Genomic DNA, 69,370 nt, shown 5'->3' on the forward strand with positions numbered 1-69,370 from the left:
GTCTGCAGATAGCTGGCAGGCAGAAGGTGCTAGCCTGGAAAGCTGTTGCTCAGCCTCATCTGTCCATGGCAGTGCTCGCACAGAGACACAGAGAATGGGTCTCCTTGCTTGTCTTGCCACCTCAAACTTCAAACGTAGCCTGGGAAAGATGGTGTACCTGCTAGGCTCCTTTCGCAGCCCTGCTCTTGAAGTGCGAAAGTCTGCATATAGGTGGCAGCCAGAAGTGGCTAGCCTGGAAAGCTGTTGCTCAGCCTCATCTGCCCATGGCACTGCTCGCACAGAGGCACAGAGAATGGGGCTGCTTGCTTATCTTGCCACTTGAAACTTCAAACGCATGCTGGGAATGGTGGTTTCCCTGCCAGGCTCCTATCGCAGCCCTGCTGCGAAAGTGCGAACGTCTGCAGATAGCTGGCAGGCAGAAGGGGCTAGCCTGGAAAGCTGTTGCTCAGCCTCATGTCCCCATGGCAGTGCTCGCACAGAGACACAGAGACTGGGGCTGCTTGCTTGTCTTGCCACTTGAAACTTCTAACGTAGCGTGTGAAAGTTGGTGTCCCAGCCAGGCTCCTTTCGCAGCCCTGCTCCGAAAGTGTGAACGTCTGCAGATAGCTGGCAGGCAGAAGGGGCTAGCCTGGAAAGCTGTTGCTCAGCCTCATGTCCCCATGGCACTGCTCGCACAGAGGCACAGAGAATGGGGCTCCTTGCTTGTCTTGCCACCTCAAACTTCAAACGTAGCCTGGGAAAGATGGTGTACCTGCTAGGCTCGTTTCGCAACCCTGCTCTTGAAATGCGACCGTCTGCAGATAGCTGGCAGGCAGAAGGAGCTATCCTGGAAAGCTGTTGCTCAGCCTCATCTGCCCATGGCAGTGCTCGCACAGAGGCACAGAGAATGGGGCTCCTTGCTTGTCTTGCCACTTGAAACTTAAAACGTAGCCTGGGAAAGTTTGTGTCGCAGCCAGGCTCCTGTCACAGCCCTGCTCCGAAAGTGCGAACGTCTGCAGATAGCTGGCAGGCAGAAGGGGCTAGCCTGGAAAGCTGTTGCTCAGCCTCATGTCCCCATGGCACTGCTCGCACAGAGGCACAGAGAATGGGGCTGCTAGCTTGTCTTGCCACTTGAAACTTCAAACGTAGCCTGGGAAAGATGGTGTACCTGCTAGGCTCCTTTCGCAGCCCTGCTCTTGAAATGCGACCGTCTGCAGATAGCTGGCATTCAGAAGGTGCTAGCCTGGAAAGCTGTTGCTCAGCCTCATCTGCCCATGGCACTGCTCGCACAGAGGCACAGAGAATGGGGCTGCTTGCTTGTCTTGCCACTTGAAACTTGAAACGCATGCTGGGAATGGTGGTGTCCCTGCCATGCTCCTATCGCAGCCCTGCTCCGAAAGTGCGAACTTCTGCAGATAGCTGGCAGCCAGAAGGGGCTAGCCTGGAAAGCTGTTGCTCAGCCTCATCTGCCCATGGCAGTGCTCGCACAGAGACACAGAGAATGGGGCTCCTTGCTTGTCTTGCCACTTGAAACTTCAAACGTAGCCTGGGAAAGATGGTGTACCTGCTAGTCTCCTTTCGCAGCCCTGCTCTTGAAGTGCGAAAGTCTGCAGATAGCTGGCAGCCAGAAGGGGCTAGCCTGGAAAGCTGTTGCTCAGCCTCATCTGCCCATGGCACTGCTCGCACAGAGGCACAGAGAATGGGGCTGCTTGCTTATCTTGCCACTTGAAACTTCAAACGCATGCTGGGAATGGTGGTGTCCCTGCCAGGCTCCTATCACAGCCCTGCTCTTCAAATGCGACCGTCGGCAGATAGCTGGCAGGCAGAAGGAGCTATCCTGGAAAGCTGTTGCTCAGCCTCATCTGCCCATGGCACTGCTCGCACAGAGGCACAGAGAATGGGGCTCCTTGCTTGTCTTGCCACTTCAAACTTCAAACGTAGCCTGGGAAAGTTTGTGTCCCAGCCAGGCTCCTTTCGCAGCCCTGCTCCGAAAGTGCGAACGTCTGCAGATAGCTGGCAGGCAGAAGGGGCTAGCCTGGAAAGCTGTTGCTCAGCCTCATCTGCCCATAGCACTGCTCGCACAGAGGCACAGAGAATGGGGCTCCTTGCTTGTCTTGCCACCTCAAACTTCAAACGTAGCCTGGGAAAGATGGTGTACCTGCTAGGCTCCTTTCGCAGCCCTGCTCTTGAAATGCGACCGTCTTCACATAGCTGGCATTCAGAAGGTGCTAGCCTGGAAAGCTGTTGCTCAGCCTCATCTGCCCATGGCACTGCTCGCACAGAGGCACAGAGAATGGGGCTGCTTGCTTGTCTTGCTACCTCAAACTTCAAACGTAGCCTGGGAAAGATGGTGTACCTGCTAGGCTCCTTTCGCAGCCCTGCTCCGAAAGTGCGAACGTCTGCAGATAGCTGGCAGGCAGAAGGGGCTAGCCTGGAAAGCTGTTGCTCAGCCTCATCTGCCCATGGCAGTGCTCGCACAGAGGCACAGAGAATGGGCCTGCTTGCTTGTCTTGCCACCTCAATCTTCAAACGTAGCCTGGGAAAGATGGTGTACCTGCTAGGCTCCTTTCGCAGCCCTGCTCTTGAAGTGCGAAAGTCTGCAGATAGCTGGCAGGCAGAAGGGGCTAGCCTGGAAAGCTGTTGCTCAGCCTCATCTGCCCATGGCACTGTTCGCATAGAGGCACAGAGAATGGGGCTGCTTGCTTATCTTGCCACTTGAAACTTCAAACGCATGCTGGGAATGGTGGTGTCCCAGCCAGGCTCATTTCACAGCCCTGCTCCTAAAGTGCGAACGTCGGCAGATAGCTGGCAGGCAGAAGGAGCTATCCTGGAAAGCTGTTGCTCAGCCTCATGTGCCCATGGCACTGCTCGCACAGAGGCACAGAGAATGGGGCTCCTTGCTTGTCTTGCCACTTGAAACTTCAAACGTAGCCTGGGAAAGTTGGTGTCCCAGCCAGGCTCCTGTCACAGCCCTGCTCCGAAAGTGCGAACGTCTGCAGATAGCTGGCAGCCAGAAGGGGCTAGCCTGGAAAGCTGTTGCTCAGCCTCATGTCCCCATGGCAGTGCTCGTACAGAGGCACAGAGAATGGGGCTGCTTGCTTGTCTTGCCACTTGAAACTTAAAACGTAGCCTGGGAAAGTTTGTGTCGCAGCCAGGCTCCTGTCACAGCCCTGCTCCGAAAGTGCGAACGTCTGCAGATAGCTGGCAGCCAGAAGGGGCTAGCCTGGAAAGCTGTTGCTCAGCCTCATGTCCCCATGGCAGTGCTCGTACAGAGGCACAGAGAATGGGGCTGCTTGCTTGTCTTGCCACTTGAAACTTCAAACGTAGCCTGTGAAAGTTGGTGTCCCAGCCAGGCTCCTTTCGCAGCCCTGCTCCGAAAGTGCGAACGTCTGCAGATAGCTGGCAGCCAGAAGGGGCTAGCCTGGAAAGCTGTTGCTCAGCCTCATCTGCCCATGGCACTGCTCGCACAGAGGCACAGAGAATGGGGCTCCTTGCTTGTCTTGCCACCTCAAACTTCAAACGTAGCCTGGGAAAGATGGTGTACCTGCTAGGCTCCTTTCGCAGCCCTGCTCTTGAAATGCGAACGTCTGCAGATAGCTGGCAGGCAGAAGGGGCTAGCCTGGAAAGCTGTTGCTCAGCCTCATCTGTCCATGGCAGTGCTCGCACAGAGACACACAGAATGGGGCTGCTTGCTTGTCTTGCCACCTCAAACTTCAAACGTAGCCTGGGAAAGATGGTGTACCTGCTAGGCTCCTTTCGCAGCCCTGCTCTTGAAGTGCGAAAGTCTGCAGATAGCTGGCAGGCAGAAGGAGCTATCCTGGAAAGCTGTTGCTCAGCCTCATCTGCCCATGGCAGTGCTCGCACAGAGGCACAGAGAATGGGGCTCCTTGCTTGTCTTGCCACTTGAAACTTAAAACGTAGCCTGGGAAAGTTTGTGTCGCAGCCAGGCTCCTGTCACAGCCCTGCTCCGAAAGTGCGAACGTCTGCAGATAGCTGGCAGCCAGAAGGGGCTAGCCTGGAAAGCTGTTGCTCAGCCTCATGTCCCCATGGCAGTGCTCGTACAGAGGCACAGAGAATGGGGCTGCTTGCTTGTCTTGCCACTTGAAACTTCAAACGTAGCCTGTGAAAGTTGGTGTCCCAGCCAGGCTCCTTTCGCAGCCCTGCTCCGAAAGTGCGAACGTCTGCAGATAGCTGGCAGGCAGAAGGGGCTAGCCTGGAAAGCTGTTGCTCAGCCTCATGTCCCCATGGCACTGCTCGCACAGAGGCACAGAGAATGGGGCTCCTTGCTTGTCTTGCCACCTCAAACTTCAAACGTAGCCTGGGAAAGATGGTGTACCTGCTAGGCTCCTTTCGCAACCCTGCTCTTGAAATGCGACCGTCTGCAGATAGCTGGCAGGCAGAAGGAGCTATCCTGGAAAGCTGTTGCTCAGCCTCATCTGCCCATGGCAGTGCTCGCACAGAGGCACAGAGAATGGGGCTCCTTGCTTGTCTTGCCACTTGAAACTTAAAACGTAGCCTGGGAAAGTTTGTGTCGCAGCCAGGCTCCTGTCACAGCCCTGCTCCGAAAGTGCGAACGTCTGCAGATAGCTGGCAGGCAGAAGGGGCTAGCCTGGAAAGCTGTTGCTCAGCCTCATGTCCCCATGGCACTGCTCGCACAGAGGCACAGAGAATGGGGCTGCTAGCTTGTCTTGCCACTTGAAACTTCAAACGTAGCCTGGGAAAGATGGTGTACCTGCTAGGCTCCTTTCGCAGCCCTGCTCTTGAAATGCGACCGTCTGCAGATAGCTGGCATTCAGAAGGTGCTAGCCTGGAAAGCTGTTGCTCAGCCTCATCTGCCCATGGCACTGCTCGCACAGAGGCACAGAGAATGGGGCTGCTTGCTTGTCTTGCTACCTCAAACTTCAAACGTAGCCTGGGAAAGATGGTGTACCTGCTAGGCTCCTTTCGCAGCCCTGCTCCGAAAGTGCGAACGTCTGCAGATAGCTGGCAGGCAAAAGGGGCTAGCCTGGAAAGCTGTTGCTCAGCCTCATCTGCCCATGGCACTGCTCGCACAGAGGCACAGAGAATGGCCCTGCTTGCTTGTCTTGCCACCTCAATCTTCAAACGTAGCCTGGGAAAGATGGTGTACCTGCTAGGCTCCTTTCGCAGCCCTGCTCTTGAAGTGAGAAAGTCTGCAGATAGCTGGCAGGCAGAAGGGGCTAGCCTGGAAAGTTGTTGCTCAGCCTCATCTGCCCATGGCACTGTTCGCATAGAGGCACAGAGAATGGGGCTGCTTGCTTATCTTGCCACTTGAAACTTCAAACGCATGCTGGGAATGGTGGTGTCCCTGCCAGGCTCATTTCACAGCCCTGCTCCTAAAGTGCGAACGTCTGCAGATAGCTGGCAGGCAGAAGGAGCTATCCTGGAAAGCTGTTGCTCAGTTTCATGTGCCCATGGCAGTGCTCGCACAGAGGCACAGAGAATGGGGCTCCTTGCTTGTCTTGCCACTTGAAACTTCAAACGTAGCCTGGGAAAGTTGGTGTCCCAGCCAGGCTCCTTTCGCAGCCCTGCTCCGAAAGTGCGAACGTCTGCAGATAGCTGGCAGGCAGAAGGGGCTAGCCTGGAAAGCTGTTGCTCAGCCTCATCTGCCCATGGCACTGCTCGCACAGAGGCACAGAGAATGGGGCTCCTTGCTTGTCTTGCCACCTCAAACTTCAAACGTAGCCTGGGAAAGATGGTGTACCTGCTAGGCTCCTTTCGCAGCCCTGCTCTTGAAATGCGACCGTCTGCAGATAGCTGGCAGGCAGAAGGTGCTAGCCTGGAAAGCTGTTGCTCAGCCTCATCTGTCCATGGCAGTGCTCGCACAGAGACACAGAGAATGGGTCTCCTTGCTTGTCTTGCCACCTCAAACTTCAAACGTAGCCTGGGAAAGATGGTGTACCTGCTAGGCTCCTTTCGCAGCCCTGCTCTTGAAGTGCGAAAGTCTGCATATAGGTGGCAGCCAGAAGTGGCTAGCCTGGAAAGCTGTTGCTCAGCCTCATCTGCCCATGGCACTGCTCGCACAGAGGCACAGAGAATGGGGCTGCTTGCTTATCTTGCCACTTGAAACTTCAAACGCATGCTGGGAATGGTGGTTTCCCTGCCAGGCTCCTATCGCAGCCCTGCTGCGAAAGTGCGAACGTCTGCAGATAGCTGGCAGGCAGAAGGGGCTAGCCTGGAAAGCTGTTGCTCAGCCTCATGTCCCCATGGCAGTGCTCGCACAGAGACACAGAGACTGGGGCTGCTTGCTTGTCTTGCCACTTGAAACTTCTAACGTAGCGTGTGAAAGTTGGTGTCCCAGCCAGGCTCCTTTCGCAGCCCTGCTCCGAAAGTGTGAACGTCTGCAGATAGCTGGCAGGCAGAAGGGGCTAGCCTGGAAAGCTGTTGCTCAGCCTCATGTCCCCATGGCACTGCTCGCACAGAGGCACAGAGAATGGGGCTCCTTGCTTGTCTTGCCACCTCAAACTTCAAACGTAGCCTGGGAAAGATGGTGTACCTGCTAGGCTCCTTTCGCAACCCTGCTCTTGAAATGCGACCGTCTGCAGATAGCTGGCAGGCAGAAGGAGCTATCCTGGAAAGCTGTTGCTCAGCCTCATCTGCCCATGGCAGTGCTCGCACAGAGGCACAGAGAATGGGGCTGCTTGCTTGTCTTGCCACCTCAAACTTCAAACGTAGCCTGGGAAAGATGGTGTACCTGCTAGGCTCCTTTCGCAGCCCTGCTCCGAAAGTGCGAACGTCTGCAGATAGCTGGCAGGCAGAAGGGGCTAGCCTGGAAAGCTGTTGCTCAGCCTCATCTGCCCATGGCACTGTTCGCATAGAGGCACAGAGAATGGGGCTGCTTGCTTATCTTGCCACTTGAAACTTCAAACGCATGCTGGGAATGGTGGTGTCCCTGCCAGGCTCATTTCACAGCCCTGCTCCTAAAGTGCGAACGTCTGCAGATAGCTGGCAGGCAGAAGGGGCTAGCCTGGAAAGCTGTTGCTCAGCCTCATCTGCCCATGGCACTGCTCGCACAGAGGCACAGAGAATGGGGCTGCTTGCTTGTCTTGCCACCTCAAACTTCAAACGTGGCCTGGGAAGGTTGGTGTCCCAGCCAGGCTGCTTTCGCAGACCTGCTCCGAAAGTGCGAAGATCTGCAGATAGCTGGCAGGCAGAAGGTGCTAGCCTGGAAAGCTGTTGCTCAGCCTCATCTGCCCATGGCACTGCTCGCACAGAGGCACAGAGAATGGGGCTCCTTGCTTGTCTTGCTACCTCAAACTTCAAACGCATGCTGGGAATGGTGGTGTCCCTGCCAGGCTCCTTTCGCAGCCCTGCTCCGAAAGTGCGAACGTCTGCAGATAGCTGGCAGCCAGAAGGGGCTAGCCTGGAAAGCTGTTGCTCAGCCTCATCTGCCCATGGCAGTGCTCGCACAGAGGCACAGAGAATGGGGCTCCTTGCTTGTCTTGCCACTTGAAACTTAAAACGTAGCCTGGGAAAGTTTGTGTCGCAGCCAGGCTCCTGTCACAGCCCTGCTCCGAAAGTGCGAACGTCTGCAGATAGCTGGCAGGCAGAAGGGGCTAGCCTGGAAAGCTGTTGCTCAGCCTCATGTCCCCATGGCACTGCTCGCACAGAGGCACAGAGAATGGGGCTGCTAGCTTGTCTTGCCACTTGAAACTTCAAACGTAGCCTGGGAAAGATGGTGTACCTGCTAGGCTCCTTTCGCAGCCCTGCTCTTGAAATGCGACCGTCTGCAGATAGCTGGCATTCAGAAGGTGCTAGCCTGGAAAGCTGTTGCTCAGCCTCATCTGCCCATGGCACTGCTCGCACAGAGGCACAGAGAATGGGGCTGCTTGCTTGTCTTGCCACTTGAAACTTGAAACGCATGCTGGGAATGGTGGTGTCCCTGCCATGCTCCTATCGCAGCCCTGCTCCGAAAGTGCGAACTTCTGCAGATAGCTGGCAGCCAGAAGGGGCTAGCCTGGAAAGCTGTTGCTCAGCCTCATCTGCCCATGGCAGTGCTCGCACAGAGACACAGAGAATGGGGCTCCTTGCTTGTCTTGCCACTTGAAACTTCAAACGTAGCCTGGGAAAGATGGTGTACCTGCTAGTCTCCTTTCGCAGCCCTGCTCTTGAAGTGCGAAAGTCTGCAGATAGCTGGCAGCCAGAAGGGGCTAGCCTGGAAAGCTGTTGCTCAGCCTCATCTGCCCATGGCACTGCTCGCACAGAGGCACAGAGAATGGGGCTGCTTGCTTATCTTGCCACTTGAAACTTCAAACGCATGCTGGGAATGGTGGTGTCCCTGCCAGGCTCCTATCACAGCCCTGCTCTTCAAATGCGACCGTCGGCAGATAGCTGGCAGGCAGAAGGAGCTATCCTGGAAAGCTGTTGCTCAGCCTCATCTGCCCATGGCACTGCTCGCACAGAGGCACAGAGAATGGGGCTCCTTGCTTGTCTTGCCACTTCAAACTTCAAACGTAGCCTGGGAAAGTTTGTGTCCCAGCCAGGCTCCTTTCGCAGCCCTGCTCCGAAAGTGCGAACGTCTGCAGATAGCTGGCAGGCAGAAGGGGCTAGCCTGGAAAGCTGTTGCTCAGCCTCATCTGCCCATAGCACTGCTCGCACAGAGGCACAGAGAATGGGGCTCCTTGCTTGTCTTGCCACCTCAAACTTCAAACGTAGCCTGGGAAAGATGGTGTACCTGCTAGGCTCCTTTCGCAGCCCTGCTCTTGAAATGCGACCGTCTTCACATAGCTGGCATTCAGAAGGTGCTAGCCTGGAAAGCTGTTGCTCAGCCTCATCTGCCCATGGCACTGCTCGCACAGAGGCACAGAGAATGGGGCTGCTTGCTTGTCTTGCTACCTCAAACTTCAAACGTAGCCTGGGAAAGATGGTGTACCTGCTAGGCTCCTTTCGCAGCCCTGCTCCGAAAGTGCGAACGTCTGCAGATAGCTGGCAGGCAGAAGGGGCTAGCCTGGAAAGCTGTTGCTCAGCCTCATCTGCCCATGGCAGTGCTCGCACAGAGGCACAGAGAATGGGCCTGCTTGCTTGTCTTGCCACCTCAATCTTCAAACGTAGCCTGGGAAAGATGGTGTACCTGCTAGGCTCCTTTCGCAGCCCTGCTCTTGAAGTGCGAAAGTCTGCAGATAGCTGGCAGGCAGAAGGGGCTAGCCTGGAAAGCTGTTGCTCAGCCTCATCTGCCCATGGCACTGTTCGCATAGAGGCACAGAGAATGGGGCTGCTTGCTTATCTTGCCACTTGAAACTTCAAACGCATGCTGGGAATGGTGGTGTCCCAGCCAGGCTCATTTCACAGCCCTGCTCCTAAAGTGCGAACGTCGGCAGATAGCTGGCAGGCAGAAGGAGCTATCCTGGAAAGCTGTTGCTCAGCCTCATGTGCCCATGGCACTGCTCGCACAGAGGCACAGAGAATGGGGCTCCTTGCTTGTCTTGCCACTTGAAACTTCAAACGTAGCCTGGGAAAGTTGGTGTCCCAGCCAGGCTCCTGTCACAGCCCTGCTCCGAAAGTGCGAACGTCTGCAGATAGCTGGCAGCCAGAAGGGGCTAGCCTGGAAAGCTGTTGCTCAGCCTCATGTCCCCATGGCAGTGCTCGTACAGAGGCACAGAGAATGGGGCTGCTTGCTTGTCTTGCCACTTGAAACTTAAAACGTAGCCTGGGAAAGTTTGTGTCGCAGCCAGGCTCCTGTCACAGCCCTGCTCCGAAAGTGCGAACGTCTGCAGATAGCTGGCAGCCAGAAGGGGCTAGCCTGGAAAGCTGTTGCTCAGCCTCATGTCCCCATGGCAGTGCTCGTACAGAGGCACAGAGAATGGGGCTGCTTGCTTGTCTTGCCACTTGAAACTTCAAACGTAGCCTGTGAAAGTTGGTGTCCCAGCCAGGCTCCTTTCGCAGCCCTGCTCCGAAAGTGCGAACGTCTGCAGATAGCTGGCAGCCAGAAGGGGCTAGCCTGGAAAGCTGTTGCTCAGCCTCATCTGCCCATGGCACTGCTCGCACAGAGGCACAGAGAATGGGGCTCCTTGCTTGTCTTGCCACCTCAAACTTCAAACGTAGCCTGGGAAAGATGGTGTACCTGCTAGGCTCCTTTCGCAGCCCTGCTCTTGAAATGCGAACGTCTGCAGATAGCTGGCAGGCAGAAGGGGCTAGCCTGGAAAGCTGTTGCTCAGCCTCATCTGTCCATGGCAGTGCTCGCACAGAGACACACAGAATGGGGCTGCTTGCTTGTCTTGCCACCTCAAACTTCAAACGTAGCCTGGGAAAGATGGTGTACCTGCTAGGCTCCTTTCGCAGCCCTGCTCTTGAAGTGCGAAAGTCTGCAGATAGCTGGCAGGCAGAAGGAGCTATCCTGGAAAGCTGTTGCTCAGCCTCATCTGCCCATGGCAGTGCTCGCACAGAGGCACAGAGAATGGGGCTCCTTGCTTGTCTTGCCACTTGAAACTTAAAACGTAGCCTGGGAAAGTTTGTGTCGCAGCCAGGCTCCTGTCACAGCCCTGCTCCGAAAGTGCGAACGTCTGCAGATAGCTGGCAGCCAGAAGGGGCTAGCCTGGAAAGCTGTTGCTCAGCCTCATGTCCCCATGGCAGTGCTCGTACAGAGGCACAGAGAATGGGGCTGCTTGCTTGTCTTGCCACTTGAAACTTCAAACGTAGCCTGTGAAAGTTGGTGTCCCAGCCAGGCTCCTTTCGCAGCCCTGCTCCGAAAGTGCGAACGTCTGCAGATAGCTGGCAGGCAGAAGGGGCTAGCCTGGAAAGCTGTTGCTCAGCCTCATGTCCCCATGGCACTGCTCGCACAGAGGCACAGAGAATGGGGCTCCTTGCTTGTCTTGCCACCTCAAACTTCAAACGTAGCCTGGGAAAGATGGTGTACCTGCTAGGCTCCTTTCGCAACCCTGCTCTTGAAATGCGACCGTCTGCAGATAGCTGGCAGGCAGAAGGAGCTATCCTGGAAAGCTGTTGCTCAGCCTCATCTGCCCATGGCAGTGCTCGCACAGAGGCACAGAGAATGGGGCTCCTTGCTTGTCTTGCCACTTGAAACTTAAAACGTAGCCTGGGAAAGTTTGTGTCGCAGCCAGGCTCCTGTCACAGCCCTGCTCCGAAAGTGCGAACGTCTGCAGATAGCTGGCAGGCAGAAGGGGCTAGCCTGGAAAGCTGTTGCTCAGCCTCATGTCCCCATGGCACTGCTCGCACAGAGGCACAGAGAATGGGGCTGCTAGCTTGTCTTGCCACTTGAAACTTCAAACGTAGCCTGGGAAAGATGGTGTACCTGCTAGGCTCCTTTCGCAGCCCTGCTCTTGAAATGCGACCGTCTGCAGATAGCTGGCATTCAGAAGGTGCTAGCCTGGAAAGCTGTTGCTCAGCCTCATCTGCCCATGGCACTGCTCGCACAGAGGCACAGAGAATGGGGCTGCTTGCTTGTCTTGCTACCTCAAACTTCAAACGTAGCCTGGGAAAGATGGTGTACCTGCTAGGCTCCTTTCGCAGCCCTGCTCCGAAAGTGCGAACGTCTGCAGATAGCTGGCAGGCAAAAGGGGCTAGCCTGGAAAGCTGTTGCTCAGCCTCATCTGCCCATGGCACTGCTCGCACAGAGGCACAGAGAATGGCCCTGCTTGCTTGTCTTGCCACCTCAATCTTCAAACGTAGCCTGGGAAAGATGGTGTACCTGCTAGGCTCCTTTCGCAGCCCTGCTCTTGAAGTGAGAAAGTCTGCAGATAGCTGGCAGGCAGAAGGGGCTAGCCTGGAAAGTTGTTGCTCAGCCTCATCTGCCCATGGCACTGTTCGCATAGAGGCACAGAGAATGGGGCTGCTTGCTTATCTTGCCACTTGAAACTTCAAACGCATGCTGGGAATGGTGGTGTCCCTGCCAGGCTCATTTCACAGCCCTGCTCCTAAAGTGCGAACGTCTGCAGATAGCTGGCAGGCAGAAGGAGCTATCCTGGAAAGCTGTTGCTCAGTTTCATGTGCCCATGGCAGTGCTCGCACAGAGGCACAGAGAATGGGGCTCCTTGCTTGTCTTGCCACTTGAAACTTCAAACGTAGCCTGGGAAAGTTGGTGTCCCAGCCAGGCTCCTTTCGCAGCCCTGCTCCGAAAGTGCGAACGTCTGCAGATAGCTGGCAGGCAGAAGGGGCTAGCCTGGAAAGCTGTTGCTCAGCCTCATCTGCCCATGGCACTGCTCGCACAGAGGCACAGAGAATGGGGCTCCTTGCTTGTCTTGCCACCTCAAACTTCAAACGTAGCCTGGGAAAGATGGTGTACCTGCTAGGCTCCTTTCGCAGCCCTGCTCTTGAAATGCGACCGTCTGCAGATAGCTGGCAGGCAGAAGGTGCTAGCCTGGAAAGCTGTTGCTCAGCCTCATCTGTCCATGGCAGTGCTCGCACAGAGACACAGAGAATGGGTCTCCTTGCTTGTCTTGCCACCTCAAACTTCAAACGTAGCCTGGGAAAGATGGTGTACCTGCTAGGCTCCTTTCGCAGCCCTGCTCTTGAAGTGCGAAAGTCTGCATATAGGTGGCAGCCAGAAGTGGCTAGCCTGGAAAGCTGTTGCTCAGCCTCATCTGCCCATGGCACTGCTCGCACAGAGGCACAGAGAATGGGGCTGCTTGCTTATCTTGCCACTTGAAACTTCAAACGCATGCTGGGAATGGTGGTTTCCCTGCCAGGCTCCTATCGCAGCCCTGCTGCGAAAGTGCGAACGTCTGCAGATAGCTGGCAGGCAGAAGGGGCTAGCCTGGAAAGCTGTTGCTCAGCCTCATGTCCCCATGGCAGTGCTCGCACAGAGACACAGAGACTGGGGCTGCTTGCTTGTCTTGCCACTTGAAACTTCTAACGTAGCGTGTGAAAGTTGGTGTCCCAGCCAGGCTCCTTTCGCAGCCCTGCTCCGAAAGTGTGAACGTCTGCAGATAGCTGGCAGGCAGAAGGGGCTAGCCTGGAAAGCTGTTGCTCAGCCTCATGTCCCCATGGCACTGCTCGCACAGAGGCACAGAGAATGGGGCTCCTTGCTTGTCTTGCCACCTCAAACTTCAAACGTAGCCTGGGAAAGATGGTGTACCTGCTAGGCTCCTTTCGCAACCCTGCTCTTGAAATGCGACCGTCTGCAGATAGCTGGCAGGCAGAAGGAGCTATCCTGGAAAGCTGTTGCTCAGCCTCATCTGCCCATGGCAGTGCTCGCACAGAGGCACAGAGAATGGGGCTGCTTGCTTGTCTTGCCACCTCAAACTTCAAACGTAGCCTGGGAAAGATGGTGTACCTGCTAGGCTCCTTTCGCAGCCCTGCTCCGAAAGTGCGAACGTCTGCAGATAGCTGGCAGGCAGAAGGGGCTAGCCTGGAAAGCTGTTGCTCAGCCTCATCTGCCCATGGCACTGTTCGCATAGAGGCACAGAGAATGGGGCTGCTTGCTTATCTTGCCACTTGAAACTTCAAACGCATGCTGGGAATGGTGGTGTCCCTGCCAGGCTCATTTCACAGCCCTGCTCCTAAAGTGCGAACGTCTGCAGATAGCTGGCAGGCAGAAGGGGCTAGCCTGGAAAGCTGTTGCTCAGCCTCATCTGCCCATGGCACTGCTCGCACAGAGGCACAGAGAATGGGGCTGCTTGCTTGTCTTGCCACCTCAAACTTCAAACGTGGCCTGGGAAGGTTGGTGTCCCAGCCAGGCTGCTTTCGCAGACCTGCTCCGAAAGTGCGAAGATCTGCAGATAGCTGGCAGGCAGAAGGTGCTAGCCTGGAAAGCTGTTGCTCAGCCTCATCTGCCCATGGCACTGCTCGCACAGAGGCACAGAGAATGGGGCTCCTTGCTTGTCTTGCTACCTCAAACTTCAAACGCATGCTGGGAATGGTGGTGTCCCTGCCAGGCTCCTTTCGCAGCCCTGCTCCGAAAGTGCGAACGTCTGCAGATAGCTGGCAGCCAGAAGGGGCTAGCCTGGAAAGCTGTTGCTCAGCCTCATCTGCCCATGGCACTGCTCGCACAGAGGCACAGAGAATGGGGCTCCTTGCTTGTCTTGCCACCTCAAACTTCAAACGTAGCCTGGGAAAGATGGTGTACCTGCTAGGCTCCTTTCGCAGCCCTGCTCTTGAAATGCGACCGTCTGCAGATAGCTGGCAGGCAGAAGGTGCTAGCCTGGAAAGCTGTTGCTCAGCCTCATCTGTCCATGGCAGTGCTCGCACAGAGACACAGAGAATGGGGCTCCTTGCTTGTCTTGCCACCTCAAACTTCAAACGTAGCCTGGGAAAGATGGTGTACCTGCTAGGCTCCTTTCGCAGCCCTGCTCTTGAAGTGCGAAAGTCTGCATATAGGTGGCAGCCAGAAGTGGCTAGCCTGGATAGCTGTTGCTCAGCCTCATCTGCCCATGGCACTGCTCGCACAGAGGCACAGAGAATGGGGCTGCTTGCTTATCTTGCCACTTGAAACTTCAAACGCATGCTGGGAATGGTGGTTTCCCTGCCAGGCTCCTTTCGCAGCCCTGCTCCGAAAGTGCGAACGTCTGCAGATAGCTGGCAGGCAGAAGGGGCTAGCCTGGAAAGCTGTTGCTCAGCCTCATGTCCCCATGGCACTGCTCGCACAGAGGCACAGAGAATGCGGCTCCTTGCTTGTCTTGCCACCTCAAACTTCTAACGTAGCCTGGGAAAGATGGTGTACCTGCTAGGCTCCTTTCGCAACCCTGCTCTTGAAATGCGACCGTCTGCAGATAGCTGGCAGGCAGAAGGAGCTATCCTGGAAAGCTGTTGCTCAGCCTCATCTGCCCATGGCAGTGCTCGCACAGAGGCACAGAGAATGGGGCTCCTTGCTTGTCTTGCCACTTGAAACTTCAAACGTAGCCTGGGAAAGTTTGTGTCGCAGCCAGGCTCCTGTCACAGCCCTGCTCCGAAAGTGCGAACGTCTGCAGATAGCTGGCAGGCAGAAGGGGCTAGCCTGGAAAGCTGTTGCTCAGCCTCATCTGCCCATGGCACTGCTCGCACAGAGGCACAGAGAATGTGGCTCCTTGCTTGTCTTGCCACTTGAAACTTCAAACGTAGCCTGGGAAAGATGGTGTACCTGCTAGGCTCCTTTCGCAGCCCTGCTCTTGAAATGCGACCGTCTTCACATAGCTGGCATTCAGAAGGTGCTAGCCTGGAAAGCTGTTGCTCAGCCTCATGTCCCCATGGCACTGCTCGCACAGAGGCACAGAGAATGGGGCTCCTTGCTTGTCTTGCCACCTCAAACTTCAAACGTAGCCTGGGAAAGATGGTGTACCTGCTAGGCTCCTTTCGCAACCCTGCTCTTGAAATGCGACCGTCTGCAGATAGCTGGCAGGCAGAAGGAGCTATCCTGGAAAGCTGTTGCTCAGCCTCATCTGCCCATGGCAGTGCTCGCACAGAGGCACAGAGAATGGGGCTGCTTGCTTGTCTTGCCACCTCAAACTTCAAACGTAGCCTGGGAAAGATGGTGTACCTGCTAGGCTCCTTTCGCAGCCCTGCTCCGAAAGTGCGAACGTCTGCAGATAGCTGGCAGGCAGAAGGGGCTAGCCTGGAAAGCTGTTGCTCAGCCTCATCTGCCCATGGCACTGTTCGCATAGAGGCACAGAGAATGGGGCTGCTTGCTTATCTTGCCACTTGAAACTTCAAACGCATGCTGGGAATGGTGGTGTCCCTGCCAGGCTCATTTCACAGCCCTGCTCCTAAAGTGCGAACGTCTGCAGATAGCTGGCAGGCAGAAGGGGCTAGCCTGGAAAGCTGTTGCTCAGCCTCATCTGCCCATGGCACTGCTCGCACAGAGGCACAGAGAATGGGGCTGCTTGCTTGTCTTGCCACCTCAAACTTCAAACGTGGCCTGGGAAGGTTGGTGTCCCAGCCAGGCTGCTTTCGCAGACCTGCTCCGAAAGTGCGAAGATCTGCAGATAGCTGGCAGGCAGAAGGTGCTAGCCTGGAAAGCTGTTGCTCAGCCTCATCTGCCCATGGCACTGCTCGCACAGAGGCACAGAGAATGGGGCTCCTTGCTTGTCTTGCTACCTCAAACTTCAAACGCATGCTGGGAATGGTGGTGTCCCTGCCAGGCTCCTTTCGCAGCCCTGCTCCGAAAGTGCGAACGTCTGCAGATAGCTGGCAGCCAGAAGGGGCTAGCCTGGAAAGCTGTTGCTCAGCCTCATCTGCCCATGGCACTGCTCGCACAGAGGCACAGAGAATGGGGCTCCTTGCTTGTCTTGCCACCTCAAACTTCAAACGTAGCCTGGGAAAGATGGTGTACCTGCTAGGCTCCTTTCGCAGCCCTGCTCTTGAAATGCGACCGTCTGCAGATAGCTGGCAGGCAGAAGGTGCTAGCCTGGAAAGCTGTTGCTCAGCCTCATCTGTCCATGGCAGTGCTCGCACAGAGACACAGAGAATGGGGCTCCTTGCTTGTCTTGCCACCTCAAACTTCAAACGTAGCCTGGGAAAGATGGTGTACCTGCTAGGCTCCTTTCGCAGCCCTGCTCTTGAAGTGCGAAAGTCTGCATATAGGTGGCAGCCAGAAGTGGCTAGCCTGGATAGCTGTTGCTCAGCCTCATCTGCCCATGGCACTGCTCGCACAGAGGCACAGAGAATGGGGCTGCTTGCTTATCTTGCCACTTGAAACTTCAAACGCATGCTGGGAATGGTGGTTTCCCTGCCAGGCTCCTTTCGCAGCCCTGCTCCGAAAGTGCGAACGTCTGCAGATAGCTGGCAGGCAGAAGGGGCTAGCCTGGAAAGCTGTTGCTCAGCCTCATGTCCCCATGGCACTGCTCGCACAGAGGCACAGAGAATGCGGCTCCTTGCTTGTCTTGCCACCTCAAACTTCTAACGTAGCCTGGGAAAGATGGTGTACCTGCTAGGCTCCTTTCGCAACCCTGCTCTTGAAATGCGACCGTCTGCAGATAGCTGGCAGGCAGAAGGAGCTATCCTGGAAAGCTGTTGCTCAGCCTCATCTGCCCATGGCAGTGCTCGCACAGAGGCACAGAGAATGGGGCTCCTTGCTTGTCTTGCCACTTGAAACTTCAAACGTAGCCTGGGAAAGTTTGTGTCGCAGCCAGGCTCCTGTCACAGCCCTGCTCCGAAAGTGCGAACGTCTGCAGATAGCTGGCAGGCAGAAGGGGCTAGCCTGGAAAGCTGTTGCTCAGCCTCATCTGCCCATGGCACTGCTCGCACAGAGGCACAGAGAATGTGGCTCCTTGCTTGTCTTGCCACTTGAAACTTCAAACGTAGCCTGGGAAAGATGGTGTACCTGCTAGGCTCCTTTCGCAGCCCTGCTCTTGAAATGCGACCGTCTTCACATAGCTGGCATTCAGAAGGTGCTAGCCTGGAAAGCTGTTGCTCAGCCTCATCTGCCCATTGCACTGCTCGCACAGAGGCACAGAGAATGGGGCTGCTTGCTTGTCTTGCTACCTCAAACTTCAAACGTAGCCTGGGAAAGATGGTGTACCTGCTAGGCTCCTTTCGCAGCCCTGCTCCGAAAGTGCGAACGTCTGCAGATAGCTGGCAGGCAGAAGGGCCTAGCCTGGAAAGCTGTTGCTCAGCCTCATCTGCCCATGGCACTGTTCGCATAGAGGCACAGAGAATGGGGCTGCTTGCTTATCTTGCCACTTGAAACTTCAAACGCATGCTGGGAATGGTGGTGTCCCTGCCAGGCTCATTTCACAGCCCTGCTCCTAAAGTGCGAACGTCTGCAGATAGCTGGCAGGCAGAAGGGGCTAGCCTGGAAAGCTGTTGCTTAGCCTCATCTGCCCATGGCTGTGCTCGCACAGAGGCGCAGAGAATGGAGCTGCTTGCTTGTCTTGCCACCTCAAACTTCAAACGTAGCCTGGGAAAGTTGGTGTCCCAGCCCGGCTCCTTTCTCAGACATTCTCCGAAAGCGCGAAAGTCTGCAGATAGCTGGCAGCCAGAAGGTGCTAGCCTGGAAAGCTGTTGCTCAGCCTCATCTGCCCATGGCAGTGCTCGCACAGAGGCACAGAGAATGGGGCTCCTTGCTTGTCTTGCCACCTCAAACTTCAAACGTAGCCTGGGAAAGATGGTGTACTTGCTAGGCTCCTTTCGCAGCCCAGCTCTTGAAAAGCGAACGTCTGCAGATAGCTGGCAGGCAGAAGGGGCTAGCCTGGAAAGCTGTTACTCAGCCTCATCTGCTCATGGCACTGCTCGCACAGAGGCACAGAGAATGGGGCTGCTTGCTTGTCTTGCCACCTCAAACTTCAAACGTGACCTGGGAAGGTTGGTGTCCCAGCCAGGCTCCTATCACAGCCCTGCTCCGAAAGTGCGAACGTCTGCAGATATCTGGCAGCCAGAAGGGGCTAGCCTGGAAAGCTGTTGCTCAGCCTCATCTGCCCATGGCAGTGCTCGCACAGAGGCACAGAGAACGAGGCTGCTTGCTTGTCTTGCCACCTCAAACTTCAAACGCAGCCTGGGAAAGATGGTGTACCTGCTAGGCTCCTTTCGCAGCCCTGCTCTTGAAATGCGACCGTCTGCAGATAGCTGGCAGGCAGAAGGGGCTAGCCTGGAAAGCTGTTGCTCAGCCTCATATGCCCATGGCACTGTTCGCATAGAGGCACAGAGAATGGGGCTGCTTGCTTATCTTGCCACTTGAAACTTCAAACGCATGCTGGGAATGGTGGTGTCCCAGTCAGGCTCCTTTCGCAGCCCTGCTCCGAAAGTGCGAACGTCTGCAGATAGCTGGCAGCCAGAAGGGGCTAGCCTGGAAAGCTGTTGCTCAGCCTCATCTGCCCATGGCAGTGCTCGCACAGAGGCGCAGAGAATGGAGCTGCTTGCTTGTCTTGCTACCTCAAACTTCAAACGTAGCCTGGGAAAGATGGTGTCCCAGCCAGGCTCCTTTCGAAGCCCTGCTCTTGAAATGCGACCGTCTTCACATAGCTAGCATTCAGAAGGTGCTAGCCTGGAAAGCTGTTGCTCAGCCTCATCTGCCCATTGCACTGCTCGCACAGAGGCACAGAGAATGGGGCTGCTTGCTTGTCTTGCTACCTCAAACTTCAAACGTAGCCTGGGAAAGATGGTGTACCTGCTAGGCTCCTTTCGCAGCCCTGCTCTTGAAGTGCGAAAGTCTGCAGATAGCTGGCAGGCAGAAGGGGCTAGCCTGGAAAGCTGTTGCTCAGCCTCATCTGCCCATGGCACTGCTCGCACAGAGGCACAGAGAATGGGGCTGCTTGCTTGTCTTGCCACCTCAATCTTCAAACGTAGCCTGGGAAAGATGGTGTACCTGCTAGGCTCCTTTCGCAGCGCTGCTCTTGAAGTGCGAAAGTCTGCAGATAGCTGGCAGGCAGAAGGGGCTAGCCTGGAAAGCTGTTGCTCAGCCTCATCTGCCCATGGCACTGTTCGCATAGAGGCACAGAGAATGGGGCTGCTTGCTTATCTTGCCACTTGAAACTTCAAACGCATGCTGGGAATGGTGGTGTCCGTGCCAGGCTCCTTTCGCAGCCCTGCTCTTGAAATGCGACCGTCTTCACATAGCTGGCATTCAGAAGGTGCTAGCCTGGAAAGCTGTTGCTCAGCCTCATCTGCCCATTGCACTGCTCGCACAGAGGCACAGAGAATGGGGCTGCTTGCTTGTCTTGCTACCTCAAACTTCAAACGTAGCCTGGGAAAGATGGTGTACCTGCTAGGCTCATTTCACAGCCCTGCTCCTAAAGTGCGAACGTCTGCAGATAGCTGGCAGGCAGAAGGGGCTAGCCTGGAAAGCTGTTGCTCAGCCTCATCTGCCCATGGCACTGTTCGCATAGAGGCACAGAGAATGGGGCTGCTTGCTTATCTTGCCACTTGAAACATCAAATGCATGCTGGGAATGGTGGTGTCCCTGCCAGGCTCCTATCACAGCCCTGCTGCGAAAGTGCGAACGTCTGCAGATAGCTGGCAGGCAGAAGGGGCTAGCCTGGAAAGCTGTTGCTCAGCCTGATCTGCCCATGGCACTGCTCGCACAGAGGCACAGAGAATGGGGCTGCTTGCTTGTCTTGCCACCTCAAACTTCAAACGTAGCCTGGGAAAGTTGGTGTCCCAGCCAGGCTCCTTTCGCAGCCCTGCTCCGAAAGTGCGAACGTCTGCAGATAGCTGGCAGGCAGAAGGGGCTAGCCTGGAAAGCTGTTGCTCAGCCTCATCTGCCCATGGCACTGTTCGCATAGAGGCACAGAGAATGGAGCTGCTTGCTTGTCTTGCCACTTGAAACTTCAAACGCATGCTGGGAATGGTGGTGTCCCTGCCAGGCTCCTATCACAGCCCTGACCGAAAGTGCGAACGTCGGCAGATAGCTGGCAGCCAGAAGGGGCTAGCCTGGAAAGCTGTTGCTCAGCCTCATCTGCCCATGGCACTGCTCGCACAGAGGCACAGAGAATGGGGCTCCTTGCTTGTCTTGCCACCTCAAACTTCAAACGTATCCTGGGAAAGATGGTGTACGTGCTAGGCTCCTTTCGCAGCCCTGCTCCGAAAGTGCGAACGTCTGCAGATAGCTGGCAGGCAGAAGGGGCTAGCCTGGAAAGCTGTTGCTCAGCCTCATCTGACCATGGCACTGCTCGCACAGAGGCACAGAGAATGGGGCTGCTTGCTTGTCTTGCCACTTGAAACTTCAAACGCATGCTGGGAATGGTGGTGTCCCTGCCAGGCTCCTATCACAGCCCTGACCGAAAGTGCGAACGTCGGCAGATAGCTGGCAGCCAGAAGGGGATAGCCTGGAAAGCTGTTGCTCAGCCTCATCTGCCCATGGCACTGCTCGCACAGAGGCACAGAGAATGGGGCTGCTTGCTTGTCTTGCCACTTGAAACTTCAAACGTAGCCTGTGAAAGTTGGTGTCCCAGCCAGGCTCCTTTCGCAGCCCTGCTCCGAAAGTGCGAACGTCGGCAGATAGCTGGCAGGCAGAAGGGGCTAGCCTGGAAAGCTGTTGCTCAGCCTCATGTCCCCATGGCACTGCTCGCACAGAGGCACAGAGAATGAGGCTGCTTGCTTGTCTTGCCACCTCAAACTTCAAACGTAGCCTGGGAATGGTGGTGTACCTGCTAGGCTCCTTTCGCAGCCCTGCTCTTGAAATGCGACCGTCTGCAGATAGCTGGCAGCCAGAAGGGGCTAGCCTGGAAAGCTGTTGCTCAGCCTCATCTGCCCATGGCAGTGCTCGCACAGAGGCACAGAGAATGGGGCTCCTTGCTTGTCTTGCCACCTCAAACTTCAAACGTAGCCTGGGAAAGATGGTGTACCTGCTAGGCTCCTTTCGCAGCCCTGCTCTTGAAATGCGACCGTCTTCACATAGCTGGCATTCAGAAGGTGCTAGCCTGGAAAGCTGTTGCTCAGCCTCATCTGCCCATGGCACTGCTCGCACAGAGGCACAGAGAATGGGGCTGCTTGCTTGTCTTGCTACCTCAAACTTCAAACGTAGCCTGGGAAAGATGGTTTCCCTGCCAGGCTCCTTTCGCAGCCCTGCTCCGAAAGTGCGAACGTCTGCAGATAGCTGGCAGGCAGAAGGGGCTAGCCTGGAAAGCTGTTGCTCAGCCTCATCTGCCCATGGCACTGTTCGCATAGAGGCACAGAGAATGGGGCTGCTTGCTTATCTTGCCACTTGAAACTTCAAACGCATGCTGGGAATGGTGGTGTCCCTGCCAGGCTCATTTCACAGCCCTGCTCCTAAAGTGCGAACGTCTGCAGATAGCTGGCAGGCAGAAGGGGCTAGCCTGGAAAGCTGTTGCTTAGCCTCATCTGCCCATGGCTGTGCTCGCACAGAGGCGCAGAGAATGGAGCTGCTTGCTTGTCTTGCCACCTCAAACTTCAAACGTAGCCTGGGAAAGTTGGTGTCCCAGCCCGGCTCCTTTCTCAGACCTGCTCCGAAAGCGCGAAAGTCTGCAGATAGCTGGCAGGCAGAAGGTGCTAGCCTGGAAAGCTGTTGCTCAGCCTCATCTGCCCATGGCAGTGCTCGCACAGAGGCACAGAGAATGGGGCTCCTTGCTTGTCTTGCCACCTCAAACTTCAAACGTAGCCTGGGAAAGATGGTGTACCTGCTAGGCTCCTTTCGCAGCCCAGCTCTTGAAAAGCGAACGTCTGCAGATAGCTGGCAGGCAGAAGGGGCTAGCCTGGAAAGCTGTTGCTCAGCCTCATCTGCCCATGGCACTGCTCGCACAGAGGCACAGAGAATGGGGCTGCTTGCTTGTCTTGCCACCTCAAACTTCAAACGTGGCCTGGGAAGGTTGGTGTCCCAGCCAGGCTGCTTTCGCAGACCTGCTCCTAAAGTGCGAACGTCTGCAGATAGCTGGCAGGCAGAAGGGGCTAGCCTGGAAAGCTGTTGCTTAGCCTCATCTGCCCATGGCTGTGCTCGCACAGAGGCACAGAGAATGGGCTGCTTGCTTATCTTGCCACTTGAAACTTCAAACGCATGCTGGGAATGGTGGTGTCCCTGCCACGCTCCTATCACAGCCCTGCTCCGAAAGTGCGAAGATCTGCAGATAGCTGGCAGGCAGAAGGGGCTAGCCTGGAAAGCTGTTGCTCAGCCTCATCTGCCCATGGCACTATTCACATAGAGGCACAGAGAATGGGGCTGATTGCTTATCTTGGCACTTCAAACTTCAAACGCATGCTGGGAATGGTGGTGTCCCTGCCAGGCTCCTATCACAGCCCTGCTCCGAAAGTGCGAACGTCTGCAGATAGCTGGCAGCCAGAAGGGGCTAGCCTGGAAAGCTGTTGCTCAGCCTCATCTGCCCATGGCACTGCTCGCATAGAGGCAAAGAGAACGAGGCTGCTTGCTTGTCTTGCCACCTCAAACTTCAAACGTAGCCTGGGAAAGATGGTGTACCTGCTAGGCTCCTTTCGCATCCCTGCTCTTGAAATGCGACCGTCTGCAGATAGCTGGCAGGCAGAAGGGGCTATCCTGGAAAGCTGTTGCTCAGCCTCATCTGCCCATGGCACTGTTCGCATAGAGGCACAGAGAATGGGGCTGCTTGCTTATCTTGCCACTTGAAACATCAAATGCATGCTGGGAATGGTGGTGTCCCTGCCAGGCTCCTATCACAGCCCTGCTGCGAAAGTGCGAACGTCTGCAGATAGCTGGCAGGCAGAAGGGGCTAGCCTGGAAAGCTGTTGCTCAGCCTGATCTGCCCATGGCACTGCTCGCACAGAGGCACAGAGAATGGGGCTGCTTGCTTGTCTTGCCACCTCAAACTTCAAACGTAGCCTGGGAAAGTTGGTGTCCCAGCCAGGCTCCTTTCGCAGCCCTGCTCCGAAAGTGCGAACGTCTGCAGATAGCTGGCAGGCAGAAGGGGCTAGCCTGGAAAGCTGTTGCTCAGCCTCATCTGCCCATGGCACTGTTCGCATAGAGGCACAGAGAATGGAGCTGCTTGCTTGTCTTGCCACTTGAAACTTCAAACGCATGCTGGGAATGGTGGTGTCCCTGCCAGGCTCCTATCACAGCCCTGACCGAAAGTGCGAACGTCGGCAGATAGCTGGCAGCCAGAAGGGGCTAGCCTGGAAAGCTGTTGCTCAGCCTCATCTGCCCATGGCACTGCTCGCACAGAGGCACAGAGAATGGGGCTCCTTGCTTGTCTTGCCACCTCAAACTTCAAACGTATCCTGGGAAAGATGGTGTACGTGCTAGGCACCTTTCGCAGCCCTGCTCCGAAAGTGCGAACGTCTGCAGATAGCTGGCAGGCAGAAAGGGCTAGCCTGGAAAGCTGTTGCTCAGCCTCATCTGACCATGGCACTGCTCGCACAGAGGCACAGAGAATGGGGCTGCTTGCTTGTCTTGCCACTTGAAACTTCAAACGCATGTTGGGAATGGTGGTGTCCCAGCCCGGCTCCTTTCTCAGACCTGCTCCGAAAGTGCGAAAGTCTGCAGATAGCTGGCAGCCAGAAGGTGCTAGCCTGGAAAGCTGTAGCTCAGCCTCATCTGCCCATGGCAGTGCTCGCACAGAGGCACAGAGAATGGGGCTCCTTGCTTGTCTTGCCACCTCAAACTTCAAACGTAGCCTGGGAAAAGTGGTGTACCTGCTAGGCTCCTTTCGCAGCCCAGCTCTTGAAATGCGACCGTCTGCAGATAGCTGGCAGGCAGAAGGGGCTAGCCTGGAAAGCTGTTGCTCAGCCTCATATGCCCATGGCACTGTTCGCATAGAGGCACAGAGAATGGGGCTGCTTGCTTATCTTGCCACTTGAAACTTCAAACGCATGCTGGGAATGGTGGTGTCCCAGTCAGGCTCCTTTCGCAGCCCTGCTCCGAAAGTGCGAACGTCTGCAGATAGCTGGCAGGCAGAAGGGGCTAGCCTGGAAAGCTGTTGCTCAGCCTCATCTGCCCATGGCAGTGCTCGCACAGAGGCGCAGAGAATGGAGCTGCTTGCTTGTCTTGCTACCTCAAACTTCAAACGTAGCCTGGGAAAGATGGTGTCCCAGCCAGGCTCCTTTCGCAGCCCTGCTCTTGAAATGCGACCGTCTTCACATAGCTGGCATTCAGAAGGTGCTAGCCTGGAAAGCTGTTGCTCAGCCTCATCTGCCCATTGCACTGCTCGCACAGAGGCACAGAGAATGGGGCTGCTTGCTTGTCTTGCTACCTCAAACTTCAAACGTAGCCTGGGAAAGATGGTGTACCTGCTAGGCTCCTTTCGCAGCCCTGCTCTTGAAGTGCGAAAGTTTGCAGATAGCTGGCAGGCAGAAGGGGCTAGCCTGGAAAGCTGTTGCTCAGCCTCATCTGCCCATGGCACTGCTCGCACAGAGGCACAGAGAATGGGGCTGCTTGCTTGTCTTGCCACCTCAATCTTCAAACGTAGCCTGGGAAAGATGGTGTACCTGCTAGGCTCCTTTCGCAGCGCTGCTCTTGAAGTGCGAAAGTCTGCAGATAGCTGGCAGGCAGAAGGGGCTAGCCTGGAAAGCTGTTGCTCAGCCTCATCTGCCCATGGCACTGTTCGCATAGAGGCACAGAGAATGGGGCTGCTTGCTTATCTTGCCACTTGAAACTTCAAACGCATGCTGGGAATGGTGGTGTCCGTGCCAGGCTCCTTTCGCAGCCCTGCTCTTGAAATGCGACCGTCTTCACATAGCTGGCATTCAGAAGGTGCTAGCCTGGAAAGCTGTTGCTCAGCCTCATCTGCCCATTGCACTGCTCGCACAGAGGCACAGAGAATGGGGCTGCTTGCTTGTCTTGCTACCTCAAACTTCAAACGTAGCCTGGGAAAGATGGTGTACCTGCTAGGCTCATTTCACAGCCCTGCTCCTAAAGTGCGAACGTCTGCAGATAGCTGGCAGGCAGAAGGGGCTAGCCTGGAAAGCTGTTGCTCAGCCTCATCTGCCCATGGCACTGCTCGCACAGAGGCACAGAGAATGGGCTGCTTGCTTATCTTGCCACTTGAAACTTCAAACGCATGCTGGGAATGGTGGTGTCCCTGCCACGCTCCTATCACAGCCCTGCTCCGAAAGTGCGAAGATCTGCAGATAGCTGGCAGGCAGAAGGTGCTAGCCTGGAAAGCTGTTGCTCAGCCTCATCTGCCCATGGCACTGCTCGCACAGAGGCACAGAGAATGGGGCTCCTTGCTTGTCTTGCTACCTCAAACTTCAAACGTATCCTGGGAAAGAGGGTGTACCTGATAGGCTCCTTTCGCATCCCTGCTCTTGAAATGCGACCGTCTGCAGATAGCTGGCAGGCAGAAGGGGCTATCCTGGAAAGCTGTTGCTCAGCCTCATCTGCCCATGGCACTGTTCGCATAGAGGCACAGAGAATGGGGCTGCTTGCTTATCTTGCCACTTGAAACATCAAATGCATGCTGGGAATGGTGGTGTCCCTGCCAGGCTCCTATCACAGCCCTGCTGCGAAAGTGCGAACGTCTGCAGATAGCTGGCAGCCAGAAGGGGCTAGCCTGGAAAGCTGTTGCTCAGCCTGATCTGCCCATGGCACTGCTCGCACAGAGGCACAGAGAATGGGGCTGCTTGCTTGTCTTGCCACCTCAAACTTCAAACGTAGCCTGGGAAAGTTGGTGTCCCAGCCAGGCTCCTTTCGCAGCCCTGCTCCGAAAGTGCGAACGTCTGCAGATAGCTGGCAGGCAGAAGGGGCTAGCCTGGAAAGCTGTTGCTCAGCCTCATCTGCCCATGGCACTGTTCGCATAGAGGCACAGAGAATGGAGCTGCTTGCTTGTCTTGCCACTTGAAACTTCAAACGCATGCTGGGAATGGTGGTGTCCCTGCCAGGCTCCTATCACAGCCCTGACCGAAAGTGCGAACGTCGGCAGATAGCTGGCAGCCAGAAGGGGCTAGCCTGGAAAGCTGTTGCTCAGCCTCATCTGCCCATGGCACTGCTCGCACAGAGGCACAGAGAATGGGGCTCCTTGCTTGTCTTGCTACCTCAAACTTCAAACGTAGCCTGGGAAAGTTGGTGTCCCAGCCAGGCTCCTTACGCAGCCCTGCTCCGAAAGTGCGAACGTCTGCAGATAGCTGGCAGGCAGAAGGGGCTAGCCTGGAAAGCTGTTGCTCAGCCTCATCTGCCCATGGCACTATTCACATAGAGGCACAGAGAATGGGGCTGATTGCTTATCTTGGCACTTCAAACTTCAAACGCATGCTGGGAATGGTGGTGTCCCTGCCAGGCTCCTATCACAGCCCTGCTCCGAAAGTGCGAACGTCTGCAGATAGCTGGCAGGCAGAAGGGGCTAGCCTGGAAAGCTGTTGCTCAGCCTCATCTGCCCATGGCACTGCTCGCACAGAGGCAAAGAGAACGAGGCTGCTTGCTTGTCTTGCCACCTCAAACTTCAAACGTAGCCTGGGAAAGTTGGTGTCCCAGCCAGGCTCCTTACGCAGCCCTGCTCCGAAAGTGCGAACGTCTGCAGATAGCTGGCAGGCAGAAGGGGCTAGCCTGGAAAGCTGTTGCTCAGCCTCATCTGCCCATGGCACTATTCACATAGAGGCACAGAGAATGAGGCTGATTGCTTATCTTGGCACTTCAAACTTCAAACGCATGCTGGGAATGGTGGTGTCCCTGCCAGGCTCCTATCACAGCCCTGCTCCGAAAGTGCGAACGTCTGCAGATAGCTGGCAGGCAGAAGGGGCTAGCCTGGAAAGCTGTTGCTCAGCCTCATCTGCCCATGGCACTGCTCGCACAGAGGCAAAGAGAACGAGGCTGCTTGCTTGTCTTGCCACCTCAAACTTCAAACGCAGCCTGGGAAAGATGGTGTACCTGCTAGGCTCCTTTCGCAGCCCTGCTCTTGAAATGCGACCGTCTGCACATAGCTGGCAGGCAGAAGGGGCTAGCCTGGAAAGCTGTTGCTCAGCCTCATCTGCCCATGGCACTGTTCGCATAGAGGCACAGAGAATGGGGCTGCTTGCTTATCTTGCCACTTGAAACATCAAATGCATGCTGGGAATGGTGGTGTCCCTGCCAGGCTCCTATCACAGCCCTGCTGCGAAAGTGCGAACGTCTGCAGATAGCTGGCAGGCAGAAGGGGCTAGCCTGGAAAGCTGTTGCTCAGCCTCATCTGCCCATGGCACTGCTCGCACAGAGGCACAGAGAATGGGGCTGCTTGCTTGTCTTGCCACCTCAAACTTCAAACGTAGCCTGGGAAATTTGGTGTCCCAGCCAGGCTCCTTTCGCAGCCCTGCTCCGAAAGTGCGAACGTCTGCAGATAGCTGGCAGGCAGAAGGTGCTAGCCTGGAAAGCTGTTGCTCAGCCTCATCTGACCATGGCACTGCTCGCACAGAGGCACAGAGAATGGGGCTGCTTGCTTGTCTTGCCACCTCAAACTTCAAACGCATGCTGGGAATGGTGGTGTCCCTGCCAGGCTCCTATCACAGCCCTGACCGAAAGTGCGAACGTCGGCAGATAGCTGGCAGGCAGAAGGGGCTAGCCTGGAAAGCTGTTGCTCAGCCTCATCTGCCCATGGCACAGTTCGCATAGAGGCACAGAGAATGGGGCTCCTTGCTTGCTTATCTTGCCACTTGAAACTTCAAACGCATGCTGGGAATGGTGGTGTCCGTGCCAGGCTCCTTTCGCAGCCCTGCTCTTGAAATGCGACCGTCATCACATAGCTGGCATTCAGAAAGTGCTAGCCTGGAAAGCTGTTGCTCAGCCTCATCTGCCCATTGCACTGCTCGCACAGAGGCACAGAGAATGGGGCTGCTTGCTTGTCTTGCCACCTCAAACTTCAAACGTAGCCTGGGAAAGTTGGTGTCCCAGCCAGGCTCCTTTCGCAGCCCTGCTCCGAAAGTGCGAACGTCTGCAGATAGCTGGCAGGCAGAAGGGGCTAGCCTGGAAAGCTGTTGCTCAGCCTCATCTGCCCATGGCACTGTTCGCATAGAGGCACAGAGAATGGAGCTGCTTGCTTGTCTTGCCACTTGAAACTTCAAACGCATGCTGGGAATGGTGGTGTCCCTGCCAGGCTCCTATCACAGCCCTGACCGAAAGTGCGAACGTCGGCAGATAGCTGGCAGCCAGAAGGGGCTAGCCTGGAAAGCTGTTGCTCAGCCTCATCTGCCCATGGCACTGCTCGCACAGAGGCACAGAGAATGGGGCTCCTTGCTTGTCTTGCCACCTCAAACTTCAAACGTATCCTGGGAAAGATGGTGTACGTGCTAGGCTCCTTTCGCAGCCCTGCTCCGAAAGTGCGAACGTCTGCAGATAGCTGGCAGGCAGAAGGGGCTAGCCTGGAAAGCTGTTGCTCAGCCTCATCTGACCATGGCACTGCTCGCACAGAGGCACAGAGAATGGGGCTGCTTGCTTGTCTTGCCACTTGAAACTTCAAACGCATGCTGGGAATCGTGGTGTCCCTGCCAGGCTCCTATCACAGCCCTGACCGAAAGTGCGAACGTCGGCAGATAGCTCGCAGCCAGAAGGGGATAGCCTGGAAAGCTGTTGCTCAGCCTCATCTGCCCATGGCACTGCTCGCACAGAGGCACAGAGAATGGGGCTGCTTGCTTGTCTTGCCACTTGAAACTTCAAACGTAGCCTGTGAAAGTTGGTGTCCCAGCCAGGCTCCTTTCGCAGCCCTGCTCCGAAAGTGCGAACGTCGGCAGATAGCTGGCAGGCAGAAGGGGCTAGCCTGGAAAGCTGTTGCTCAGCCTCATCTGCCCATGGCACTGTTCGCACAGAGGCACAGAGAATGAGGCTGCTTGCTTGTCTTGCCACCTCAAACTTCAAACGTAGCCTGGGAATGGTGGTGTACCTGCTAGGCTCCTTTCGCAGCCCTGCTCTTGAAATGCGACCGTCTGCAGATAGCTGGCAGCCAGAAGGGGCTAGCCTGGAAAGCTGTTGCTCAGCCTCATCTGCCCATGGCAGTGCTCGCACAGAGGCACAGAGAATGGGGCTCCTAGCTTGTCTTGCCACCTCAAACTTCAAACGTAGCCTGGGAAAGATGGTGTACCTGCTAGGCTCCTTTCGCAGCCCTGCTCTTGAAATGCGACCGTCTTCACATAGCTGGCATTCAGAAGGTGCTAGCCTGGAAAGCTGTTGCTCAGCCTCATCTGCCCATGGCACTGCTCGCACAGAGGCACAGAGAATGGGGCTGCTTGCTTGTCTTGCTACCTCAAACTTCAAACGTAGCCTGGGAAAGATGGTTTCCCTGCCAGGCTCCTTTCGCAGCCCTGCTCCGAAAGTGCGAACGTCTGCAGATAGCTGGCAGGCAGAAGGGGCTAGCCTGGAAAGCTGTTGCTCAGCCTCATCTGCCCATGGCACTGTTCGCATAGAGGCACAGAGAATGGGGCTGCTTGCTTATCTTGCCACTTGAAACTTCAAACGCATGCTGGGAATGGTGGTGTCCCTGCCAGGCTCATTTCACAGCCCTGCTCCTAAAGTGCGAACGTCTGCAGATAGCTGGCAGGCAGAAGGGGCTAGCCTGGAAAGCTGTTGCTTAGCCTCATCTGCCCATGGCTGTGCTCGCACAGAGGCACAGAGAATGGAGCTGCTTGCTTGTCTTGCCACCTCAAACTTCAAACGTAGCCTGGGAAAGTTGGTGTCCCAGCCCGGCTCCTTTCTCAGACCTGCTCCGAAAGCGCGAAAGTCTGCAGATAGCTGGCAGCCAGAAGGTGCTAGCCTGGAAAGCTGTTGCTCAGCCTCATCTGCCCATGGCAGTGCTCGCACAGAGGCACAGAGAACGAGGCTGCTTGCTTGTCTTGCCACCTCAAACTTCAAACGCAGCCTGGGAAAGATGGTGTACCTGCTAGGCTCCTTTCGCAGCCCTGCTCTTGAAATGCGACCGTCTGCAGATAGCTGGCAGGCAGAAGGGGCTAGCCTGGAAAGCTGTTGCTCAGCCTCATATGCCCATGGCACTGTTCGCATAGAGGCACAGAGAATGGGGCTGCTTGCTTATCTTGCCACTTGAAACTTCAAACGCATGCTGGGAATGGTGGTGTCCCAGTCAGGCTCCTTTCGCAGCCCTGCTCCGAAAGTGCGAACGTCTGCAGATAGCTGGCAGCCAGAAGGGGCTAGCCTGGAAAGCTGTTGCTCAGCCTCATCTGCCCATGGCAGTGCTCGCACAGAGGCGCAGAGAATGGAGCTGCTTGCTTGTCTTGCTACCTCAAACTTCAAACGTAGCCTGGGAAAGATGGTGTCCCAGCCAGGCTCCTTTCGCAGCCCTGCTCTTCAAATGCGACCGTCTTCACATAGCTGGCATTCAGAAGGTGCTAGCCTGGAAAGCTGTTGCTCAGCCTCATCTGCCCATGGCACTGCTCGCACAGAGGCACAGAGAATGGGGCTGCTTGCTTGTCTTGCTACCTCAAACTTCAAACGTAGCCTGGGAAAGATGGTTTCCCTGCCAGGCTCCTTTCGCAGCCCTGCTCCGAAAGTGCGAACGTCTGCAGATAGCTGGCAGGCAGAAGGGGCTAGCCTGGAAAGCTGTTGCTCAGCCTCATCTGCCCATGGCACTGTTCGCATAGAGGCACAGAGAATGGGGCTGCTTGCTTATCTTGCCACTTGAAACTTCAAACGCATGCTGGGAATGGTGGTGTCCCTGCCAGGCTCATTTCACAGCCCTGCTCCTAAAGTGCGAACGTCTGCAGATAGCTGGCAGGCAGAAGGGGCTAGCCTGGAAAGCTGTTGCTTAGCCTCATCTGCCCATGGCTGTGCTCGCACAGAGGCACAGAGAATGGAGCTGCTTGCTTGTCTTGCCACCTCAAACTTCAAACGTAGCCTGGGAAAGTTGGTGTCCCAGCCCGGCTCCTTTCTCAGACCTGCTCCGAAAGCGCGAAAGTCTGCAGATAGCTGGCAGCCAGAAGGTGCTAGCCTGGAAAGCTGTTGCTCAGCCTCATCTGCCCATGGCAGTGCTCGCACAGAGGCACAGAGAACGAGGCTGCTTGCTTGTCTTGCCACCTCAAACTTCAAACGCAGCCTGGGAAAGATGGTGTACCTGCTAGGCTCCTTTCGCAGCCCTGCTCTTGAAATGCGACCGTCTGCAGATAGCTGGCAGGCAGAAGGGGCTAGCCTGGAAAGCTGTTGCTCAGCCTCATATGCCCATGGCACTGTTCGCATAGAGGCACAGAGAATGGGGCTGCTTGCTTATCTTGCCACTTGAAACTTCAAACGCATGCTGGGAATGGTGGTGTCCCAGTCAGGCTCCTTTCGCAGCCCTGCTCCGAAAGTGCGAACGTCTGCAGATAGCTGGCAGCCAGAAGGGGCTAGCCTGGAAAGCTGTTGCTCAGCCTCATCTGCCCATGGCAGTGCTCGCACAGAGGCGCAGAGAATGGAGCTGCTTGCTTGTCTTGCTACCTCAAACTTCAAACGTAGCCTGGGAAAGATGGTGTCCCAGCCAGGCTCCTTTCGCAGCCCTGCTCTTGAAATGCGACCGTCTTCACATAGCTGGCATTCAGAAGGTGCTAGCCTGGAAAGCTGTTGCTCAGCCTCATCTGCCCATTGCACTGCTCGCACAGAGGCACAGAGAATGGGGCTGCTTGCTTGTCTTGCTACCTCAAACTTCAAACGTAGCCTGGGAAAGATGGTGTCCCAGCCAGGCTCCTTTCGCAGCCCTGCTCTTGAAGTGCGAAAGTCTGCAGATAGCTGGCAGGCAGAAGGGGCTAGCCTGGAAAGCTGTTGCTCAGCCTCATCTGCCCATGGCACTGCTCGCACAGAGGCACAGAGAATGGGGCTGCTTGCTTGTCTTGCCACCTCAATCTTCAAACGTAGCCTGGGAAAGATGGTGTACCTGCTAGGCTCCTTTCGCAGCGCTGCTCTTGAAGTGCGAAAGTCTGCAGATAGCTGGCAGGCAGAAGGGGCTAGCCTGGAAAGCTGTTGCTCAGCCTCATCTGCCCATGGCACTGTTCGCATAGAGGCACAGAGAATGGGGCTGCTTGCTTATCTTGCCACTTGAAACTTCAAACGCATGCTGGGAATGGTGGTGTCCGTGCCAGGCTCCTTTCGCAGCCCTGCTCTTGAAATGCGACCGTCTTCACATAGCTGGCATTCAGAAGGTGCTAGCCTGGAAAGCTGTTGCTCAGCCTCATCTGCCCATTGCACTGCTCGCACAGAGGCACAGAGAATGGGGCTGCTTGCTTGTCTTGCTACCTCAAACTTCAAACGTAGCCTGGGAAAGATGGTGTACCTGCTAGGCTCATTTCACAGCCCTGCTCCTAAAGTGCGAACGTCTGCAGATAGCTGGCAGGCAGAAGGGGCTAGCCTGGAAAGCTGTTGCTCAGCCTGATCTGCCCATGGCACTGCTCGCACAGAGGCACAGAGAATGGGGCTGCTTGCTTGTCTTGCCACCTCAAACTTCAAACGTAGCCTGGGAAAGATGGTGTACGTGCTAGGCTCCTTTCGCAGCCCTGCTCCGAAAGTGCGAACGTCTGCAGATAGCTGGCAGGCAGAAGGGGCTAGCCTGGAAAGCTGTTGCTCAGCCTCATCTGACCATGGCACTGCTCGCACAGAGGCACAGAGAATGGGGCTGCTTGCTTGTCTTGCCACTTGAAACTTCAAACGCATGCTGGGAATGGTGGTGTCCCAGCCCGGCTCCTTTCTCAGACCTGCTCCGAAAGTGCGAAAGTCTGCAGATAGCTGGCAGCCAGAAGGTGCTAGCCTGGAAAGCTGTAGCTCAGCCTCATCTGCCCATGGCAGTGCTCGCACAGAGGCACAGAGAATGGGGCTCCTTGCTTGTCTTGCCACCTCAAACTTCAAACGTAGCCTGGTAAAAGTGGTGTACCTGCTAGGCTCCTTTCGCAGCCCAGCTCTTGAAATGCGACCGTCTGCAGATAGCTGGCAGGCAGAAGGGGCTAGCCTGGAAAGCTGTTGCTCAGCCTCATATGCCCATGGCACTGTTCGCATAGAGGCACAGAGAATGGGGCTGCTTGCTTATCTTGCCACTTGAAACTTCAAACGCATGCTGGGAATGGTGGTGTCCCAGTCAGGCTCCTTTCGCAGCCCTGCTCCGAAAGTGCGAACGTCTGCAGATAGCTGGCAGCCAGAAGGGGCTAGCCTGGAAAGCTGTTGCTCAGCCTCATCTGCCCATGGCAGTGCTCGCACAGAGGCACAGAGAATGGAGCTGCTTGCTTGTCTTGCTACCTCAAACTTCAAACGTAGCCTGGGAAAGATGGTGTCCCAGCCAGGCTCCTTTCGCAGCCCTGCTCTTGAAATGCGACCGTCTTCACATAGCTGGCATTCAGAAGGTGCTAGCCTGGAAAGCTGTTGCTCAGCCTCATCTGCCCATTGCACTGCTCGCACAGAGGCACAGAGAATGGGGCTGCTTGCTTGTCTTGCTACCTCAAACTTCAAACGTAGCCTGGGAAAGATGGTGTACCTGCTAGGCTCCTTTCGCAGCCCTGCTCTTGAAGTGCGAAAGTCTGCAGATAGCTGGCAGGCAGAAGGGGCTAGCCTGGAAAGCTGTTGCTCAGCCTCATCTGCCCATGGCACTGCTCGCACAGAGGCACAGAGAATGGGGCTGCTTGCTTGTCTTGCCACCTCAATCTTCAAACGTAGCCTGGGAAAGATGGTGTACCTGCTAGGCTCCTTTCGCAGCGCTGCTCTTGAAGTGCGAAAGTCTGCAGATAGCTGGCAGGCAGAAGGGGCTAGCCTGGAAAGCTGTTGCTCAGCCTCATCTGCCCATGGCACTGTTCGCATAGAGGCACAGAGAATGGGGCTGCTTGCTTATCTTGCCACTTGAAACTTCAAACGCATGCTGGGAATGGTGGTGTCCGTGCCAGGCTCCTTTCGCAGCCCTGCTCTTGAAATGCGACCGTCTTCACATAGCTGGCATTCAGAAGGTGCTAGCCTGGAAAGCTGTTGCTCAGCCTCATCTGCCCATTGCACTGCTCGCACAGAGGCACAGAGAATGGGGCTGCTTGCTTGTCTTGCTACCTCAAACTTCAAACGTAGCCTGGGAAAGATGGTGTACCTGCTAGGCTCATTTCACAGCCCTGCTCCTAAAGTGCGAACGTCTGCAGATAGCTGGCAGGCAGAAGGGGCTAGCCTGGAAAGCTGTTGCTCAGCCTCATCTGCCCATGGCACTGCTCGCACAGAGGCACAGAGAATGGGCTGCTTGCTTATCTTGCCACTTGAAACTTCAAACGCATGCTGGGAATGGTGGTGTCCCTGCCACGCTCCTATCACAGCCCTGCTCCGAAAGTGCGAAGATCTGCAGATAGCTGGCAGCCAGAAGGGTCTATTCTGGAAAGCTGTTGCTCAGCCTCATCTGCCCATGGCACTGCTCGCACAGAGGCACAGAGAATGGGGCTCCTTGCTTGTCTTGCTACCTCAAACTTCAAACGTATCCTGGGAAAGAGGGTGTACCTGATAGGCTCCTTTCGCATCCCTGCTCTTGAAATGCGACCGTCTGCAGATAGCTGGCAGGCAGAAGGGGCTATCCTGGAAAGCTGTTGCTCAGCCTCATCTGCCCATGGCACTGTTCGCATAGAGGCACAGAGAATGGGGCTGCTTGCTTATCTTGCCACTTGAAACATCAAATGCATGCTGGGAATGGTGGTGTCCCTGCCAGGCTCCTATCACAGCCCTGCTGCGAAAGTGCGAACGTCTGCAGATAGCTGGCAGGCAGAAGGGGCTAGCCTGGAAAGCTGTTGCTCAGCCTGATCTGCCCATGGCACTGCTCGCACAGAGGCACAGAGAATGGGGCTGCTTGCTTGTCTTGCCACCTCAAACTTCAAACGTAGCCTGGGAAAGTTGGTGTCCCAGCCAGGCTCCTTTCGCAGCCCTGCTCCGAAAGTGCGAACGTCTGCAGATAGCTGGCAGGCAGAAGGGGCTAGCCTGGAAAGCTGTTGCTCAGCCTCATCTGCCCATGGCACTGTTCGCATAGAGGCACAGAGAATGGAGCTGCTTGCTTGTCTTGCCACTTGAAACTTCAAACGCATGCTGGGAATGGTGGTGTCCCTGCCAGGCTCCTATCACAGCCCTGACCGAAAGTGCGAACGTCGGCAGATAGCTGGCAGCCAGAAGGGGCTAGCCTGGAAAGCTGTTGCTCAGCCTCATCTGCCCATGGCAGTGCTCGCACAGAGGCACAGAGAACGAGGCTGCTTGCTTGTCTTGCCACCTCAAACTTCAAACGCAGCCTGGGAAAGATGGTGTACCTGCTAGGCTCCTTTCGCAGCCCTGCTCTTGAAATGCGACCGTCTGCAGATAGCTGGCAGGCAGAAGGGGCTAGCCTGGAAAGCTGTTGCTCAGCCTCATATGCCCATGGCACTGTTCGCATAGAGGCACAGAGAATGGGGCTGCTTGCTTATCTTGCCACTTGAAACTTCAAACGCATGCTGGGAATGGTGGTGTCCCAGTCAGGCTCCTTTCGCAGCCCTGCTCCGAAAGTGCGAACGTCTGCAGATAGCTGGCAGCCAGAAGGGGCTAGCCTGGAAAGCTGTTGCTCAGCCTCATCTGCCCATGGCAGTGCTCGCACAGAGGCGCAGAGAATGGAGCTCCTTGCTTGTCTTGCTACCTCAAACTTCAAACGTAGCCTGGGAAAGATGGTGTCCCAGCCAGGCTCCTTTCGCAGCCCTGCTCTTCAAATGCGACCGTCTTCACATAGCTGGCATTCAGAAGGTGCTAGCCTGGAAAGCTGTTGCTCAGCCTCATCTGCCCATGGCACTGCTCGCACAGAGGCACAGAGAATGGGGCTGCTTGCTTGTCTTGCTACCTCAAACTTCAAACGTAGCCTGGGAAAGATGGTTTCCCTGCCAGGCTCCTTTCGCAGCCCTGCTCCGAAAGTGCGAACGTCTGCAGATAGCTGGCAGGCAGAAGGGGCTAGCCTGGAAAGCTGTTGCTCAGCCTCATCTGCCCATGGCACTGTTCGCATAGAGGCACAGAGAATGGGGCTGCTTGCTTATCTTGCCACTTGAAACTTCAAACGCATGCTGGGAATGGTGGTGTCCCTGCCAGGCTCATTTCACAGCCCTGCTCCTAAAGTGCGAACGTCTGCAGATAGCTGGCAGGCAGAAGGGGCTAGCCTGGAAAGCTGTTGCTTAGCCTCATCTGCCCATGGCTGTGCTCGCACAGAGGCACAGAGAATGGAGCTGCTTGCTTGTCTTGCCACCTCAAACTTCAAACGTAGCCTGGGAAAGTTGGTGTCCCAGCCCGGCTCCTTTCTCAGACCTGCTCCGAAAGCGCGAAAGTCTGCAGATAGCTGGCAGCCAGAAGGTGCTAGCCTGGAAAGCTGTTGCTCAGCCTCATCTGCCCATGGCAGTGCTCGCACAGAGGCACAGAGAACGAGGCTGCTTGCTTGTCTTGCCACCTCAAACTTCAAACGCAGCCTGGGAAAGATGGTGTACCTGCTAGGCTCCTTTCGCAGCCCTGCTCTTGAAATGCGACCGTCTGCAGATAGCTGGCAGGCAGAAGGGGCTAGCCTGGAAAGCTGTTGCTCAGCCTCATATGCCCATGGCACTGTTCGCATAGAGGCACAGAGAATGGGGCTGCTTGCTTATCTTGCCACTTGAAACTTCAAACGCATGCTGGGAATGGTGGTGTCCCAGTCAGGCTCCTTTCGCAGCCCTGCTCCGAAAGTGCGAACGTCTGCAGATAGCTGGCAGCCAGAAGGGGCTAGCCTGGAAAGCTGTTGCTCAGCCTCATCTGCCCATGGCAGTGCTCGCACAGAGGCGCAGAGAATGGAGCTGCTTGCTTGTCTTGCTACCTCAAACTTCAAACGTAGCCTGGGAAAGATGGTGTCCCAGCCAGGCTCCTTTCGCAGCCCTGCTCTTGAAATGCGACCGTCTTCACATAGCTGGCATTCAGAAGGTGCTAGCCTGGAAAGCTGTTGCTCAGCCTCATCTGCCCATTGCACTGCTCGCACAGAGGCACAGAGAATGGGGCTGCTTGCTTGTCTTGCTACCTCAAACTTCAAACGTAGCCTGGGAAAGATGGTGTCCCAGCCAGGCTCCTTTCGCAGCCCTGCTCTTGAAGTGCGAAAGTCTGCAGATAGCTGGCAGGCAGAAGGGGCTAGCCTGGAAAGCTGTTGCTCAGCCTCATCTGCCCATGGCACTGCTCGCACAGAGGCACAGAGAATGGGGCTGCTTGCTTGTCTTGCCACCTCAATCTTCAAACGTAGCCTGGGAAAGATGGTGTACCTGCTAGGCTCCTTTCGCAGCGCTGCTCTTGAAGTGCGAAAGTCTGCAGATAGCTGGCAGGCAGAAGGGGCTAGCCTGGAAAGCTGTTGCTCAGCCTCATCTGCCCATGGCACTGTTCGCATAGAGGCACAGAGAATGGGGCTGCTTGCTTATCTTGCCACTTGAAACTTCAAACGCATGCTGGGAATGGTGGTGTCCGTGCCAGGCTCCTTTCGCAGCCCTGCTCTTGAAATGCGACCGTCTTCACATAGCTGGCATTCAGAAGGTGCTAGCCTGGAAAGCTGTTGCTCAGCCTCATCTGCCCATTGCACTGCTCGCACAGAGGCACAGAGAATGGGGCTGCTTGCTTGTCTTGCTACCTCAAACTTCAAACGTAGCCTGGGAAAGATGGTGTACCTGCTAGGCTCATTTCACAGCCCTGCTCCTAAAGTGCGAACGTCTGCAGATAGCTGGCAGGCAGAAGGGGCTAGCCTGGAAAGCTGTTGCTCAGCCTGATCTGCCCATGGCACTGCTCGCACAGAGGCACAGAGAATGGGGCTGCTTGCTTGTCTTGCCACCTCAAACTTCAAACGTAGCCTGGGAAAGTTGGTGTCCCAGCCAGGCTCCTTTCGCAGCCCTGCTCCGAAAGTGCGAACGTCTGCAGATAGCTGGCAGGCAGAAGGGGCTAGCCTGGAAAGCTGTTGCTCAGCCTCATCTGCCCATGGCACTGTTCGCATAGAGGCACAGAGAATGGAGCTGCTTGCTTGTCTTGCCACTTGAAACTTCAAACGCATGCTGGGAATGGTGGTGTCCCTGCCAGGCTCCTATCACAGCCCTGACCGAAAGTGCGAACGTCGACAGATAGCTGGCAGCCAGAAGGGGCTAGCCTGGAAAGCTGTTGCTCAGCCTCATCTGCCCATGGCACTGCTCGCACAGAGGCACAGAGAATGGGGCTCCTTGCTTGTCTTGCCACCTCAAACTTCAAACGTATCCTGGGAAAGATGGTGTACGTGCTAGGCTCCTTTCGCAGCCCTGCTCCGAAAGTGCGAACGTCTGCAGATAGCTGGCAGGCAGAAGGGGCTAGCCTGGAAAGCTGTTGCTCAGCCTCATCTGACCATGGCACTGCTCGCACAGAGGCACAGAGAATGGGGCTGCTTGCTTGTCTTGCCACTTGAAACTTCAAACGCATGCTGGGAATGGTGGTGTCCCAGCCCGGCTCCTTTCTCAGACCTGCTCCGAAAGTGCGAAAGTCTGCAGATAGCTGGCAGCCAGAAGGTGCTAGCCTGGAAAGCTGTAGCTCAGCCTCATCTGCCCATGGCAGTGCTCGCACAGAGGCACAGAGAATGGGGCTCCTTGCTTGTCTTGCCACCTCAAACTTCAAACGTAGCCTGGTAAAAGTGGTGTACCTGCTAGGCTCCTTTCGCAGCCCAGCTCTTGAAATGCGACCGTCTGCAGATAGCTGGCAGGCAGAAGGGGCTAGCCTGGAAAGCTGTTGCTCAGCCTCATATGCCCATGGCACTGTTCGCATAGAGGCACAGAGAATGGGGCTGCTTGCTTATCTTGCCACTTGAAACTTCAAACGCATGCTGGGAATGGTGGTGTCCCAGTCAGGCTCCTTTCGCAGCCCTGCTCCGAAAGTGCGAACGTCTGCAGATAGCTGGCAGCCAGAAGGGGCTAGCCTGGAAAGCTGTTGCTCAGCCTCATCTGCCCATGGCAGTGCTCGCACAGAGGCACAGAGAATGGAGCTGCTTGCTTGTCTTGCTACCTCAAACTTCAAACGTAGCCTGGGAAAGATGGTGTCCCAGCCAGGCTCCTTTCGCAGCCCTGCTCTTGAAATGCGACCGTCTTCACATAGCTGGCATTCAGAAGGTGCTAGCCTGGAAAGCTGTTGCTCAGCCTCATCTGCCCATTGCACTGCTCGCACAGAGGCACAGAGAATGGGGCTGCTTGCTTGTCTTGCTACCTCAAACTTCAAACGTAGCCTGGGAAAGATGGTGTACCTGCTAGGCTCCTTTCGCAGCCCTGCTCTTGAAGTGCGAAAGTCTGCAGATAGCTGGCAGGCAGAAGGGGCTAGCCTGGAAAGCTGTTGCTCAGCCTCATCTGCCCATGGCACTGCTCGCACAGAGGCACAGAGAATGGGGCTGCTTGCTTGTCTTGCCACCTCAATCTTCAAACGTAGCCTGGGAAAGATGGTGTACCTGCTAGGCTCCTTTCGCAGCGCTGCTCTTGAAGTGCGAAAGTCTGCAGATAGCTGGCAGGCAGAAGGGGCTAGCCTGGAAAGCTGTTGCTCAGCCTCATCTGCCCATGGCACTGTTCGCATAGAGGCACAGAGAATGGGGCTGCTTGCTTATCTTGCCACTTGAAACTTCAAACGCATGCTGGGAATGGTGGTGTCCGTGCCAGGCTCCTTTCGCAGCCCTGCTCTTGAAATGCGACCGTCTTCACATAGCTGGCATTCAGAAGGTGCTAGCCTGGAAAGCTGTTGCTCAGCCTCATCTGCCCATTGCACTGCTCGCACAGAGGCACAGAGAATGGGGCTGCTTGCTTGTCTTGCTACCTCAAACTTCAAACGTAGCCTGGGAAAGATGGTGTACCTGCTAGGCTCATTTCACAGCCCTGCTCCTAAAGTGCGAACGTCTGCAGATAGCTGGCAGGCAGAAGGGGCTAGCCTGGAAAGCTGTTGCTCAGCCTCATCTGCCCATGGCACTGCTCGCACAGAGGCACAGAGAATGGGCTGCTTGCTTATCTTGCCACTTGAAACTTCAAACGCATGCTGGGAATGGTGGTGTCCCTGCCACGCTCCTATCACAGCCCTGCTCCGAAAGTGCGAAGATCTGCAGATAGCTGGCAGCCAGAAGGGTCTATTCTGGAAAGCTGTTGCTCAGCCTCATCTGCCCATGGCACTGCTCGCACAGAGGCACAGAGAATGGGGCTCCTTGCTTGTCTTGCTACCTCAAACTTCAAACGTATCCTGGGAAAGAGGGTGTACCTGATAGGCTCCTTTCGCATCCCTGCTCTTGAAATGCGACCGTCTGCAGATAGCTGGCAGGCAGAAGGGGCTATCCTGGAAAGCTGTTGCTCAGCCTCATCTGCCCATGGCACTGTTCGCATAGAGGCACAGAGAATGGGGCTGCTTGCTTATCTTGCCACTTGAAACATCAAATGCATGCTGGGAATGGTGGTGTCCCTGCCAGGCTCCTATCACAGCCCTGCTGCGAAAGTGCGAACGTCTGCAGATAGCTGGCAGGCAGAAGGGGCTAGCCTGGAAAGCTGTTGCTCAGCCTGATCTGCCCATGGCACTGCTCGCACAGAGGCACAGAGAATGGGGCTGCTTGCTTGTCTTGCCACCTCAAACTTCAAACGTAGCCTGGGAAAGTTGGTGTCCCAGCCAGGCTCCTTTCGCAGCCCTGCTCCGAAAGTGCGAACGTCTGCAGATAGCTGGCAGGCAGAAGGGGCTAGCCTGGAAAGCTGTTGCTCAGCCTCATCTGCCCATGGCACTGTTCGCATAGAGGCACAGAGAATGGAGCTGCTTGCTTGTCTTGCCACTTGAAACTTCAAACGCATGCTGGGAATGGTGGTGTCCCTGCCAGGCTCCTATCACAGCCCTGACCGAAAGTGCGAACGTCGGCAGATAGCTGGCAGCCAGAAGGGGCTAGCCTGGAAAGCTGTTGCTCAGCCTCATCTGCCCATGGCACTGCTCGCACAGAGGCACAGAGAATGGGGCTCCTTGCTTGTCTTGCCACCTCAAACTTCAAACGTATCCTGGGAAAGATGGTGTACGTGCTAGGCTCCTTTCGCAGCCCTGCTCCGAAAGTGCGAACGTCTGCAGATAGCTGGCAGGCAGAAGGGGCTAGCCTGGAAAGCTGTTGCTCAGCCTCATCTGACCATGGCACTGCTCGCACAGAGGCACAGAGAATGGGGCTGCTTGCTTGTCTTGCCACTTGAAACTTCAAACGCATGCTGGGAATGGTGGTGTCCCAGCCCGGCTCCTTTCTCAGACCTGCTCCGAAAGTGCGAAAGTCTGCAGATAGCTGGCAGCCAGAAGGTGCTAGCCTGGAAAGCTGTAGCTCAGCCTCATCTGCCCATGGCAGTGCTCGCACAGAGGCACAGAGAATGGGGCTCCTTGCTTGTCTTGCCACCTCAAACTTCAAACGTAGCCTGGGAAAAGTGGTGTACCTGCTAGGCTCCTTTCGCAGCCCAGCTCTTGAAAAGCGAACATCTGCAGATAGCTGGCAGGCAGAAGGGGCTAGCCTGGAAAGCTGTTGCTCAGCCTCATCTGCCCATGGCAGTGCTCGCACAGAGGCACAGAGAATGGGGCTGATTGCTTATCTTGGCACTTCAAACTTCAAACGCATGCTGGGAATGGTGGTGTCCCTGCCAGGCTCCTATCACAGCCCTGCTCCGAAAGTGCGAACGTCTGCAGATAGCTGGCAGGCAGAAGGGGCTAGCCTGGAAAGCTGTTGCTCAGCCTCATCTGCCCATGGCACTGCTCGCACAGAGGCAAAGAGAACGAGGCTTCTTGCTTGTCTTGCCACCTCAAACTTCAAACGCAGCCTGGGAAAGATGGTGTACCTGCTAGGCTCCTTTCGCAGCCCTGCTCTTGAAATGCGACCGTCTGCAGATAGCTGGCAGGCAGAAGGGGCTAGCCTGGAAAGCTGTTGCTCAGCCTCATCTGCCCATGGCACTATTCACATAGAGGCACAGAGAATGGGGCTGATTGCTTATCTTGGCACTTCAAACTTCAAACGCATGCTGGGAATGGTGGTGTCCCTGCCAGGCTCCTATCACAGCCCTGCTCCGAAAGTGCGAACGTCTGCAGATAGCTGGCAGGCAGAAGGGGCTAGCCTGGAAAGCTGTTGCTCAGCCTCATCTGCCCATGGCACTGCTCGCACAGAGGCAAAGAGAACGAGGCTTCTTGCTTGTCTTGCCACCTCAAACTTCAAACGCAGCCTGGGAAAGATGGTGTACCTGCTAGGCTCCTTTCGCAGCCCTGCTCTTGAAATGCGACCGTCTGCAGATAGCTGGCAGGCAGAAGGGGCTAGCCTGGAAAGCTGTTGCTCAGCCTCATCTGCCCATGGCACAGTTCGCATAGAGGCACAGAGAATGGGGCTGCTTGCTTATCTTGCCACTTGAAACTTCAAACGCATGCTGGGAATGGTGGTGTCCCTGCCAGGCTCCTTTCGCAGCCCTGCTCCGAAAGTGCGAACGTCTGCAGATAGCTGGCAGGCAGAAGGGGCTAGCCTGGAAAGCTGTTGCTCAGCCTCATCTGCCCATGGCAGTGCTCGCACAGAGGCACAGAGAATGGAGCTGCTTGCTTGTCTTGCTACCTCAAACTTCAAACGTAGCCTGGGAAAGTTGGTGTCCCAGCCAGGCTCCTTACGCAGCCCTGCTCCGAAAGTGCGAACGTCTGCAGATAGCTGGCAGGCAGAAGGGGCTAGCCTGGAAAGCTGTTGCTCAGCCTCATCTGCCCATGGCACTGTTCGCATAGAGGCACAGAGAATGGGGCTGCTTGCTTATCTTGCCACTTGAAACATCAAATGCATGCTGGGAATGGTGGTGTCCCAGCCAGGCTCCTTTCGCAGACCTCCTCCGAAAGTGCGAAGATCTGCAGATAGCTGGCAGGCAGAAGGTGCTAGCCTGGAAAGCTGTTGCTCAGCCTCATCTGCTCATGGCACTGCTCGCACAGAGGCACAGAGAATGGGGCTCCTTGCTTGTCTTGCCACCTCAAACTTCAAACGTAGCCTGGGAAAGATGGTGCACCTGCTAGGCTCCTTTCGCAGCCCTGCTCTTGAAATGCGACCGTCTGCAGATAGCTGGCAGGCAGAAGGGGCTAGCCTGGAAAGCTGTTGCTCAGCCTCATCTGCCCATGGCACTATTCACATAGAGGCACAGAGAATGGGGCTGATTGCTTATCTTGGCACTTCAAACTTCAAACGCATGCTGGGAATGGTGGTGTCCCTGCCAGGCTCCTATCACAGCCCTGCTCCGAAAGTGCGAACGTCTGCAGATAGCTGGCAGGCAGAAGGGGCTAGCCTGGAAAGCTGTTGCTCAGCCTCATCTGCCCATGGCACTGCTCGCACAGAGGCAAAGAGAACGAGGCTGCTTGCTTGTCTTGCCACCTCAAACTTCAAACGCAGCCTGGGAAAGATGGTGTACCTGCTAGGCTCCTTTCGCAGCCCTGCTCTTGAAATGCGACCGTCTGCAGATAGCTGGCAGGCAGAAGGGGCTAGCCTGGAAAGATGTTGCTCAGCCTCATCTGCCCATGGCACTGCTCGCACAGAAGCACAGAGAATGGGGCTGCTTGCTTGTCTTGCCACCTCAAACTTCAAACGTAGCCTGGGAAATTTGGTGTCCCAGCCAGGCTCCTTTCGCAGCCCTGCTCCGAAAGTGCGAACGTCTGCAGATAGCTGGCAGGCAGAAGGGGCTAGCCTGGAAAGCTGTTGCTCAGCCTCATCTGCCCATGGCACTGTTCGCATAGAGGCACAGAGAATGGAGCTGCTTGCTTGTCTTGCCACTTGAAACTTCAAACGCATGCTGGGAATGGTGGTGTCCCTGCCAGGCTCCTATCACAGCCCTGACCGAAAGTGCGAACGTCGGCAGATAGCTGGCAGCCAGAAGGGGCTAGCCTGGAAAGCTGTTGCTCAGCCTCATCTGCCCATGGCACTGCTCGCACAGAGGCACAGAGAATGGGGCTCCTTGCTTGTCTTGCCACCTCAAACTTCAAACGTATCCTGGGAAAGATGGTGTACGTGCTAGGCTCCTTTCGCAGCCCTGCTCCGAAAGTGCGAACGTCTGCAGATAGCTGGCAGGCAGAAGGGGCTAGCCTGGAAAGCTGTTGCTCAGCCTCATCTGACCATGGCACTGCTCGCACAGAGGCACAGAGAATGGGGCTGCTTGCTTGTCTTGCCACTTGAAACTTCAAACGCATGCTGGGAATGGTGGTGTCCCAGCCCGGCTCCTTTCTCAGACCTGCTCCGAAAGTGCGAAAGTCTGCAGATAGCTGGCAGCCAGAAGGTGCTAGCCTGGAAAGCTGTAGCTCAGCCTCATCTGCCCATGGCAGTGCTCGCACAGAGGCACAGAGAATGGGGCTCCTTGCTTGTCTTGCCACCTCAAACTTCAAACGTAGCCTGGGAAAAGTGGTGTACCTGCTAGGCTCCTTTCGCAGCCCAGCTCTTGAAAAGCGAACGTCTGCAGATAGCTGGCAGGCAGAAGGGGCTAGCCTGGAAAGCTGTTGCTCAGCCTCATCTGCCCATGGCAGTGCTCGCACAGAGGCACAGAGAATGGGGCTGCTTGCTTGTCTTGCCACCTCAAACTTCAAACGTGGCCTGGGAAGGTTGGTGTCCCAGCCAGGCTCCTTTCGCAGACCTGCTCGGAAAGTGCGAAGATCTGCAGATAGCTGGCAGGCAGAAGGTGCTAGCCTGGAAAGCTGTTGCTCATCCTCATCTGCTCATGGCACTGCTCGCACAGAGGCACAGAGAATGGGGCTCCTTGCTTGTCTTGCCACCTAAAACTTCAAACGTAGCCTGGGAAAGATGGTGCACCTGCTAGGCTCTTTTCGCAGCCCTGCTCTTGAAATGCGACCGTCTGCAGATAGCTGGCAGGCAGAAGGGGCTAGCCTGGAAAGCTGTTGCTCAGCCTCATCTGCCCATGGCACTATTCACATAGAGGCACAGAGAATGGGGCTGATTGCTTATCTTGGCACTTCAAACTTCAAACGCATGCTGGGAATGGTGGTGTCCCTGCCAGGCTCCTATCACAGCCCTGCTCCGAAAGTGCGAACGTCTGCAGATAGCTGGCAGGCAGAAGGGGCTAGCCTGGAAAGCTGTTGCTCAGCCTCATCTGCCCATGGCACTGCTCGCACAGAGGCAAAGAGAACGAGGCTTCTTGCTTGTCTTGCCACCTCAAACTTCAAACGCAGCCTGGGAAAGATGGTGTACCTGCTAGGCTCCTTTCGCAGCCCTGCTCTTGAAATGCGACCGTCTGCAGATAGCTGGCAGGCAGAAGGGGCTAGCCTGGAAAGCTGTTGCTCAGCCTCATCTGCCCATGGCACAGTTCGCATAGAGGCACAGAGAATGGGGCTGCTTGCTTATCTTGCCACTTGAAACTTCAAACGCATGCTGGGAATGGTGGTGTCCCTGCCAGGCTCCTTTCGCAGCCCTGCTCCGAAAGTGCGAACGTCTGCAGATAGCTGGCAGGCAGAAGGGGCTAGCCTGGAAAGCTGTTGCTCAGCCTCATCTGCCCATGGCAGTGCTCGCACAGAGGCACAGAGAATGGAGCTGCTTGCTTGTCTTGCTACCTCAAACTTCAAACGTAGCCTGGGAAAGTTGGTGTCCCAGCCAGGCTCCTTACGCAGCCCTGCTCCGAAAGTGCGAACGTCTGCAGATAGCTGGCAGGCAGAAGGGGCTAGCCTGGAAAGCTGTTGCTCAGCCTCATCTGCCCATGGCACTGTTCGCATAGAGGCACAGAGAATGGGGCTGCTTGCTTATCTTGCCACTTGAAACATCAAATGCATGCTGGGAATGGTGGTGTCCCAGCCAGGCTCCTTTCGCAGACCTCCTCCGAAAGTGCGAAGATCTGCAGATAGCTGGCAGGCAGAAGGTGCTAGCCTGGAAAGCTGTTGCTCAGCCTCATGTGCCCATGGCACTGCTCGCACAGAGGCACAGAGAATGGGGCTGCTTGCTTGTCTTGCCACCTCAAACTTCAAACGTAGCCTGGGAAAGATGGTGCACCTGCTAGGCTCCTTTCGCAGCCCTGCTCTTGAAATGCGACCGTCTGCAGATAGCTGGCAGGCAGAAGGGGCTAGCCTGGAAAGCTGTTGCTCAGCCTCATCTGCCCATGGCACTGCTCGCACAGAGGCAAAGAGAACGAGGCTGCTTGCTTGTCTTGCCACCTCAAACTTCAAACGCAGCCTGGGAAAGATGGTGTACCTGCTAGGCTCCTTTCGCAGCCCTGCTCTTGAAATGCGACCGTCTGCAGATAGCTGGCAGGCAGAAGGGGCTAGCCTGGAAAGCTGTTGCTCAGCCTCATCTGCCCATGGCACTGTTCGCATAGAGGCACAGAGAATGGGGCTGCTTGCTTATCTTGCCACTTGAAACATCAAATGCATGCTGGGAATGGTGGTGTCCCTGCCAGGCTCCTATCACAGCCCTGCTGCGAAAGTGCGAACGTCTGCAGATAGCTGGCAGGCAGAAGGGGCTAGCCTGGAAAGCTGTTGCTCAGCCTCATCTGCCCATGGCACTGCTCGCACAGAGGCACAGAGAATGGGGCTGCTTGCTTGTCTTGCCACCTCAAACTTCAAACGTAGCCTGGGAAATTTGGTGTCCCAGCCAGGCTCCTTTCGCAGCCCTGCTCCGAAAGTGCGAACGTCTGCAGATAGCTGGCAGGCAGAAGGTGCTAGCCTGGAAAGCTGTTGCTCAGCCTCATCTGACCATGGCACTGCTCGCACAGAGGCACAGAGAATGGGGCTGCTTGCTTGTCTTGCCACCTCAAACTTCAAACGCATGCTGGGAATGGTGGTGTCCCTGCCAGGCTCCTATCACAGCCCTGACCGAAAGTGCGAACGTCGGCAGATAGCTGGCAGCCAGAAGGGGCTAGCCTGGAAAGCTGTTGCTCAGCCTCATCTGCCCATGGCACTGCTCGCACAGAGGCACAGAGAATGGGGCTGCTTGCTTGTCTTGCCACCTCAAACTTCAAACGTAGCCTGGGAAATTTGGTGTCCCAGCCAGGCTCCTTTCGCAGCCCTGCTCCGAAAGTGCGAACTTCTGCAGATAGCTGGCAGGCAGAAGGGGCTAGCCTGGAAAGCTGTTGCTCAGCCTCATCTGACCATGGCACTGCTCGCACAGAGGCACAGAGAATGGGGCTGCTTGCTTGTCTTGCCACCTCAAACTTCAAACGCATGCTGGGAATGGTGGTGTCCCTGCCAGGCTCCTATCACAGCCCTGCTGCGAAAGTGCGAACGTCGGCAGATAGCTGGCAGCCAGAAGGGGCTAGCCTGGAAAGCTGTTGCTCAGCCTCATCTGCCCATGGCAGTGCTCGCACAGAGGCACAGAGAATGGGGCTGCTTGCTTGTCTTGCCACCTCAAACTTCAAACGTAGCCTGGGAAATTTGGTGTCCCAGCCAGGCTCCTTTCGCAGCCCTGCTCCGAAAGTGCGAACTTCTGCAGATAGCTGGCAGCCAGAAGGGGCTAGCCTGGAAAGCTGTTGCTCAGCCTCATCTGACCATGGCACTGCTCGCACAGAGGCACAGAGAATGGGGCTGCTTGCTTGTCTTGCCACTTGAAAGTTCAAACGCATGCTGGGAATGGTGGTGTCCCTGCCAGGCTCCTATCACAGCCCTGACCGAAAGTGCGAACGTCGGCAGATAGCTGGCAGCCAGAAGGGGCTAGCCTGGAAAGCTGTTGCTCAGCCTCATCTGCCCATGGCACTGCTCGCACAGAGGCACAGAGAATGGGGCTCCTTGCTTGTCTTGCCACCTCAAACTTCAAACGTATCCTGGGAAAGATGGTGTACGTGCTAGGCTCCTTTCGCAGCCCTGCTCCGAAAGTGCGAACGTCTGCAGATAGCTGGCAGGCAGAAGGGGCTAGCCTGGAAAGCTGTTGCTCAGCCTCATCTGACCATGGCACTGCTCGCACAGAGGCACAGAGAATGGGGCTGCTTGCTTGTCTTGCCACTTGAAACTTCAAACGCATGCTGGGAATGGTGGTGTCCCAGCCCGGCTCCTTTCTCAGACCTGCTCCGAAAGTGCGAAAGTCTGCAGATAGCTGGCAGCCAGAAGGTGCTAGCCTGGAAAGCTGTAGCTCAGCCTCATCTGCCCATGGCAGTGCTCGCACAGAGGCACAGAGAATGGGGCTCCTTGCTTGTCTTGCCACCTCAAACTTCAAACGTAGCCTGGTAAAAGTGGTGTACCTGCTAGGCTCCTTTCGCAGCCCAGCTCTTGAAATGCGACCGTCTGCAGATAGCTGGCAGGCAGAAGGGGCTAGCCTGGAAAGCTGTTGCTCAGCCTCATATGCCCATGGCACTGTTCGCATAGAGGCACAGAGAATGGGGCTGCTTGCTTATCTTGCCACTTGAAACTTCAAACGCATGCTGGGAATGGTGGTGTCCCAGTCAGGCTCCTTTCGCAGCCCTGCTCCGAAAGTGCGAACGTCTGCAGATAGCTGGCAGCCAGAAGGGGCTAGCCTGGAAAGCTGTTGCTCAGCCTCATCTGCCCATGGCAGTGCTCGCACAGAGGCGCAGAGAATGGAGCTGCTTGCTTGTCTTGCTACCTCAAACTTCAAACGTAGCCTGGGAAAGATGGTGTCCCAGCCAGGCTCCTTTCGCAGCCCTGCTCTTGAAATGCGACCGTCTTCACATAGCTGGCATTCAGAAGGTGCTAGCCTGGAAAGCTGTTGCTCAGCCTCATCTGCCCATTGCACTGCTCGCACAGAGGCACAGAGAATGGGGCTGCTTGCTTGTCTTGCTACCTCAAACTTCAAACGTAGCCTGGGAAAGATGGTGTACCTGCTAGGCTCCTTTCGCAGCCCTGCTCTTGAAGTGCGAAAGTCTGCAGATAGCTGGCAGGCAGAAGGGGCTAGCCTGGAAAGCTGTTGCTCAGCCTCATCTGCCCATGGCACTGCTCGCACAGAGGCACAGAGAATGGGGCTGCTTGCTTGTCTTGCCACCTCAATCTTCAAACGTAGCCTGGGAAAGATGGTGTACCTGCTAGGCTCCTTTCGCAGCGCTGCTCTTGAAGTGCGAAAGTCTGCAGATAGCTGGCAGGCAGAAGGGGCTAGCCTGGAAAGCTGTTGCTCAGCCTCATCTGCCCATGGCACTGTTCGCATAGAGGCACAGAGAATGGGGCTGCTTGCTTATCTTGCCACTTGAAACTTCAAACGCATGCTGGGAATGGTGGTGTCCGTGCCAGGCTCCTTTCGCAGCCCTGCTCTTGAAATGCGACCGTCTTCACATAGCTGGCATTCAGAAGGTGCTAGCCTGGAAAGCTGTTGCTCAGCCTCATCTGCCCATTGCACTGCTCGCACAGAGGCACAGAGAATGGGGCTGCTTGCTTGTCTTGCTACCTCAAATTTCAAACGTAGCCTGGGAAAGATGGTGTACCTGCTAGGCTCATTTCACAGCCCTGCTCCTAAAGTGCGAACGTCTGCAGATAGCTGGCAGGCAGAAGGGGCTAGCCTGGAAAGCTGTTGCTCAGCCTCATCTGCCCATGGCACTGCTCGCACAGAGGCACAGAGAATGGGCTGCTTGCTTATCTTGCCACTTGAAACTTCAAACGCATGCTGGGAATGGTGGTGTCCCTGCCACGCTCCTATCACAGCCCTGCTCCGAAAGTGCGAAGATCTGCAGATAGCTGGCAGGCAGAAGGTGCTAGCCTGGAAAGCTGTTGCTCAGCCTCATCTGCCCATGGCACTGCTCGCACAGAGGCACAGAGAATGGGGCTGCTTGCTTGTCTTGCCACCTCAAACTTCAAACGTAGCCTGGGAAAGTTGGTGTCCCAGCCAGGCTCCTTTCGCAGCCCTGCTCCGAAAGTGCGAACGTCTGCAGATAGCTGGCAGGCAGAAGGGGCTAGCCTGGAAAGCTGTTGCTCAGCCTCATCTGCCCATGGCACTGTTCGCATAGAGGCACAGAGAATGGAGCTGCTTGCTTGTCTTGCCACTTGAAACTTCAAACGCATGCTGGGAATGGTGGTGTCCCTGCCAGGCTCCTATCACAGCCCTGACCGAAAGTGCGAACGTCGGCAGATAGCTGGCAGCCAGAAGGGGCTAGCCTGGAAAGCTGTTGCTCAGCCTCATCTGCCCATGGCACTGCTCGCACAGAGGCACAGAGAATGGGGCTCCTTGCTTGTCTTGCCACCTCAAACTTCAAACGTATCCTGGGAAAGATGGTGTACGTGCTAGGCTCCTTTCGCAGCCCTGCTCCGAAAGTGCGAACGTCTGCAGATAGCTGGCAGGCAGAAGGGGCTAGCCTGGAAAGCTGTTGCTCAGCCTCATCTGACCATGGCACTGCTCGCACAGAGGCACAGAGAATGGGGCTGCTTGCTTGTCTTGCCACTTGAAACTTCAAACGCATGCTGGGAATGGTGGTGTCCCAGCCCGGCTCCTTTCTCAGACCTGCTCCGAAAGTGCGAAAGTCTGCAGATAGCTGGCAGCCAGAAGGTGCTAGCCTGGAAAGCTGTAGCTCAGCCTCATCTGCCCATGGCAGTGCTCGCACAGAGGCACAGAGAATGGGGCTCCTTGCTTGTCTTGCCACCTCAAACTTCAAACGTAGCCTGGGAAAAGTGGTGTACCTGCTAGGCTCCTTTCGCAGCCCAGCTCTTGAAAAGCGAACGTCTGCAGATAGCTGGCAGGCAGAAGGGGCTAGCCTGGAAAGCTGTTGCTCAGCCTCATCTGCCCATGGCAGTGCTCGCATAGAGGCACAGAGAATGGGGCTGCTTGCTTATCTTGCCACTTGAAACATCAAATGCATGCTGGGAATGGTGGTGTCCCTGCCAGGCTCCTATCACAGCCCTGCTGCGAAAGTGCGAACGTCTGCAGATAGCTGGCAGGCAGAAGGGGCTAGCCTGGAAAGCTGTTGCTCAGCCTGATCTGCCCATGGCACTGCTCGCACAGAGGCACAGAGAATGGGGCTGCTTGCTTGTCTTGCCACCTCAAACTTCAAACGTAGCCTGGGAAAGTTGGTGTCCCAGCCAGGCTCCTTTCGCAGCCCTGCTCCGAAAGTGCGAACGTCTGCAGATAGCTGGCAGGCAGAAGGGGCTAGCCTGGAAAGCTGTTGCTCAGCCTCATCTGCCCATGGCACTGTTCGCATAGAGGCACAGAGAATGGAGCTGCTTGCTTGTCTTGCCACTTGAAACTTCAAACGCATGCTGGGAATGGTGGTGTCCCTGCCAGGCTCCTATCACAGCCCTGACCGAAAGTGCGAACGTCGGCAGATAGCTGGCAGCCAGAAGGGGCTAGCCTGGAAAGCTGTTGCTCAGCCTCATCTGCCCATGGCACTGCTCGCACAGAGGCACAGAGAATGGGGCTCCTTGCTTGTCTTGCCACCTCAAACTTCAAACGTATCCTGGGAAAGATGGTGTACGTGCTAGGCTCCTTTCGCAGCCCTGCTCCGAAAGTGCGAACGTCTGCAGATAGCTGGCAGGCAGAAGGGGCTAGCCTGGAAAGCTGTTGCTCAGCCTCATCTGACCATGGCACTGCTCGCACAGAGGCACAGAGAATGGGGCTGCTTGCTTGTCTTGCCACTTGAAACTTCAAACGCATGCTGGGAATGGTGGTGTCCCAGCCCGGCTCCTTTCTCAGACCTGCTCCGAAAGTGCGAAAGTCTGCAGATAGCTGGCAGCCAGAAGGTGCTAGCCTGGAAAGCTGTAGCTCAGCCTCATCTGCCCATGGCAGTGCTCGCACAGAGGCACAGAGAATGGGGCTCCTTGCTTGTCTTGCCACCTCAAACTTCAAACGTAGCCTGGGAAAAGTGGTGTACCTGCTAGGCTCCTTTCGCAGCCCAGCTCTTGAAAAGCGAACGTCTGCAGATAGCTGGCAGGCAGAAGGGGCTAGCCTGGAAAGCTGTTGCTCAGCCTCATCTGCCCATGGCAGTGCTCGCACAGAGGCACAGAGAATGGGGCTGCTTGCTTGTCTTGCCACCTCAAACTTCAAACGTGGCCTGGGAAGGTTGGTGTCCCAGCCAGGCTCCTTTCGCAGACCTGCTCGGAAAGTGCGAAGATCTGCAGATAGCTGGCAGGCAGAAGGTGCTAGCCTGGAAAGCTGTTGCTCAGCCTCATCTGCTCATGGCACTGCTCGCACAGAGGCACAGAGAATGGGGCTCCTTGCTTGTCTTGCCACCTAAAACTTCAAACGTAGCCTGGGAAAGATGGTGCACCTGCTAGGCTCCTTTCGCAGCCCTGCTCTTGAAATGCGACCGTCTGCAGATAGCTGGCAGGCAGAAGGGGCTAGCCTGGAAAGCTGTTGCTCAGCCTCATCTGCCCATGGCACTATTCACATAGAGGCACAGAGAATGGGGCTGATTGCTTATCTTGGCACTTCAAACTTCAAACGCATGCTGGGAATGGTGGTGTCCCTGCCAGGCTCCTATCACAGCCCTGCTCCGAAAGTGCGAACGTCTGCAGATAGCTGGCAGGCAGAAGGGGCTAGCCTGGAAAGCTGTTGCTCAGCCTCATCTGCCCATGGCACTGCTCGCACAGAGGCAAAGAGAACGAGGCTTCTTGCTTGTCTTGCCACCTCAAACTTCAAACGCAGCCTGGGAAAGATGGTGTACCTGCTAGGCTCCTTTCGCAGCCCTGCTCTTGAAATGCGACCGTCTGCAGATAGCTGGCAGGCAGAAGGGGCTAGCCTGGAAAGCTGTTGCTCAGCCTCATCTGCCCATGGCACAGTTCGCATAGAGGCACAGAGAATGGGGCTGCTTGCTTATCTTGCCACTTGAAACTTCAAACGCATGCTGGGAATGGTGGTGTCCCTGCCAGGCTCCTTTCGCAGCCCTGCTCCGAAAGTGCGAACGTCTGCAGATAGCTGGCAGGCAGAAGGGGCTAGCCTGGAAAGCTGTTGCTCAGCCTCATCTGCCCATGGCAGTGCTCGCACAGAGGCACAGAGAATGGAGCTGCTTGCTTGTCTTGCTACCTCAAACTTCAAACGTAGCCTGGGAAAGTTGGTGTCCCAGCCAGGCTCCTTACGCAGCCCTGCTCCGAAAGTGCGAACGTCTGCAGATAGCTGGCAGGCAGAAGGGGCTAGCCTGGAAAGCTGTTGCTCAGCCTCATCTGCCCATGGCACTGTTCGCATAGAGGCACAGAGAATGGGGCTGCTTGCTTATCTTGCCACTTGAAACATCAAATGCATGCTGGGAATGGTGGTGTCCCAGCCAGGCTCCTTTCGCAGACCTCCTCCGAAAGTGCGAAGATCTGCAGATAGCTGGCAGGCAGAAGGTGCTAGCCTGGAAAGCTGTTGCTCAGCCTCATCTGCTCATGGCACTGCTCGCACAGAGGCACAGAGAATGGGGCTCCTTGCTTGTCTTGCCACCTCAAACTTCAAACGTAGCCTGGGAAAGATGGTGCACCTGCTAGGCTCCTTTCGCAGCCCTGCTCTTGAAATGCGACCGTCTGCAGATAGCTGGCAGGCAGAAGGGGCTAGCCTGGAAAGCTGTTGCTCAGCCTCATCTGCCCATGGCACTATTCACATAGAGGCACAGAGAATGGGGCTGATTGCTTATCTTGGCACTTCAAACTTCAAACGCATGCTGGGAATGGTGGTGTCCCTGCCAGGCTCCTATCACAGCCCTGCTCCGAAAGTGCGAACGTCTGCAGATAGCTGGCAGGCAGAAGGGGCTAGCCTGGAAAGCTGTTGCTCAGCCTCATCTGCCCATGGCACTGCTCGCACAGAGGCAAAGAGAACGAGGCTGCTTGCTTGTCTTGCCACCTCAAACTTCAAACGCAGCCTGGGAAAGATGGTGTACCTGCTAGGCTCCTTTCGCAGCCCTGCTCTTGAAATGCGACCGTCTGCAGATAGCTGGCAGGCAGAAGGGGCTAGCCTGGAAAGCTGTTGCTCAGCCTCATCTGCCCATGGCACTGTTCGCATAGAGGCACAGAGAATGGGGCTGCTTGCTTATCTTGCCACTTGAAACATCAAATGCATGCTGGGAATGGTGGTGTCCCTGCCAGGCTCCTATCACAGCCCTGCTGCGAAAGTGCGAACGTCTGCAGATAGCTGGCAGGCAGAAGGGGCTAGCCTGGAAAGCTGTTGCTCAGCCTCATCTGCCCATGGCACTGCTCGCACAGAGGCACAGAGAATGGGGCTGCTTGCTTGTCTTGCCACCTCAAACTTCAAACGTAGCCTGGGAAATTTGGTGTCCCAGCCAGGCTCCTTTCGCAGCCCTGCTCCGAAAGTGCGAACGTCTGCAGATAGCTGGCAGGCAGAAGGGGCTAGCCTGGAAAGCTGTTGCTCAGCCTCATCTGCCCATGGCACTGTTCGCATAGAGGCACAGAGAATGGAGCTGCTTGCTTGTCTTGCCACTTGAAACTTCAAACGCATGCTGGGAATGGTGGTGTCCCTGCCAGGCTCCTATCACAGCCCTGACCGAAAGTGCGAACGTCGGCAGATAGCTGGCAGCCAGAAGGGGCTAGCCTGGAAAGCTGTTGCTCAGCCTCATCTGCCCATGGCACTGCTCGCACAGAGGCACAGAGAATGGGGCTCCTTGCTTGTCTTGCCACCTCAAACTTCAAACGTATCCTGGGAAAGATGGTGTACGTGCTAGGCTCCTTTCGCAGCCCTGCTCCGAAAGTGCGAACGTCTGCAGATAGCTGGCAGGCAGAAGGGGCTAGCCTGGAAAGCTGTTGCTCAGCCTCATCTGACCATGGCACTGCTCGCACAGAGGCACAGAGAATGGGGCTGCTTGCTTGTCTTGCCACTTGAAACTTCAAACGCATGCTGGGAATGGTGGTGTCCCAGCCCGGCTCCTTTCTCAGACCTGCTCCGAAAGTGCGAAAGTCTGCAGATAGCTGGCAGCCAGAAGGTGCTAGCCTGGAAAGCTGTAGCTCAGCCTCATCTGCCCATGGCAGTGCTCGCACAGAGGCACAGAGAATGGGGCTCCTTGCTTGTCTTGCCACCTCAAACTTCAAACGTAGCCTGGGAAAAGTGGTGTACCTGCTAGGCTCCTTTCGCAGCCCAGCTCTGGAAAAGCGAACGTCTGCAGATAGCTGGCAGGCAGAAGGGGCTAGCCTGGAAAGCTGTTGCTCAGCCTCATCTGCCCATGGCAGTGCTCGCACAGAGGCACAGAGAATGGGGCTGCTTGCTTGTCTTGCCACCTCAAACTTCAAACGTGGCCTGGGAAGGTTGGTGTCCCAGCCAGGCTCCTTTCGCAGACCTGCTCGGAAAGTGCGAAGATCTGCAGATAGCTGGCAGGCAGAAGGTGCTAGCCTGGAAAGCTGTTGCTCAGCCTCATCTGCTCATGGCACTGCTCGCACAGAGGCACAGAGAATGGGGCTCCTTGCTTGTCTTGCCACCTAAAACTTCAAACGTAGCCTGGGAAAGATGGTGCACCTGCTAGGCTCCTTTCGCAGCCCTGCTCTTGAAATGCGACCGTCTGCAGATAGCTGGCAGGCAGAAGGGGCTAGCCTGGAAAGCTGTTGCTCAGCCTCATCTGCCCATGGCACTATTCACATAGAGGCACAGAGAATGGGGCTGATTGCTTATCTTGGCACTTCAAACTTCAAACGCATGCTGGGAATGGTGGTGTCCCTGCCAGGCTCCTATCACAGCCCTGCTCCGAAAGTGCGAACGTCTGCAGATAGCTGGCAGGCAGAAGGGGCTAGCCTGGAAAGCTGTTGCTCAGTCTCATCTGCCCATGGCACTGCTCGCACAGAGGCAAAGAGAACGAGGCTTCTTGCTTGTCTTGCCACCTCAAACTTCAAACGCAGCCTGGGAAAGATGGTGTACCTGCTAGGCTCCTTTCGCAGCCCTGCTCTTGAAATGCGACCGTCTGCAGATAGCTGGCAGGCAGAAGGGGCTAGCCTGGAAAGCTGTTGCTCAGCCTCATCTGCCCATGGCACAGTTCGCATAGAGGCACAGAGAATGGGGCTGCTTGCTTATCTTGCCACTTGAAACTTCAAACGCATGCTGGGAATGGTGGTGTCCCTGCCAGGCTCCTTTCGCAGCCCTGCTCCGAAAGTGCGAACGTCTGCAGATAGCTGGCAGGCAGAAGGGGCTAGCCTGGAAAGCTGTTGCTCAGCCTCATCTGCCCATGGCAGTGCTCGCACAGAGGCACAGAGAATGGAGCTGCTTGCTTGTCTTGCTACCTCAAACTTCAAACGTAGCCTGGGAAAGTTGGTGTCCCAGCCAGGCTCCTTACGCAGCCCTGCTCCGAAAGTGCGAACGTCTGCAGATAGCTGGCAGGCAGAAGGGGCTAGCCTGGAAAGCTGTTGCTCAGCCTCATCTGCCCATGGCACTGTTCGCATAGAGGCACAGAGAATGGGGCTGCTTGCTTATCTTGCCACTTGAAACATCAAATGCATGCTGGGAATGGTGGTGTCCCAGCCAGGCTCCTTTCGCAGACCTCCTCCGAAAGTGCGAAGATCTGCAGATAGCTGGCAGGCAGAAGGTGCTAGCCTGGAAAGCTGTTGCTCAGCCTCATCTGCTCATGGCACTGCTCGCACAGAGGCACAGAGAATGGGGCTCCTTGCTTGTCTTGCCACCTCAAACTTCAAACGTAGCCTGGGAAAGATGGTGCACCTGCTAGGCTCCTTTCGCAGCCCTGCTCTTGAAATGCGACCGTCTGCAGATAGCTGGCAGGCAGAAGGGGCTAGCCTGGAAAGCTGTTGCTCAGCCTCATCTGCCCATGGCACTGCTCGCACAGAGGCAAAGAGAACGAGGCTGCTTGCTTGTCTTGCCACCTCAAACTTCAAACGCAGCCTGGGAAAGATGGTGTACCTGCTAGGCTCCTTTCGCAGCCCTGCTCTTGAAATGCGACCGTCTGCAGATAGCTGGCAGGCAGAAGGGGCTAGCCTGGAAAGCTGTTGCTCAGCCTCATCTGCCCATGGCACTGTTCGCATAGAGGCACAGAGAATGGGGCTGCTTGCTTATCTTGCCACTTGAAACATCAAATGCATGCTGGGAATGGTGGTGTCCCTGCCAGGCTCCTATCACAGCCCTGCTGCGAAAGTGCGAACGTCTGCAGATAGCTGGCAGGCAGAAGGGGCTAGCCTGGAAAGCTGTTGCTCAGCCTCATCTGCCCATGGCACTGCTCGCACAGAGGCACAGAGAATGGGGCTGCTTGCTTGTCTTGCCACCTCAAACTTCAAACGTAGCCTGGGAAATTTGGTGTCCCAGCCAGGCTCCTTTCGCAGCCCTGCTCCGAAAGTGCGAACGTCTGCAGATAGCTGGCAGGCAGAAGGTGCTAGCCTGGAAAGCTGTTGCTCAGCCTCATCTGACCATGGCACTGCTCGCACAGAGGCACAGAGAATGGGGCTGCTTGCTTGTCTTGCCACCTCAAACTTCAAACGCATGCTGGGAATGGTGGTGTCCCTGCCAGGCTCCTATCACAGCCCTGACCGAAAGTGCGAACGTCGGCAGATAGCTGGCAGCCAGAAGGGGCTAGCCTGGAAAGCTGTTGCTCAGCCTCATCTGCCCATGGCACTGCTCGCACAGAGGCACAGAGAATGGGGCTGCTTGCTTGTCTTGCCACCTCAAACTTCAAACGTAGCCTGGGAAATTTGGTGTCCCAGCCAGGCTCCTTTCGCAGCCCTGCTCCGAAAGTGCGAACTTCTGCAGATAGCTGGCAGGCAGAAGGGGCTAGCCTGGAAAGCTGTTGCTCAGCCTCATCTGACCATGGCACTGCTCGCACAGAGGCACAGAGAATGGGGCTGCTTGCTTGTCTTGCCACCTCAAACTTCAAACGCATGCTGGGAATGGTGGTGTCCCTGCCAGGCTCCTATCACAGCCCTGACCGAAAGTGCGAACGTCGGCAGATAGCTGGCAGCCAGAAGGGGCTAGCCTGGAAAGCTGTTGCTCAGCCTCATCTGCCCATGGCAGTGCTCGCACAGAGGCACAGAGAATGGGGCTGCTTGCTTGTCTTGCCACCTCAAACTTCAAACGTAGCCTGGGAAATTTGGTGTCCCAGCCAGGCTCCTTTCGCAGCCCTGCTCCGAAAGTGCGAACTTCTGCAGATAGCTGGCAGCCAGAAGGGGCTAGCCTGGAAAGCTGTTGCTCAGCCTCATCTGACCATGGCACTGCTCGCACAGAGGCACAGAGAATGGGGCTGCTTGCTTGTCTTGCCACTTGAAAGTTCAAACGCATGCTGGGAATGGTGGTGTCCCTGCCAGGCTCCTATCACAGCCCTGACCGAAAGTGCGAACGTCGGCAGATAGCTGGCAGCCAGAAGGGGCTAGCCTGGAAAGCTGTTGCTCAGCCTCATCTGCCCATGGCACTGCTCGCACAGAGGCACAGAGAATGGGGCTCCTTGCTTGTCTTGCCACCTCAAACTTCAAACGTATCCTGGGAAAGATGGTGTACGTGCTAGGCTCCTTTCGCAGCCCTGCTCCGAAAGTGCGAACGTCTGCAGATAGCTGGCAGGCAGAAGGGGCTAGCCTGGAAAGCTGTTGCTCAGCCTCATCTGACCATGGCACTGCTCGCACAGAGGCACAGAGAATGGGGCTGCTTGCTTGTCTTGCCACTTGAAACTTCAAACGCATGCTGGGAATGGTGGTGTCCCAGCCCGGCTCCTTTCTCAGACCTGCTCCGAAAGTGCGAAAGTCTGCAGATAGCTGGCAGCCAGAAGGTGCTAGCCTGGAAAGCTGTAGCTCAGCCTCATCTGCCCATGGCAGTGCTCGCACAGAGGCACAGAGAATGGGGCTCCTTGCTTGTCTTGCCACCTCAAACTTCAAACGTAGCCTGGTAAAAGTGGTGTACCTGCAAGGCTCCTTTCGCAGCCCAGCTCTTGAAATGCGACCGTCTGCAGATAGCTGGCAGGCAGAAGGGGCTAGCCTGGAAAGCTGTTGCTCAGCCTCATATGCCCATGGCACTGTTCGCATAGAGGCACAGAGAATGGGGCTGCTTGCTTATCTTGCCACTTGAAACTTCAAACGCATGCTGGGAATGGTGGTGTCCCAGTCAGGCTCCTTTCGCAGCCCTGCTCCGAAAGTGCGAACGTCTGCAGATAGCTGGCAGCCAGAAGGGGCTAGCCTGGAAAGCTGTTGCTCAGCCTCATCTGCCCATGGCAGTGCTCGCACAGAGGCGCAGAGAATGGAGCTGCTTGCTTGTCTTGCTACCTCAAACTTCAAACGTAGCCTGGGAAAGATGGTGTCCCAGCCAGGCTCCTTTCGCAGCCCTGCTCTTGAAATGCGACCGTCTTCACATAGCTGGCATTCAGAAGGTGCTAGCCTGGAAAGCTGTTGCTCAGCCTCATCTGCCCATTGCACTGCTCGCACAGAGGCACAGAGAATGGGGCTGCTTGCTTGTCTTGCTACCTCAAACTTCAAACGTAGCCTGGGAAAGATGGTGTACCTGCTAGGCTCCTTTCGCAGCCCTGCTCTTGAAGTGCGAAAGTCTGCAGATAGCTGGCAGGCAGAAGGGGCTAGCCTGGAAAGCTGTTGCTCAGCCTCATCTGCCCATGGCACTGCTCGCACAGAGGCACAGAGAATGGGGCTGCTTGCTTGTCTTGCCACCTCAATCTTCAAACGTAGCCTGGGAAAGATGGTGTACCTGCTAGGCTCCTTTCGCAGCGCTGCTCTTGAAGTGCGAAAGTCTGCAGATAGCTGGCAGGCAGAAGGGGCTAGCCTGGAAAGCTGTTGCTCAGCCTCATCTGCCCATGGCACTGTTCGCATAGAGGCACAGAGAATGGGGCTGCTTGCTTATCTTGCCACTTGAAACTTCAAACGCATGCTGGGAATGGTGGTGTCCGTGCCAGGCTCCTTTCGCAGCCCTGCTCTTGAAATGCGACCGTCTTCACATAGCTGGCATTCAGAAGGTGCTAGCCTGGAAAGCTGTTGCTCAGCCTCATCTGCCCATAGCACTGCTCGCACAGAGGCACAGAGAATGGGGCTGCTTGCTTGTCTTGCTACCTCAAACTTCAAACGTAGCCTGGGAAAGATGGTGTACCTGCTAGGCTCATTTCACAGCCCTGCTCCTAAAGTGCGAACGTCTGCAGATAGCTGGCAGGCAGAAGGGGCTAGCCTGGAAAGCTGTTGCTCAGCCTCATCTGCCCATGGCACTGCTCGCACAGAGGCACAGAGAATGGGCTGCTTGCTTATCTTGCCACTTGAAACTTCAAACGCATGCTGGGAATGGTGGTGTCCCTGCCACGCTCCTATCACAGCCCTGCTCCGAAAGTGCGAAGATCTGCAGATAGCTGGCAGGCAGAAGGTGCTAGCCTGGAAAGCTGTTGCTCAGCCTCATCTGCCCATGGCACTGCTCGCACAGAGGCACAGAGAATGGGGCTCCTTGCTTGTCTTGCTACCTCAAACTTCAAACGTATCCTGGGAAAGAGGGTGTACCTGATAGGCTCCTTTCGCATCCCTGCTCTTGAAATGCGACCGTCTGCAGATAGCTGGCAGGCAGAAGGGGCTATCCTGGAAAGCTGTTGCTCAGCCTCATCTGCCCATGGCACTGTTCGCATAGAGGCACAGAGAATGGGGCTGCTTGCTTATCTTGCCACTTGAAACATCAAATGCATGCTGGGAATGGTGGTGTCCCTGCCAGGCTCCTATCACAGCCCTGCTGCGAAAGTGCGAACGTCTGCAGATAGCTGGCAGGCAGAAGGGGCTAGCCTGGAAAGCTGTTGCTCAGCCTGATCTGCCCATGGCACTGCTCGCACAGAGGCACAGAGAATGGGGCTGCTTGCTTGTCTTGCCACCTCAAACTTCAAACGTAGCCTGGGAAAGTTGGTGTCCCAGCCAGGCTCCTTTCGCAGCCCTGCTCCGAAAGTGCGAACGTCTGCAGATAGCTGGCAGGCAGAAGGGGCTAGCCTGGAAAGCTGTTGCTCAGCCTCATCTGCCCATGGCACTGTTCGCATAGAGGCACAGAGAATGGAGCTGCTTGCTTTTCTTGCCACTTGAAACTTCAAACGCATGCTGGGAATGGTGGTGTCCCTGCCAGGCTCCTATCACAGCCCTGACCGAAAGTGCGAACGTCGGCAGATAGCTGGCAGCCAGAAGGGGCTAGCCTGGAAAGCTGTTGCTCAGCCTCATCTGCCCATGGCACTGCTCGCACAGAGGCACAGAGAATGGGGCTCCTTGCTTGTCTTGCCACCTCAAACTTCAAACGTATCCTGGGAAAGATGGTGTACGTGCTAGGCTCCTTTCGCAGCCCTGCTCCGAAAGTGCGAACGTCTGCAGATAGCTGGCAGGCAGAAGGGGCTAGCCTGGAAAGCTGTTGCTCAGCCTCATCTGACCATGGCACTGCTCGCACAGAGGCACAGAGAATGGGGCTGTTTGCTTGTCTTGCCACTTGAAACTTCAAACGCATGCTGGGAATGGTGGTGTCCCAGCCCGGCTCCTTTCTCAGACCTGCTCCGAAAGTGCGAAAGTCTGCAGATAGCTGGCAGCCAGAAGGTGCTAGCCTGGAAAGCTGTAGCTCAGCCTCATCTGCCCATGGCAGTGCTCGCACAGAGGCACAGAGAATGGGGCTCCTTGCTTGTCTTGCCACCTCAAACTTCAAACGTAGCCTGGGAAAAGTGGTGTACCTGCTAGGCTCCTTTCGCAGCCCAGCTCTTGAAAAGCGAACGTCTGCAGATAGCTGGCAGGCAGAAGGGGCTAGCCTGGAAAGCTGTTGCTCAGCCTCATCTGCCCATGGCAGTGCTCGCACAGAGGCACAGAGAATGGGGCTGCTTGCTTGTCTTGCCACCTCAAACTTCAAACGTGGCCTGGGAAGGTTGGTGTCCCAGCCAGGCTCCTTTCGCAGACCTGCTCGGAAAGTGCGAAGATCTGCAGATAGCTGGCAGGCAGAAGGTGCTAGCCTGGAAAGCTGTTGCTCAGCCTCATCTGCTCATGGCACTGCTCGCACAGAGGCACAGAGAATGGGGCTCCTTGCTTGTCTTGCCACCTAAAACTTCAAACGTAGCCTGGGAAAGATGGTGCACCTGCTAGGCTCCTTTCGCAGCCCTGCTCTTGAAATGCGACCGTCTGCAGATAGCTGGCAGGCAGAAGGGGCTAGCCTGGAAAGCTGTTGCTCAGCCTCATCTGCCCATGGCACTATTCACATAGAGGCACAGAGAATGGGGCTGATTGCTTATCTTGGCACTTCAAACTTCAAACGCATGCTGGGAATGGTGGTGTCCCTGCCAGGCTCCTATCACAGCCCTGCTCCGAAAGTGCGAACGTCTGCAGATAGCTGGCAGGCAGAAGGGGCTAGCCTGGAAAGCTGTTGCTCAGCCTCATCTGCCCATGGCACTGCTCGCACAGAGGCAAAGAGAACGAGGCTTCTTGCTTGTCTTGCCACCTCAAACTTCAAACGCAGCCTGGGAAAGATGGTGTACCTGCTAGGCTCCTTTCGCAGCCCTGCTCTTGAAATGCGACCGTCTGCAGATAGCTGGCAGGCAGAAGGGGCTAGCCTGGAAAGCTGTTGCTCAGCCTCATCTGCCCATGGCACAGTTCGCATAGAGGCACAGAGAATGGGGCTGCTTGCTTATCTTGCCACTTGAAACTTCAAACGCATGCTGGGAATGGTGGTGTCCCTGCCAGGCTCCTTTCGCAGCCCTGCTCCGAAAGTGCGAACGTCTGCAGATAGCTGGCAGGCAGAAGGGGCTAGCCTGGAAAGCTGTTGCTCAGCCTCATCTGCCCATGGCAGTGCTCGCACAGAGGCACAGAGAATGGAGCTGCTTGCTTGTCTTGCTACCTCAAACTTCAAACGTAGCCTGGGAAAGTTGGTGTCCCAGCCAGGCTCCTTACGCAGCCCTGCTCCGAAAGTGCGAACGTCTGCAGATAGCTGGCAGGCAGAAGGGGCTAGCCTGGAAAGCTGTTGCTCAGCCTCATCTGCCCATGGCACTGTTCGCATAGAGGCACAGAGAATGGGGCTGCTTGCTTATCTTGCCACTTGAAACATCAAATGCATGCTGGGAATGGTGGTGTCCCAGCCAGGCTCCTTTCGCAGACCTCCTCCGAAAGTGCGAAGATCTGCAGATAGCTGGCAGGCAGAAGGTGCTAGCCTGGAAAGCTGTTGCTCAGCCTCATCTGCTCATGGCACTGCTCGCACAGAGGCACAGAGAATGGGGCTCCTTGCTTGTCTTGCCACCTCAAACTTCAAACGTAGCCTGGGAAAGATGGTGCACCTGCTAGGCTCCTTTCGCAGCCCTGCTCTTGAAATGCGACCGTCTGCAGATAGCTGGCAGGCAGAAGGGGCTAGCCTGGAAAGCTGTTACTCAGCCTCATCTGCCCATGGCACTATTCACATAGAGGCACAGAGAATGGGGCTGACTGCTTATCTTGGCACTTCAAACTTCAAACGCATGCTGGGAATGGTGGTGTCCCTGCCAGGCTCCTACCACAGCCCTGCTGCGAAAGTGCGAACGTCTGCAGATAGCTGGCAGGCAGAAGGGGCTAGCCTGGAAAGCTGTTGCTCAGCCTCATCTGCCCATGGCACTGCTCGCACAGAGGCACAGAGAATGGGGCTGCTTGCTTGTCTTGCCACCTCAAACTTCAAACGTAGCCTGGGAAATTTGGTGTCCCAGCCAGGCTCCTTTCGCAGCCCTGCTCCGAAAGTGCGAACGTCTGCAGATACCTGGCAGGCAGAAGGGGCTAGCCTGGAAAGCTGTTGCTCAGCCTCATCTGCCCATGGCACTGTTCGCATAGAGGCACAGAGAATGGGGCTGCTTGCTTATCTTGCCACTTGAAACTTCAAACGCATGCTGGGAATGGTGGTGTCCGTGCCAGGCTCCTTTCGCAGCCCTGCTCTTGAAATGCGACCGTCTTCACATAGCTGGCATTCAGAAGGTGCTAGCCTGGAAAGCTGTTGCTCAGCCTCATCTGCCCATAGCACTGCTCGCACAGAGGCACAGAGAATGGGGCTGCTTGCTTGTCTTGCTACCTCAAACTTCAAACGTAGCCTGGGAAAGATGGTGTACCTGCTAGGCTCATTTCACAGCCCTGCTCCTAAAGTGCGAACGTCTGCAGATAGCTGGCAGGCAGAAGGGGCTAGCCTGGAAAGCTGTTGCTCAGCCTCATCTGCCCATGGCACTGCTCGCACAGAGGCACAGAGAATGGGCTGCTTGCTTATCTTGCCACTTGAAACTTCAAACGCATGCTGGGAATGGTGGTGTCCCTGCCACGCTCCTATCACAGCCCTGCTCCGAAAGTGCGAAGATCTGCAGATAGCTGGCAGGCAGAAGGTGCTAGCCTGGAAAGCTGTTGCTCAGCCTCATCTGCCCATGGCACTGCTCGCACAGAGGCACAGAGAATGGGGCTCCTTGCTTGTCTTGCTACCTCAAACTTCAAACGTATCCTGGGAAAGAGGGTGTACCTGATAGGCTCCTTTCGCATCCCTGCTCTTGAAATGCGACCGTCTGCAGATAGCTGGCAGGCAGAAGGGGCTATCCTGGAAAGCTGTTGCTCAGCCTCATCTGCCCATGGCACTGTTCGCATAGAGGCACAGAGAATGGGGCTGCTTGCTTATCTTGCCACTTGAAACATCAAATGCATGCTGGGAATGGTGGTGTCCCTGCCAGGCTCCTATCACAGCCCTGCTGCGAAAGTGCGAACGTCTGCAGATAGCTGGCAGGCAGAAGGGGCTAGCCTGGAAAGCTGTTGCTCAGCCTGATCTGCCCATGGCACTGCTCGCACAGAGGCACAGAGAATGGGGCTGCTTGCTTGTCTTGCCACCTCAAACTTCAAACGTAGCCTGGGAAAGTTGGTGTCCCAGCCAGGCTCCTTTCGCAGCCCTGCTCCGAAAGTGCGAACGTCTGCAGATAGCTGGCAGGCAGAAGGGGCTAGCCTGGAAAGCTGTTGCTCAGCCTCATCTGCCCATGGCACTGTTCGCATAGAGGCACAGAGAATGGAGCTGCTTGCTTTTCTTGCCACTTGAAACTTCAAACGCATGCTGGGAATGGTGGTGTCCCTGCCAGGCTCCTATCACAGCCCTGACCGAAAGTGCGAACGTCGGCAGATAGCTGGCAGCCAGAAGGGGCTAGCCTGGAAAGCTGTTGCTCAGCCTCATCTGCCCATGGCACTGCTCGCACAGAGGCACAGAGAATGGGGCTCCTTGCTTGTCTTGCCACCTCAAACTTCAAACGTATCCTGGGAAAGATGGTGTACGTGCTAGGCTCCTTTCGCAGCCCTGCTCCGAAAGTGCGAACGTCTGCAGATAGCTGGCAGGCAGAAGGGGCTAGCCTGGAAAGCTGTTGCTCAGCCTCATCTGACCATGGCACTGCTCGCACAGAGGCACAGAGAATGGGGCTGTTTGCTTGTCTTGCCACTTGAAACTTCAAACGCATGCTGGGAATGGTGGTGTCCCAGCCCGGCTCCTTTCTCAGACCTGCTCCGAAAGTGCGAAAGTCTGCAGATAGCTGGCAGCCAGAAGGTGCTAGCCTGGAAAGCTGTAGCTCAGCCTCATCTGCCCATGGCAGTGCTCGCACAGAGGCACAGAGAATGGGGCTCCTTGCTTGTCTTGCCACCTCAAACTTCAAACGTAGCCTGGGAAAAGTGGTGTACCTGCTAGGCTCCTTTCGCAGCCCAGCTCTTGAAAAGCGAACGTCTGCAGATAGCTGGCAGGCAGAAGGGGCTAGCCTGGAAAGCTGTTGCTCAGCCTCATCTGCCCATGGCAGTGCTCGCACAGAGGCACAGAGAATGGGGCTGCTTGCTTGTCTTGCCACCTCAAACTTCAAACGTGGCCTGGGAAGGTTGGTGTCCCAGCCAGGCTCCTTTCGCAGACCTGCTCGGAAAGTGCGAAGATCTGCAGATAGCTGGCAGGCAGAAGGTGCTAGCCTGGAAAGCTGTTGCTCAGCCTCATCTGCTCATGGCACTGCTCGCACAGAGGCACAGAGAATGGGGCTCCTTGCTTGTCTTGCCACCTAAAACTTCAAACGTAGCCTGGGAAAGATGGTGCACCTGCTAGGCTCCTTTCGCAGCCCTGCTCTTGAAATGCGACCGTCTGCAGATAGCTGGCAGGCAGAAGGGGCTAGCCTGGAAAGCTGTTGCTCAGCCTCATCTGCCCATGGCACTATTCACATAGAGGCACAGAGAATGGGGCTGATTGCTTATCTTGGCACTTCAAACTTCAAACGCATGCTGGGAATGGTGGTGTCCCTGCCAGGCTCCTATCACAGCCCTGCTCCGAAAGTGCGAACGTCTGCAGATAGCTGGCAGGCAGAAGGGGCTAGCCTGGAAAGCTGTTGCTCAGCCTCATCTGCCCATGGCACTGCTCGCACAGAGGCAAAGAGAACGAGGCTTCTTGCTTGTCTTGCCACCTCAAACTTCAAACGCAGCCTGGGAAAGATGGTGTACCTGCTAGGCTCCTTTCGCAGCCCTGCTCTTGAAATGCGACCGTCTGCAGATAGCTGGCAGGCAGAAGGGGCTAGCCTGGAAAGCTGTTGCTCAGCCTCATCTGCCCATGGCACAGTTCGCATAGAGGCACAGAGAATGGGGCTGCTTGCTTATCTTGCCACTTGAAACTTCAAACGCATGCTGGGAATGGTGGTGTCCCTGCCAGGCTCCTTTCGCAGCCCTGCTCCGAAAGTGCGAACGTCTGCAGATAGCTGGCAGGCAGAAGGGGCTAGCCTGGAAAGCTGTTGCTCAGCCTCATCTGCCCATGGCAGTGCTCGCACAGAGGCACAGAGAATGGAGCTGCTTGCTTGTCTTGCTACCTCAAACTTCAAACGTAGCCTGGGAAAGTTGGTGTCCCAGCCAGGCTCCTTACGCAGCCCTGCTCCGAAAGTGCGAACGTCTGCAGATAGCTGGCAGGCAGAAGGGGCTAGCCTGGAAAGCTGTTGCTCAGCCTCATCTGCCCATGGCACTGTTCGCATAGAGGCACAGAGAATGGGGCTGCTTGCTTATCTTGCCACTTGAAACATCAAATGCATGCTGGGAATGGTGGTGTCCCAGCCAGGCTCCTTTCGCAGACCTCCTCCGAAAGTGCGAAGATCTGCAGATAGCTGGCAGGCAGAAGGTGCTAGCCTGGAAAGCTGTTGCTCAGCCTCATCTGCTCATGGCACTGCTCGCACAGAGGCACAGAGAATGGGGCTCCTTGCTTGTCTTGCCACCTCAAACTTCAAACGTAGCCTGGGAAAGATGGTGCACCTGCTAGGCTCCTTTCGCAGCCCTGCTCTTGAAATGCGACCGTCTGCAGATAGCTGGCAGGCAGAAGGGGCTAGCCTGGAAAGCTGTTACTCAGCCTCATCTGCCCATGGCACTATTCACATAGAGGCACAGAGAATGGGGCTGACTGCTTATCTTGGCACTTCAAACTTCAAACGCATGCTGGGAATGGTGGTGTCCCTGCCAGGCTCCTACCACAGCCCTGCTGCGAAAGTGCGAACGTCTGCAGATAGCTGGCAGGCAGAAGGGGCTAGCCTGGAAAGCTGTTGCTCAGCCTCATCTGCCCATGGCACTGCTCGCACAGAGGCACAGAGAATGGGGCTGCTTGCTTGTCTTGCCACCTCAAACTTCAAACGTAGCCTGGGAAATTTGGTGTCCCAGCCAGGCTCCTTTCGCAGCCCTGCTCCGAAAGTGCGAACGTCTGCAGATACCTGGCAGGCAGAAGGGGCTAGCCTGGAAAGCTGTTGCTCAGCCTCATCTGCCCATGGCACTGTTCGCATAGAGGCACAGAGAATGGAGCTGCTTGCTTGTCTTGCCACTTGAAACTTCAAACGCATGCTGGGAATGGTGGTGTCCCTGCCAGGCTCCTATCACAGCCCTGACCGAAAGTGCGAACGTCGGCAGATAGCTGGCAGCCAGAAGGGGCTAGCCTGGAAAGCTGTTGCTCAGCCTCATCTGCCCATGGCACTGCTCGCACAGAGGCACAGAGAATGGGGCTCCTTGCTTGTCTTGCCACCTCAAACTTCAAACGTATCCTGGGAAAGATGGTGTACGTGCTAGGCTCCTTTCGCAGCCCTGCTCCGAAAGTGCGAACGTCTGCAGATAGCTGGCAGGCAGAAGGGGCTAGCCTGGAAAGCTGTTGCTCAGCCTCATCTGACCATGGCACTGCTCGCACAGAGGCACAGAGAATGGGGCTGCTTGCTTGTCTTGCCACTTGAAACTTCAAACGCATGCTGGGAATGGTGGTGTCCCAGCCCGGCTCCTTTCTCAGACCTGCTCCGAAAGTGCGAAAGTCTGCAGATAGCTGGCAGCCAGAAGGTGCTAGCCTGGAAAGCTGTAGCTCAGCCTCATCTGCCCATGGCAGTGCTCGCACAGAGGCACAGAGAATGGGGCTCCTTGCTTGTCTTGCCACCTCAAACTTCAAACGTAGCCTGGGAAAAGTGGTGTACCTGCTAGGCTCCTTTCGCAGCCCAGCTCTTGAAAAGCGAACGTCTGCAGATAGCTGGCAGGCAGAAGGGGCTAGCCTGGAAAGCTGTTGCTCAGCCTCATCTGCCCATGGCAGTGCTCGCACAGAGGCACAGAGAATGGGGCTGCTTGCTTGTCTTGCCACCTCAAACTTCAAACGTGGCCTGGGAAGGTTGGTGTCCCAGCCAGGCTCCTTTCGCAGACCAGCTCGGAAAGTGCGAAGATCTGCAGATAGCTGGCAGGCAGAAGGTGCTAGCCTGGAAAGCTGTTGCTCAGCCTCATCTGCTCATGGCACTGCTCGCACAGAGGCACAGAGAATGGGGCTCCTTGCTTGTCTTGCCACCTAAAACTTCAAACGTAGCCTGGGAAAGATGGTGCACCTGCTAGGCTCCTTTCGCAGCCCTGCTCTTGAAATGCGACCGTCTGCAGATAGCTGGCAGGCAGAAGGGGCTAGCCTGGAAAGCTGTTGCTCAGCCTCATCTGCCCATGGCACTATTCACATAGAGGCACAGAGAATGGGGCTGATTGCTTATCTTGGCACTTCAAACTTCAAACGCATGCTGGGAATGGTGGTGTCCCTGCCAGGCTCCTATCACAGCCCTGCTCCGAAAGTGCGAACGTCTGCAGATAGCTGGCAGGCAGAAGGGGCTAGCCTGGAAAGCTGTTGCTCAGCCTCATCTGCCCATGGCACTGCTCGCACAGAGGCAAAGAGAACGAGGCTTCTTGCTTGTCTTGCCACCTCAAACTTCAAACGCAGCCTGGGAAAGATGGTGTACCTGCTAGGCTCCTTTCGCAGCCCTGCTCTTGAAATGCGAACGTCTGCAGATAGCTGGCAGGCAGAAGGGGCTAGCCTGGAAAGCTGTTGCTCAGCCTCATCTGCCCATGGCAGTGCTCGCACAGAGGCACAGAGAATGGAGCTGCTTGCTTGTCTTGCTACCTCAAACTTCAAACGTAGCCTGGGAAAGTTGGTGTCCCAGCCAGGCTCCTTACGCAGCCCTGCTCCGAAAGTGCGAACGTCTGCAGATAGCTGGCAGGCAGAAGGGGCTAGCCTGGAAAGCTGTTGCTCAGCCTCATCTGCCCATGGCACTGTTCGCATAGAGGCACAGAGAA

The sequence above is a fragment of the Opisthocomus hoazin genome, chromosome 10 (assembly GCF_030867145.1).
Source record: "Opisthocomus hoazin isolate bOpiHoa1 chromosome 10, bOpiHoa1.hap1, whole genome shotgun sequence".
In the NCBI taxonomy this organism is placed as follows: Eukaryota; Metazoa; Chordata; class Aves; order Opisthocomiformes; family Opisthocomidae; genus Opisthocomus; species Opisthocomus hoazin.